This window comes from Glandiceps talaboti, chromosome 16 (assembly GCF_964340395.1).
Source record: "Glandiceps talaboti chromosome 16, keGlaTala1.1, whole genome shotgun sequence".
Lineage (NCBI taxonomy): Eukaryota > Metazoa > Hemichordata > Enteropneusta > Spengelidae > Glandiceps > Glandiceps talaboti.
In genome coordinates this window covers 22481776-22538581 of record NC_135564.1, presented here as the reverse complement: position 1 = coordinate 22538581, position 56806 = coordinate 22481776, and the positions used below count along the sequence as shown (strand labels likewise).

At 36.2% G+C, this 56806-nt stretch overlaps 1 protein-coding gene across 1 annotated transcript; it reads left to right on the top strand.

The window, feature by feature from the left end:
• The first annotated feature begins 8537 nt into the window (after positions 1 to 8537).
• Positions 8538 to 50154, top strand: LOC144447222 (snRNA-activating protein complex subunit 5-like). The gene is made up of 4 exons (XM_078137124.1): positions 8538 to 8801; positions 37617 to 37726; positions 38125 to 38226; positions 49930 to 50154. The coding sequence occupies exons 2-4, from the start codon at positions 37625 to 37627 to the stop codon at positions 50152 to 50154; spliced, it is 429 nt and encodes a 142-aa protein (XP_077993250.1). The 5' UTR covers positions 8538 to 8801; positions 37617 to 37624.
• The last annotated feature ends 6652 nt before the right edge of the window (positions 50155 to 56806 follow it).

Genomic DNA, 56806 nt, shown 5'->3' with positions numbered 1-56806 from the left:
ATTCCATTAGAGCACCTACATTGAATTGACAAAGAGGAGCTCATTTCCTGTGATATGGTCCTTTTCTCCTGACACACACCTCAAATCGCTGTCACCAAAGTTCAGCAGACTGTCGGCAACCAACCCAGTAATGGCTGTCTCTCACTCTAGCTAACATTTTTCGTGCAGACCAGTGGCCACCAGTTTGGGTATCATGCAGATGTTTGAGAACAAAGGATTGCCTGGATTTGGGCAATACCAGCTGTTTCTGGAGTAAGCCACCAGAAGGTTTCTCCCATCGAAGATAGAATACACTCTGATGCAACTCCAATGAGTCCCATTGCCACAATCCACCATAGTGACTGGACTGCATGGAGCCACAACACTCCATGGAGGTCTGTCTTTACCTTCACTAAACCATAGCAATACGGGCCCAATGTCAGGATCCTTGAGCTGAGCATCATGAAGGTTCTATTCTACCTCATCATGAACTTCCATTTCACTGATCAGGTTTTCACTTGGGTTTTCAGATACCTTCCTGGCAACTGGAACACACCTTTCTGGCTGTTGCATTGAGAATTCTGCCTTCTCCACTTCACGCTTTTCCTGTCTGGTACAATGTTTACATGACAGTCTACATGGATGGCATGAAAGACCATCGGCATTAAGGTGGTTTTGGCCTGCTCAATGCTCAATGATGAAATCATACTCTTGTAGCTTCTGGAGCCATCCAGCTATCTGATCTTCTGGAATGCAAAAATTCATCAGCCACTGCAGTGCAGAATGGTCTATTCGACTGGTGAACTCTCTGCCATATAAATAGTAAATGAAATTGGTCTACTGCTCACACCACAGCAAGCAGTTCTCGATGAGTCACACAATATCGTTGCTCTGGTCCACTGAAAACTTTACTGTAATATGATAGTGGCTGCTCCTCACCATCTTGACATTGTGACAGAACAGGTCCAATAGCGCCATCACTAGCATCTGTGTCTATATCATTTTACCATCTGACTTTGGAAAACCAAGCACTGTGGCAGATGTCAGCCTCAGTTTTAGAGCATCGAAGGCCACTTAACAGTCCATAGTCCACGTAAATGGGTGCCCCTTCCTTGTAAGTTGATGAAGGGGTCTGGTTATGTTTGTGATTAGCAGTTTGAAGTTTTACCATAATCTGTCTAAGGTTACAGAGCTCGTCCTCGAAGCTCTTTCTATGTACAATAATGTCGTCCAAGTAAACAAGAACAACAGTCCAAGTCAGACCCCACAGTACTTGCTCCATTAATCTTTCAAATGTTGCAGGTGCATTGCATAATCCAAAAGGCATTACTGCAAATTGCCAGAGACCACTTCCTTCCATGAAAGTTGTCTTTTCTCGATCTGTATTGTCCATCTCCACCTGCCAGTATCCACTCTTCAAATCCAGTGTAGACAACCATGATGACCCAACAAGTGCATCCAGTGTTGTGTCAGTTCTTGGCAAGGGGTAAGAGGCCCATGGACTACAGGATGGCTTTATCACACCATCTTCATGCTTATTGTCAACTTCTCTCATGGCCTTCGCTTGTTTCATGGGTCTTTGACAGATAGGCTGGGCATCATCTGTGTCAATGCTTAACAACATTTGTCCTGCCTAAGTCATCTGGAATTCAATATGGAAATTCTTCAAGGTCTTTTGCTGCTCTTTGGTGAGTCCCTCACAACTATGCACAAACAAGTCTTTTACATGTACTGGCACTTCAGATGAATGGCAAAACTGATCAGTCTGGTTTGGGACTGGCCATTCGTGTCTGGCATTTCTATGTGGTTTATAGGTCCCATGGTGACCGCTCTGGTACCTTTCCCCAGTCTCCTTCGCTGACAAGTCGGGTTCATAAGCCTTACTGGGAGGTAACCAGCACCAATATCAACCAGTGTCTTCCCTTCAATGACACCAGCACAACATGATTTCTCATCAGGCTCAACAAGTACCCAACAATTACATTTCTTTACTCCATTTATCTTCCAAGGACCATAGCCTCACTCATGGGATAGTAACATTTTTATCCATAAAGACTTGACAGCAAGTCAGCTCTTCAACAGGGGCTTGCGTCTCCACCAGAACCGGTATTAAGTACAATTGTACAAGGAATACCGTCAACAATGCCATCAATCTTTCATGTATACTATTGCCCAGCCATTCTACCCGTGTATATAATCTTATCAGGGAAATTGATCTTACCATTACTACAAGCCGGATTTTGCCCCATGAACCCAGCTACTGCTCGTTTCCCGATGACTTAGTTGCAGCTTTGGGATGGTCGTTTTAGGACACTCCCTGGCAAAATGTCCCTCTTGGTCACATGTCCAACACTTGCCATTCCTTAGAGACTGCTTTGCGCTATGCAGTTGCTGACCTTGTTTATTTTCCAACTTTCCCATAATCTTCTCAAACATTTGAGCGAGATATGTATGTGATAGTTCTCTTTGATCCTGGCCACTTTTGTCAGTTGCACTTACACTTTCAGTAGCGGCTCATTGAACCAACTCATCACTTCTGTGGTGGTAGCTCCTACTTTTACAAGCCAAAAAGAATAACTCAATTCTAAGGCGACCTCTAGATATTTATACAGTGTATTTAGTTTAGCCTGTTTTAGTCTAAATCACATATCATTATTAATGGCATCCACAAACTGAGCACATGATAGGTCATCCCACATTGGACATGGCTGGATAAGCCAACCTCACTAGTTGTTCAATGTCACCAGCCAATTCAGGAAGTGTCTCATCTTTTCCTCTAACGCGATTCTTAAAACGGACCCGTGAAAGATCAGTCTGATGAACTGTACCATATCTACCTGCTAAAGCAACTACCAGTGCTTAGTAGTTTCTATGTTTATCTATGTACAGGTAGGTTACTTAGCACCATTAGTGCGGACCCTTTCAAACTTGAAGCTAGAAACAAAGCCTATTGTTGCTCATCCCAACCATTCATTTGTGTAACCATTGAATTCAAACTGTGCCTGGTAGGCTTCCCAGAGTGTAGAGCCATCAAACATAGTTGGCTTCCAAAGTGGTTTACGACTGGCAATATTAGAAGAATTAAGTGTTGACGGTGGTGGGTTCAGTGAGGTGCTATCAAGCCTGGGTGTTGAAATATCAAAGGGAACTGGCATTGTGGAATAACCAGCTGCACCACTAGAGGGCAGTTTAACTTGAGGGGTTGATGTACATTGTTGAAAAGTTTTCTCCAATTCCTATCAATTCCTTCCTCGAAACCATGGTGGGTTACCTTTATTACCAATCATCTCTTCCAACCTCTTTTGTTCTTTTTCCATGGCAATAACTCTCTCCCCAACTACTTCACTCCTCCGTTTGACCTCTTCAAGACCCCTACCTGTCTGCTGTTGAAATGCCGTTACTGTCTGGATATGACCCATTATTTCTTCCCGCATTTTCTCTAATTGTCCACTTGTCGGATGTTGGTTAATACTTGTTGTGACGATGTTATTTTCCTACTAATCTCCAACATCATTATGTTCTGTTCCGACTACTTGTCCAGCAGTACTTGCATCCGTGAGTCACTAGATGACTTGGCATAGGTGGTATGTACTGACCCAGTAGCCCCTTTGAAGTAAATTCTGGTCCTTCCCTTATCACCGTAGTTTCCGGTTTTCAATGCAGTTTAACGTCATGAGTGTCTTCTAAGCCAGAATCTACTCCCGGTTGACGTAAATTATTTGCTTCTCCTTTAAACACAACTTCTGATTTATCAGCCATCTCAAATGTTTCAGAAGATCCCACTTCTAACAATGTTAGGGAGCGATCAGTTTTTACGGCCGGGGGTGGGCCGGTGACTTTTTGTTCATGTTGTACTTAAAAATAGTGACCCCCTGCAATTCATCCACAAAACAATCCAACCCCCCCCCCCCTCTGACAAATAAAAAACACAATGACCCCCCATCTGTTGACAAGAAACACTCTTTTTGTTCTTGCAAAAGACACTCTATTCTCAAAGCATAATATCGCACATTGCATAGTTAATTTTACATGTTACATTTTCAGTAATTTTAAGTGTATCTGGTAAATTGCTAACCAAAATCCATTGTTTCACATGTATAAAGCTCTTTAGATAGGAACCCTATGAGAAGTATGACTGTCTGTTCACGGACATACAAAATATTCATGGTTTAGTAACCAAAAGTTCTAGGATATCTCTTAGATTGAGTGAACTATTAATATTGATTAATTCAGCTAATTATCAAGTATAATATTATAAATGGAGATAATACACTTGTAAACCCATGTCAATAACTGTCACACATAATGATGTACTTGCATCATATAATGAATTGTTTACATCATATAAAGATGTGTTCACATCATATAGTCAATGTATTGTTTTCTTTAGACGTAACACAACTGCAGCTTTCCATACATGTACACGTTTGTACTCCTCAAGGCACTTGTTTGTCCTGTTCATAATTGGCACTGACTCAAAACTCCACACCCCCCCCCCCCATTCATTGACCACACTGCTAATTTTAACCAAAATATTTTTGAAAGGTTTTGAATAATGAAATGTGATAAATGTCATTGGTTTCAAAATAGAAATTAAAAAACGTCATAAAAAGGTTTTCTGTACTACAGCAGTTTCTAAACCAGATTACTAATTCAATTCACTTACTATTGGCTATGTTGTCCAGTATATTGCTGGCAATTCAACATGATAGCCTTGAAAATAAATACATTCTAATACCAAGGAAATGTAATATTATGATCTGCTGACAAAATTGTACTTGCAGTATACAGTCACTCAATGTGGATACTAGATATTCCAGGGGAGATGTAAAATCTAATTTTACTCATAACTTTGCACCGTGTCAGTACTATAGAAGTCCTGGCTACTAGATCATCATCAAACAAATCTGTGTTTATAACTTTGTTTATCAGTCATTCACATAATATATATTCTCCGAGAATCCGATTACTATTGTGTTCACCTTGGAATATATTTCTTTCTTGGTAGTTTATGGTGTAAAACAATAGCAACAGAAAAGGGGGTTTCACATGTAGCCTGGTAACATGTATGAAACTTGGTGATGGTCACAGGTATCAGAGAAGAAGTGAAACACAAACACTGAAAAGTAATTTTTGATAAGACATGTAGTTCGTACTATAGCTATGCAGTGACAATTCAATAGTTTGTACATGTATGATAAATCAACACATTAGGGGTGAGATCAGTAGGTAAAAAAACATTCTTTTAGTAAGGCCTCAGAACCCCTACCCCATCCCCTTCATTTATTATTATTATTTATTATTATTATTATTAATCTAACTAAATTGGTAAAATTGTTGCACACAGCACAATCAATTTCAAATCAGTATGTAGTATTATGTAGTGCTATGAATACAAAGCCAGTATGTAGTGAGGAAAAATAGCTCTTTTATTGGCACAATAAATGTATTTTAGTGCCATGCATAACAAATTTTTTTCCCATTTTTCAATCTGACATTTTTAGAATTGTTTGTATTGGGATACAAAACAGATTTCATTATAAAAGACCTCCTCTCACCCCCATCCCACCCCACACTAAAAGAATTTAGTTTTTACCCTACATTGAACTATTGATCTCAACCATAAATCAATTTGGGACTTTTAATGGAGATGATTGTAGTTATCATATATTAGACGTACAAAAATATATCGGAACTAGACTAATTATATACATGGACATTGAATATCCAATATCTAGACACAGGCTGGGTCAGGCACTTTCAGTCACAGTGTTTGCCACATATCATTTCAAAGTGTCCTAAATTGGTTATGTTTGTGCACAATTCCACATGTTCAGGTCAATGAAGGAACAAATTTTAGAGCCAGTAAATCTTAAGGTATTTCATTTCTTATGTGTTACATGTACAGCTACACAAGCAAGTTTTTCTACCACAAGATGACACAATGAAACTCATGGCATGCAATAGCGAGAAGTCATTTCTAACAAATAACTGTTGCTTAAAGGTGGCCATGATGCAGTGTTGTGATACCATACCATATGTATTGGATGTATCAAGAGACAGAGTTTTTGTTATATTTGAATGTATATTTATAGCTATTTGTTTATGGTTTATTTTATGCACATACATGTTTTGTTTAATAGCTCGCACAGTGCCCGCAAGCGGCAGCATAGTGGCTCAATGACTAGTACGCATGCATGTCCTATATACTATGCGATGCTTTTTTGATGGTTTTACCCAAGGATGCATTGCGGTACAATGACTACGCATGCACGTTCTATGCACGAAGTGCAATCTCCATGCCGAGAGCGCTATCTATGATATCATCGTGAGGCAGTCGCTCACAAATGAATCTACCCAGCTGTGCGAGCTTAGGGGGTTTGGCCTAGTTATGATATTAAACTATGAACATTTAAGTACAGGAGCATGGCTCATGATTTTGTTTAGTTGAAAACAAGGTGACCCCCCCCCCCTTTATTCGCTTCGTTAAAATGATGACCCCCCCCTTTGAGTCCCAAATTCAGGTGACCCCCCCCCCTCTGATTTGCCCCCCCCCACCGCAAAAACTGATCACTCCCTTACGACGTTTGTAGTTCGATTAGCATCCTCTGAAGGGGGTGCAATCACTACAGTCAGAGGTCACCCGGGGCCATGCAATCAATCACCAAAGACGCAAGTGCTACTCGATGAAGAAGGGGAGAACCATTTGATTTTGGAGGGGGGGGGGTACAGGAGGATTTTGAGAAAAAAAATTGTCGGCAGGTGAAGGAGGAAAAAAAATAATTTGAGCCCATAATAGCTTGAGAAAAAAATTGTTCAAACAGAGAGAAAGTAAAAAAATATGATGCGCTGAAATCAGCTAAATTTGGGCGGTAATAAAGAGAAGGGGACTCTGATCACCATCAATATTAAATAAATGTATGAGTAGTATGTAAAATAGGAAAGCTGGGCCACGAAATGACATACCCCTAAATTAAGCATTGAAACGTAGATTCACTGCTTCGATAGGGCATTCAAAGATGACTTTTTCTCCCATTGGTTGTCCGGAAATGTCGTTCCAACAGACAAACATCGAACAGCAGGAAAGCTGGGCCACGAAATGACATACCCGGGCCACTTTTTGACACAGGGCTTGAAACGTAGATTCACTGCTTCGATAGGGCATTCAAAGATGACTTTTTCTCCCATTGGTTGTCGGTTCAGCGGTGCGAGACCACTTTTTTGTATGACCACCCATTGTTCAAATAGGCGTATACCAATCTGATTAAAATCCGATGTGGTGAAAGCGGCTAGATGTCCTTATTTACCTCTATTCATCGTGTTGTGACGTTTGTTTTGTTCGGAGTGATCGTGGGAAGGCGGCGATCACTCGGAACAAAACAAAAGTCACAACACGATGAATAGAGGTAAATAAGGACATCTAGCCGCTTTCACCACATCGGATTTTAGTCAGATTGCATACATATGTGATCAGTTAAAGGTCATTAAACATGTATCGGTAGAATAAGACGAACGGTAAATTCTTAAGACAACTCTACTATGTTTTTCTGCTTCATGTGAAACAACATCGACCATGATTTTAGAGAGTCCCTTTACTTCAAGAACTATGATCGACCAAGTCCGTGTTTGTAACTCAATAAATAACAAAAAGCTAAAAAGAATGTAAAAAGTTTGTTATTGCACGTACAATAACAAATATCTTAAACATTTGTTAATGTTCTGTACTTTTTTGAGTTACAAATAATAGCACATGGTGTTCTACATTATTTTAAAAAAAAATATAATTGTTTATGCATTAAAAATCCAAAATGAATACCCATTAATTTTGTGATCCACTGGCATCAAGCTCCTATGCAGCAGTATACCGTAAAAAAGGGGCATGTATTATTACTTAGATTGCCGTTTACGAATCTTGCTGCTACAAATGTATCAATCTCTATACTACGTAGAAATATTCTCTTTTCTCCTTACAAGTTACAGGTAGGAATAGTCTGTAGACCTGGAAAACAACAATCTATGAAATATTACACGCCCCTATGGCCGAGGATACGCCGTAACGCTCATGTCTGGTGCTCGCTCGAGCAATACATGTCTGCTCCCACGTGCGAGAGGAGGCCGGTGAGGGCGAACCACAGGCACTTGGTTCCCGAGATATGTATCAGACATGTGTATCAGAATGCATGATCAGAATGTTTCTATCAGAATACGATAACACGTCTTCTTTCGCGGTGAGTGAACCTGCGCGATCACAGAAACAAGTGTAATTTTATCCCTTTCATGTATAGTTGGCTAAATACGTCAATATCAACGATATTATCGACATTTTATTGTATTCTGATAGAAATATTCTGAGACATAACTCGGGAAACAAATGCCTGTGGGCGGAACGTGTGCCCGATAAAACTATGACAAGTAGTCTTTCATGAACAAAACGTTTCGAAACGTCCGCGAGCGCTTTGCCTGTATACAAAAAAGCACGTTCATGTGCAGGAATTAAAAACGAAAGGATAAATAAGTCAAGCAACTGTGGCAGTAAAACACTTCCGGGGCAAAGTTTCTTCCGGATGTCGTTCACCCAAGAAACGTAAGATTGAAGTTGAACGACCAATGACCAATCGATCATCAACTGGTACATCCAGTAATAGTGAAATGAAGATCCAAATACAGTCAGTTTAGTAGAACACATCACAACAACGCCAAGTATCTGAGCCATTTTTATTTCCCCTCCATCGATACAGCGTGTAACAGGACCGGATCCTAGTACCAATACAATAGTGGTGTCGATAGTAACTGCTGGACTGGAACTAAGTAATAGTACTCAGGTAACTATACTTTTACTATAGTCACTCTGCGAGATACACGTGAAAATGTGATAGCATTTTACATGTAGTCTGTGGGGTGGTTGGGTGTAGCGGGTCAATGTACCGACCGCGCGCGCGCGCGCGTGTGTGTGTGCGTGCGTGCGTGCGTGCGTGTGTGTGTGCACGCGAGTGTGTGGGTGCATGCATGTGTGTCCTACTTGCAGACGGTGCACGTGTTTTGCTCTGAAAAGAAGGGAGGACTTACTCAGTTTGCAAGCAGGACTACACAAGTATAATGCATTTTGCATTGATGTATTACTTAGATCATGGAGGTATAACATAGGGGAGAAGGAGTCTGCACAGTCATTCATCCTTGGACCCTTGATAGTTACCACTGTTTGCACAACAATTAGTGTTTCCTGCTAATTAACATCATATTTGTAATCATGAATAATTAATAAGTTAAGTTTGGCAACGCACAGACCCTCACCCAATGTGAATATGCATGACTCTGCCGACAAGTCAACTTTGATGGGGAGTAACTTCTTTGGTAAATGAAATACATGGTGTGTGTGTGTGTGTGTGTGTGTGTGGATGACTTAAATTAAAAAACTGGTGGACCAATTGCCTTGGTATTTGGTGGGAACATACTTAAAGTGGCAACTCTCATATATAATTTATAAAGGGGGAGAACTTGCAAGAGTTGCCATAATGGTGTGATATTCAAATTGAATGGGACTCAGATCAAATGTGTCTATAATATTCACTAAATTGTATGATTTAGCTACCTAAAATTTTTAACTTTTTAATACATTTAAGTGTTTTGAGCACAAATATGCATAAATTGTATTTTCAATGGTTCAAGATATTACTCACAAGTTGGCAAAGAAGTTCCATTGGAATGTAATAATATCGCCGGTACAAGTCAACTGGCTTGACGTAGTTTGAATTTGCTATATTGACACAGTATGCAAATTAGCTTTGGTCACTACATCGTTACTATTTGCGCACCCTATATCTAACTGTAAACAAATATAGTCAAGATCATGAGCTGATACAAAGACGTCAAGAGACAAGAGTAATAAAATTCACATGAAAAAGCAATGTATATTTCGGGAAATACTTTTCATTGTTACTAGAGACATGCCGATATATTTATAGTGTCTTCCTTTGTTTTTGAAATGACCGAACAGAAAAGTAAAATGAATCCTCGCTCAACATCGCACACAGTTGAACCTTTGTCATCCTCCCTGTATATAGCTAGGATATCTCTGGAAATATACACTACGAGGTTTCAACACGTCTTCTTCCCTCCACGTGTTGAAACCCCATAGTGTATCATTTCCAGTGTTGTATAGCTATGAAGATCAGCCGATACTGACTCGACTGAGCTACATACAGAGTCTTGAGTGCAAGTTAATCTGAATATTTTGTGGGGAAAAACACCGACTTGTGATACATGAGAGAACATCACATCACATACATTATTACACACGGAATAAAACACAAGTAACAGTCTCAATGAACAATAGTACACTGGTTAGGTGGTTCTCTTTCTGGAGGATGTGTTGGTCCTGAAAAGGACCATTTAGTTTGGGTGTCCATGACACTGTGCACACGTGAAGGACAGCTACCTACTTCCACTTGTATCCCATGTACGGGATGTCAAAGAGTTGGTGTAAAGTCCCCGTACCAATTTCAAAACACAATCAGGCATAATTTCTCTCAGAGTCCACACTGTACCCATGTCTTCTTCCTTCCTTTCGAGAATTTTCATTTTTCTCTCTCTAAATACTGTGCAAAGCGCTAAGCATAATGGTCATTGAATTGCTTCCAAAACAACTTGTACATCTTTCGCCTGACTAGGTTATTTCCAGCATGCAGCTTTTGACCTGGTCCAATGGGTTGTCACACAGGGCGAACAGAAACAAAACTCACACAAGCCATCATCAGTATCGAAAGAACAAATCACGATATCGTTATTTTGATTGTTTCCTTGTATGGCTGCAGTATCAGTGCCTTTTGCTGTAGAAGTAGTCGTCAAGTCTGGGTCACTTGAAGTAGCACCGAGCACATTGTCAGTATCACCCTCTTCAATTACATCAAGCTCCCATTCATTCATGGCAAAAAATATTTACAGTGCCTCTTCCTGCTCTTCAGTCACCGCTATTTTTAGATGCTTGTTTTTCGCAGACATACTTTACTGTGTGAGAGAACAACTTCCAACTGTGTTGTATGACAACAGAGTTCGCTCTACTAATGTCTGAATATAATTTTGATGGGACCGGTAATTGTTTTAGATACATAATTATAGGGGTATACTATTTTATTGAGGGGTAAAGAACATTGAACTTGAATGTAGAAATGAAATTTTATATTCTGCATTTCAAAAATAGTTTTTTAGCACAACTGAACTGATAAGGTTCAGTAGTGCTATAGGGATCGTTAAGTGTCTGTCTGTGTGTGTGAGTGTGTGTGTGTGTGTGTGTGTAAACAACTTAAAGTCAAAAACTGCTGGACCGATTGCTTTGATATTTGGTGGTCATGTTACTTTGGGTGTCCAGTTGGGAAATTGTTCAAATAAAAATGATTGCATGAGAGATGTGCGTTTTGGGTCAAAAATGTGGTTTTTGGTCAAAAAACTTAAACTCAAAAACTACTGGGCAGATTATGCTGAAATTTGGGTGAAACATTTGTCAGGGTGTTTTTACTAAGAATTGTTCATGACATGATGGTCCCATCAGTGACATGCAAATTAGGACTAAAATGTGTCTTTTTGGTTAAAAATCTATAATTCCAAAACCACTGAGCAGATTTAATTGGAATGTATCTCAGGATGTATGGACACAGAAATATTAAGCATACAGTGATTCCAGTGATATGCAAATTAGGTGAAAAATGTTCATTTTTAATCAAAAACTTATATCTCAATAAGTACTTGGTCAATGAGACTGAAACTTGGTGAGATGTTTCTGAAAGTGTTATTCTGCAGATTTTCTTCAAAGTATATTGACAAAATTGGCCCTAGCAACCATGACCACGCCCTTAGCAACAATCAAATGGCACTATATTTTGGTTAAATAACATCTTCTGGTAGGCAAGTGAGTAAACATTTAAAAGATGTATGCAAATATCCCTAGCAACCATGACCACGCCCATGGCAACAGCCAAACGGTGGTGTATTTCACAAAGATAATAGGGATTAATCGACAATTGAATAAAAAATGTATGTAAATTTGCCTAGCAACAAGACCACGCCCATAACAACATCCAAATGATCACATATTTTGCAAAGGTAACAACAGGAATTGAAAGACAAATGAATAAACATTCAAAAAATGTATGCAAATGTGCCTAGCAACAAGACCACGCCCATAGCAACAGCCAAATAATCACATATATTGCGAAGGTAACAAACAGGAATTGGAAGACAAATGAATAATCATTCAAAAAAATATGCAAATGTGCCTAGCAACAAGACCACACCCATAGCAACAGCCAAATGATCACATATATTGCAAAGATAACTATGGGGATTAATAGATAATTGAATAAATATTCAAAAAATGTATGTAAATTTGCCTAGCAAGAAGACCATGCCCATTGCAACAGCCAAATGATTGCGTATATTGCAAAGATAGGCAACTGGATTCAGCAAATGAATACCTATTGGTAGCACGGACTAGCATATGGATAAACATTTTTAAAAACTGTACAGTTGTGCCACAACGCCATTGACGGTATTTTTACATTGTAGCCGTATTTGCAATGATAGTTATAAAACATGAATTAAAAATGTCAACTTTTGGTTAGAATCGATGCAGTGTCACACCCTTCACCCTGTTTAGCACTACAACGACATTTTGTTTCATAGTACATATAGTATAACTATAAGCTTTACGTAATATTTTATGAGCTGTCAATTTACAAAGTGACAGAATAAACACATCTTGGAATTCACTATCATTGGAAATTATATACTAGTTGCAGTTTACGTCTACACAAAAGTGTCGGCAACGCCAACGTATTTATCAGTGTTGCTGTAGTTTAGATTGAATTTTTTGTTACGTCATTGTCATTCTACAAATCAGCAAAATATCAACCGTGATGTGAATATGATACCAGCAGGAGTCAAGGACAATCAGTCATCGAGTCAACAATGTGTCAAGGATATTTTTAGCTGAAACCGTCACTGCCGGCGTATCCATCAGACAACGCAGAGTCTATGAGAGAGAGAGAGAAAAAAAAATCTGAAGCGAAAGTTACAAGATATAACTACTCAATTAGAAAGCCAAACTGATGTCAGCTCAAATTGTAATCAACAAACTTTACAAAGTTCGGATTTTGGTTACATGACTATGGACGACTACATTGAAGTTGGATTCTGAAGACAAAATGTTTGTATGTACAACAAGCACTCTACAGAAACTTGTTGACTTAGCTATAGAGCACCGGGATAAATGCCAGACACCTTCTATGAAAATATTGAAAGTAGACAAATTTGGCCATGTTTTAGGTGCAATATTGGTGTGTTCTATTGATAGTTCCCATAGAAAATGATGGAAATTGTCACCGTACATACATGTAGAAGGTGGTCTGTTTTTGGTAAACACGTGAATGGCTCACGGTTACTTTTCTTCAGGATTGCTACCTAATCAGTATCAAAATTTATGAATCAGAATTAGGGTGATAGGTGAAAAATTGCTGTACTCAATGCAAAACTTGTATGCCAAGGTAGTTATAGTGATCTGTCTAAGGAATGTCAAGAGACGGCACTTCTGGAGGAAATGGCTGCTATTGAATTTATGTCAGAGAAAGACGAAGCACTTTGAGATGGAATTGTATATATCAGATATATCTGTCATGAATGGTACTGTAACATAGTGTATATATCAGATACACCTGTCATGAATGGTACTGTAAAATAGTGTATATATCAGATATATCTGCCATGAGTGGTACTGTATTATATACCTGCATGAGTGGTACTGTAAAATAGTGTATATATCAGATATACCTGTCATGAGTGGTACTGTAAAATAGTGTATATATCAGATATATCTGCCATGAGTGGTACTGTAAAATAGTGTATATATCAGATACACCTGTCATGAGTGGTACTGTAAAATAGTGTATATATCAGATATATCTGTCATGAGTGGTACTGTAAAATAGTGTATATATCAGGTATATCTGTCATGAATGGTACTGTAAAATAGTGTATATATCAGATATATCTGCCATGAGTGGTACTGTAAAATAGTGTATATATCAGATACATCTGTCATGAGTGGTACTGTAAAATAGTGTATATATCAGATACACCTGTCATGAGTGGTACTGTAAAATAGTGTATATATCAGATATATCTGTCATGAGTGATACTGTAAAATAGTGTATATATCAGATATACCTGTCATGAATGGTACTATAAAATAGTGTATCATGAGTGGTACTGTAAAATAGTGTATATATCAGATATATCTGTCATGAGTGGTACTATAAAATAGTGTATCATGAGTGGTACTGTAAAATAGTGTATATATCAGATATACCTGTCATGAATGGTACTATAAAATAGTGTATCATGAGTGGTACTGTAAAATAGTGTATATATCAGATATATCTGTCATGAGTGGTACTGTATTATATACCTGTCATGAATGGTACTGTAAAATAGTGTATATATCAGATATATCTGTCATGAGTGGTACTGTATTATATACCTGTCATGAATGGTACTGTAAAATAGTGTATATATCAGATATATCTGTCATGAATGGTACTGTAAAATAGTGTATATATCAGAAATACATGTACCTGTCATGAGTGGTACTGTATTATATAACTGTCATGAGTGGTACTGTAAAATAGTGTATATATCAGATATATCTGTCATGAGTGGTACTATAAAATAGTGTATATATCAGATATACCTGTCATGAGTGGTACTATAAATTAGTGTATATATCAGATACACCTGTCATGAGTGGTACTGTATTATATACCTGTCATGAGTGGTACTGTAAAATAGTGTATATATCAGATATATCTGTCATGAATGGTACTGTAAAATAGTGTATATATCAGATACACCTGTCATGAGTGGTACTGTATTATATACCTGCATGAGTGGTACTATAAAATAGTGTATATATCAGATACACCTGTCATGAGTGGTACTGTATTATATACCTGCATGAGTGGTACTGTAAAATAGTGTATATATCAGATATACCTGTCATGAGTGGTACTGTACAATAGTGTATATATCAGATATATCTGTCATGAGTGGTACTGTATTATATACCCGCATGAGTGGTACTGTAAAATAGTGTATATATCAGATATACCTGTCATGAGTGGTACTGTAAAATAGTGTATATATCAGATACATCTGTCATGAATGGTACTGTAAAATAGTGTATATATCAGATACACCTGTCATGAGTGGTACTGTATTATATACCTGCATGAGTGGTACTATAAAATAGTGTATATATCAGATACACCTTTCATGAGTGGAACTGTATTATATACCTGTCATGAGTTGTTCTGTAAAATAGTGTATATATCAGATATATCTGCCATGAGTGGTACTGTAAAATAGTGTATATATCAGATATACCTGTCATGAGTGGTACTGTAAAATAGTGTATATATCAGATATATCTGTCATGAGTGGTACTGTAAAATAGTGTATATATCAGATATACCTGTCATGAGTGGTACTGTAAAATAGTGTATATATCAGATATACCTGTCATGAGTGGTACTGTAAAATAGTGTATATATCAGATACACCTGTCATGAGTGGTACTGTATTATGCATGAGTGGTACTGTAAAATAGTGTATATATCAGATACATCTGTCATGAATGGTACTGTGAAATAGTGTATAGATCAGATGCACCTGTCATGAGTGGTACTATAAAATAGTGTATATATCAGATACACCTGTCATGAGTGGTACTGTATTATATACCTGTCATGAGTTGTACTGTAAAATAGTGTATATATCAGATATATCTGCCATGAGTGGTACTGTAAAATAGTGTATATATCAGATATACCTGTCATGAGTGGTACTGTAAAATAGTGTATATATCAGATATACTTGTCATGAGTGGTACTGTAAAATAGTGTATATATCAGATATACCTGTCATGAGTGGTACTGTAAAATAGTGTATATATCAGATATACCTGTCATGAGTTGTACTGTAAAATAGTGTATATATCAGATATATCTGCCATGAGTGGTACTGTAAAATATTGTATATATCAGATACGCCTGTGACTGTCATGAGTGGTACTGTAAAATAGTGTATATATCAGATATATCTGTCATGAATGGTACTGTAAAATAGTGTATATATCAGATATACCTGTCATGAGTGGTACTGTAAAATAGTGTATATATCAGATATATCTGTCATGAGTGGTACTGTAAAATAGTGTATATATCAGACATACCTGTCATGAGTGGTACTGTAAAATAGTGTGTATATCAGATATATCTGTCATGAATGGTACTGTAAAATAGTGTATATATCAGATATATCTGTCATGAGTGGTACTGTAAAATAGTGTATATATCAGATACACCTGTCATGAGTGGTACTGTAAAATAGTGTGTATATCAGATATACCTGTCATGAATGGTACTGTAAAATAGTGTATATATCAGATATATCTGTCATGAATGGTACACTGTAAAATAGTGTATATATCAGATATACCTGTCATGAGTGGTACTGTAAAATAGTGTATATATCAGGTATATCTGTCATGAATGGTACTGTAAAATAGTGTATATATCAGATATACCTGTCATGAATGGTACTATAAAATAGTGTATCATGAGTGGTACTGTAAAATAGTGTATATATCAGATATATCTGTCATGAGTGGTACTGTATTATATACCTGTCATGAATGGTACACTGTAAAATAGTGTATATATCAGATATACCTGTCATGAATGGTACTGTAAAATAGTGTATATATCAGATATATCTGTCATGAGTGGTACTGTAAAATAGTGTATATATCAGATATACCTGTCATGAATGGTACTGTAAAATAGTGTATATATCAGATATATCTGTCATTAGTGGTATTGTAAAATAGTGTATATATCAGATATATCTGTCATGAGTGGAACTGTAACATAGTGTATATATCAGATATACCTGTCATGAGTGGTGCTGTAACATAGTGTATATATCAGATATACCTGTCATGAGTGGTACTGTAACATAGTGTATATATCAGATATATCTGTCATGAGTGGTGCTGTAACATAGTGTATATATCAGATATATCTGTCATGAGTGGAACTGTAACATAGTGTATATATCAGATATACCTGTCATGAGTGGTGCTGTAACATAGTGTATATATCAGATATACCTGTCATGAGTGGTACTGTAACATAGTGTATATATCAGATATATCTGTCATGAGTGGTGCTGTAACATAGTGTATATATCAGATATATCTGTCATGAGTGGTGCTGTAACATAGTGTATATATCAGATATACCTGTCATGAGTGGTGCTGTAACATAGTGTATATATCTTTATGGTTTACATGTATAGTGGTTATTTTTGTTAGCCACCAACCTACTGCACCATGAGGGGGCTATTACATTGGGTTGCATCTGTGCATTCTCATATCTGTGACATGCATTTACTAATTTCAACCAAACTTTGCATAGTGGTATATTTGCATGTCCCATAGAAATGCAACATTGTAGCAAAATGGAGGCCATAGTGGCTATATTTGTGATTTCCACATTTTGTCTCACATCGCCAAAGTTTGATGCACATGGACACATTGCCTAATCCACAGTAGCAATGCTAGTCAGTGTTAGGTATAGATATATTAGCAATGTTAATTATAGATGGAAAACTGTTGTGGGTGCAAAGTGCTCGCGGGAGCTGGGTGTGTGAATTTCTCACTTAAGTCTTTGAACACCCCAAACTAGGCCTCTCCTGACACTATTTGGACAATTCACTCAATAGTAAGGAACAAGTGGTTTAACCACTGAAAACCCTATAGTTATATCTATCCAAACTAGTCAAGTAGGTGTCTTCAAAAAGTACAAAATGTACATGAATAAAGCAGATATACATGTACCTTTTTTTGTTTTGAACTTCACTGTTACCTTTAATGTTATTAAAATAGATGTATATATTTCTGTATCTACTGCAAGTAATTAATAGAATGGTACATGTTGTGTTTATTACTCCGTAGACTACTACTACTACTACTACTACTACTGTGCCTACGTCTGTATCTTACTGCAACAATGTCTGAGATATTGCATATCAATGTGGGTGGAGTGGTATACACCACAACAAGGGCAACGCTGGTCAATTATCCTGATTCTATGCTTGGTTCTATGTTCAGTGGACGTATGTCAACCCTTAGAGATGAAAACGGACATTATTTCATTGACCGTGATGGTCGCATCTTCAGGTACGTGTTGAATTTCCTGCGATCATCGTGTCTTAGTTTACCAGATGACTTCAAAGAATGGGAGCTATTGGCTACAGAGGCAGATTTCTACCAGATTCCTGAACTCATCAGTGCCATCAACGATGCCAGGTACAAACGGAATAATCCAGAAAAACCACCAGTGAAGAAACAGACACTTATTGAAATGGAGTGCAAGAAGGAATCCATGAGAGTCATGTATTTTCGTATCTACGGAGAACGTACCGTAATGGAGATGATTGAATCAATTAAACACATTGTGTCTAAACCTATTGGCTGGTATAGGGAAGGCAACTGTTTACATATACATGGAGATGTAGAAGATAGACACAAACTAATACAAGATTTCAGTGATGCTGGCTTTCAGTTGAAGTTTACCAACGTCTCTCTGTCTAGTATTAGTGGTGTGGGAGTACAAGGCACCACCACGGCGACGGTAGAGAAATGGCTTTTCACTAGAGACAGAGATTATGAAGAAACCGATAAAACTATTATCAACTCTCATTGAGGTTTACATGTACACCAACAACATCTTTACAAATTAAAAAGCTTTCAAATCAAATTTAGAAAAAATATGCCAAATTATTTTAGTATTGCAGGAAATTATAGTTTTAAAATGTAAAAGTATGAAAAAGCCAAGTTTTGTGTTCGACTTTGCCTGTTATTGTTTGTATGTGATACATTAGTTTATGTATAGTGTCACACATGAGTATGTAATCATTGACCCAGGGATTTGTGAGATACTTGGTTTGAAAGGGGATAGGGGTGCTTCCCATCATATTGGGAATGGTTTGTGTGGTGCCCCTGTTAAATGCCAATGTCAGCCTAAGCTTCAAATCTGAGTGTAAAAAAACAAGTGTCTGGCAGATATATAGTAAAAATTGCATATGACTAAATCCTATATGGCCACACTGATAAGATTGTAGTAATCCAAGACTGCGGGATTCAACTATTGGGGTTTAACAATTTCAGACAAAAGTTGTGTGAGTAAACGTGTTTGGTCTTCTGTTTGTTACGGATATATGCATAGTACTTGTGTCTGTGGAATCTTCATTATTTTCAAGACTGCCCACAAAACCAATTGTGGTCATGTGGAATTAAGTCTTTGTAGAGCATATCATTACCATAGCAATCACCAATGACTGCATAGTGTGGAACTAAATCTTATTAACTAAATCTCTTAGCATATCGTTACCACAGCAATGACAATATTATGTGGAACCAAGTCTTTGTAGAGCATAACATTACAATAGCAATGTATGAAAATATAGCAATGACTCCATTACCGGTATGCATCAGAATTATTTGTCCTGAATGTGTCAATGTAAAGTTTATTTACATATTCATATCAATATATGTTTCCTATACATTCAATATTTTTTGCAAAGGTTTAAGAGTACACATATTAATAGCACAAATCCTAGTAATTAACAGTGTACTAGTCTGTGTAGCATGGTTTGATGGGTATGTTCCAGGGTCATTCTTTACTACATGTGAATGTACCAGTAGAATGATAAATGTAGGTAGATTTTAACCATATGGCACCCATAACAAACCCACAGAGGTTACAGATATATAAATTCTTGCATAGACACTTGTCAAACATTGTGAGGAATCATTACAGCATTTCTTTAATGTAAACAATAATTAAATCATAATAGGTGATGATCCACTCATTCTTGTAGTTGTTAAATTGTGTGTGTACTGTATGTACAGCAGGTGCAGTTATTAATTCAATGTGTGTGCTATCAAATTAAATATGCCATAATGATTTAGATTGTAAAATGGGGCTAGTACAAGCATAATGTTGTATCGTTGCACATCAGTTAACATCATATCTGACTGCCAACTCACTACTAGAACCACTTCAGTCAGCATACAAAAAATACCACAGCACTGAAACAGCTCTTACTATAAAGTCAATAATGATATCTGCAAGGCACTGGATGCTGGCCAATGTGCACTAATGGTTCACCTTGACCTCTCCTCTGCTATTGATCACAACATACTCATCTTAAGGTTATCTAAACTTGGCATCAGGAACATCCCATTGCAATGGTTTTCATCCTATCTAAAGAACAGAAAATAGTCTATATCTATACATGGCTCAACATCCGATACTCAACTACTGCAATTCGGAGTACCACAGGGTTCAGTGCTTGGTCCACTTTTGTTCTGCATTTACATCCTACCACTTGCTCAGCTCATTCGAAATCATAATATCAACTTTCATCAGTATGCCGACAATCAACTCTATCAGTATTTCTCCCAGTCTGACATCCTATCTACAGTACACGAGATGGAAGGAATGGTCCATGAAATAAAAATGTGGATGACAGAAAATAAACTCCAACTCAATGATGGCAAAACCGAAGTACTTCTGTTAAGGTCCCAGTTCAATTGTTCACCTCGTTCTATTGATCACATGATCATTGGATCAAGTTCTATTCCAATTGTTAACTCTGCACGGAATATAGGAGTAACATTTGATGAAAACTACACTCTATGTAAGCACATTCACACGATATGCAAGTCAGTTTACTACCACCTCCGTCAAATAAGCCATATTCGCTAGTATCTAAACTAAGGAAGTCTGTCATGCTTCTAATCACATCAAAACTTGATTACTGTAATGCATTCCTGTGTGGTCTACCATCATCATCCATTCTAGCACTTCAGCATGCCCTGAACTCAGCAGCCAGAATTGTGTCTCGCACACAGAAATATGACCACATAACCCCTATACTTATGGAATTACACTCGTCTGGCTACCAGTACACTACAGAATCTAATACAAGATCCTGCTACTCGCGTACAAAGCTCTGAACAACACTGCTCCTGTTTATATATCTGATCTAATCAACCTGAAAGTGTCATCCAGAGTTCTCCGATCAAATGACAAAATCCTACTTCATGTACCACGGAGTAACCGGAAGACCTATGGTGATCGTGCTTTCTCGCGTACCACCCCCTCACTTGGAACTTGATATTTTTGAGAAGTTCATCAAGACTTATCTGTTTAGCAGAGCCTACTGACATCTCTATATACCCACACTTTTGTAAAGCGCCATTGAACATTACTACGAAGTGGAGTTTGGCGCTACATGTATATAAATCTCTTTGATTGATTGATTGATATCAGGGGATACATGTACTTCACTACATGTTCAATGATGATGTATGTATCTACATGTATGTGTGTATCTACCACCAGGGGATACACATATCACTACCGCAGTAAGTTGTATATATCTACTATCAGGGGATACATATATTACTATAAGTTGTAAATGTATGTATCTACCATCAGGAGATACGTATATGGTATGTTGTATGTATCTACCATCAGGAGATACGTATATGGTATGTTGTATGTATCTACCATCAGTAGATACGTATATGGTATGTTGTATGTATCTACCATCAGGAGATACGTATATGGTATGTTGTATGTATCTACGATCAGGAGATACGTATATGGTATGTTGTATGTATCTACCATCAGGGGATATATACATCACTATGTTGTATGTATCTACCATCAGGGGATATATACATCACTATGTTGTATGTATCTACCATCAGGGGATATATACATCACTATGTTGTATGTATCTACCATCAGGGGATATATACATCACTATGTTGTATGTATCTACCATCAGGAGATATATACATCACTATGTTGTATGTATCTACCATCAGGGGATATATACATCACTATGTTGTATCATTTTAGTTGTATGTATCTACCATCAGGGGATGTATACATCACTATGTTGTATGTATATCCCAGTGTATACATCACTATGCTGTATGTATCTACCATCAGGGGATATATACATCACTATATTATGTATCTTCCATCAGGTAGCAGGGTTGAATGGTAATTTGAAGAAACTATGTATATACAATGTACATGTAGATGGTGTTTTCAAACCATATAACTGTCTGAAAGATTTACAAATGATAATTAAAGTCAGAAGAATGCTATTAATCATTTAGTTTTCACTGATAAATGATAGTTCTTGTGCAGATACATGTTTGTAGTGTAAGTCATTGAATGTCTTACCTTCTGTACTATTGTGAATTTAGCACAACTGAACTTCTGAGGTTCAGAAGTGCTATAGGTATGGCAAAATGTGTGTGTGTGTGTGTGTACGTGTGTGCGTGCGTGTAAACAACTTAAAGGTGATTCAAAATGCTCACATTCACTATCGCTAATTTGCTAGACGACATGTTTGTGAAATGCATTCTGGTTTTAAAACTTTTCAAAAGCGTCTGCAAACACCTTAAAATGACCCTTTTTCAGTCACTTCCCTTCGGATTTACTTCGAGAGTTTTCGGGTATTTCCGGTCCCACCTAGACTACAGGATTTTATGACGTCATAAGAGGTATACCTTAGCACTAAGACTATGACGAGCGTAGTCACTAGGTGAATAAAACTCAACAGCATTGTGAAAAAATACAATGCTAGTGGTTGTAACAGACATCAGTAAACAAAAACTACACTCTACATGTCTTATTAACCAACATTTACCGATATTTACTCACATTTTCTCACTAATTGGCAGTATCTGTGGGTATAAATGCTAAAATATTATTTCCCCATATTATGGCAAAATAAATCAAAACGGCTAGACTACAGTGTAGATATACATAAACACTTGTAATGTCGGTCGCGTGTTTAAATTTATTTATCTGATTTTTTTTATTATTTGCCGAGGAGAAGCATTACAATATCTTCGACATGCATGGCGTCGACAGCATATTTTAGCCCACTATACTCACTGATGTCGCCTTTTGAACGGCGCATTTAGCAACAAAGTAAACATGTTTATCTTGAATAAATAAACTAGCTATTAGATTGCCATATTATCAGCAATAAAATTGTAAAGAATTGAGGAAATTTCGTGAGTTTAGTGTTGTCATTTACATGACTTTAGCAACTCGTCTGGAAGAAAACTTGTATGGTTTCCCTTGTTGCGATATCACTTAATTTAATGCAACAAGCCTATTTAATATTCATTAGAAGAATTTTGTAACGAATCATGGTATTCGAAGTATACAGTTTAGGAAACCAACAAATCAAATATCGCGATGTGTTAATGATATCAAATATGATTGGACAATATTGACGTCGGCAATCAAGGTCGTGACCCCAGCACATGGTTATGAAAGAAAGCCTGCAACTAGATACTTAGCCACGTCCGGTCCAATTTCTCAGGGTTTGTTTTGAAGTTAGAGACGTTATTTCTGTACAACTTGAAGAATTTTACAATATATCTGATTGATAAATATGGATTACATCAACACGTGGATAAATTTAACCCGACACGAATGTGCGCTGTGCTCTCCCGATTCCATACGTACATTGTACATACACTGCTTCAACTTTAATCGGCGGAACTATCCTAGTATAAGCTTACTGCCGCGGCCGTGGTGACTGCACAAAACTTGACAACACTACCCTTCTACCGATATATAATAATCACCTGTATACCGTGATAAAAACAAGCAATAATTCGAGTCCCCAACAAGTCGATGAGACCTCAGTACTTCTGTTCATTCCGATCCAAATGCGAGTATCTTAGGTTTTATATGGGTTTCAGACTCGGACTAGAGTATTACGCCCTAGACAATAATAGATGTAAACTTGTGTTCACAAGCCAAACATGTGACAATACAAGACCACAACGAGAACTGTGAAAAATTTACAGGTCAGTCTCATTTTATATATGGACAACAAAATTAGGTCGGTCACAGTTCCATTTCCATGATGCAATGACTCGGAGCGTGCTTCCTTATGCTCCGAGCAACTTGAATTGAATCAATTAGTGTATTATGGGACCAACAAATATATTGTGGCACATGTCCCGATACACCTTCTTGAAGTTTCCCATTGGTATTCTAATAGCTAGTATATTTATTCGAGATGAAATATGTTTACGTTGTTGTTAAATGCACTGTTCAAAATGCGACGCGAGTACGATTGGGCTAAAATATGCCGTCCTTGGCCCGGGGATGCCGTCAAAACGTTACGACGGTATCGTAATGCTTCTTATCGGCAAATAATAAAAAATCAGATAAATAAAAGTCAATGAATGTGAAACACGCGACATTACAAGTGTTTATATATAACTAGTCGAGCCGTTTTGATTTATTTTGCCATAATATGGGGAGATAATATTTTAGCATTTATACCCACAGATACTGCCAATTAGTGAGAAAATGTGAGTAAATATCGGTAAATGTTGGTTAATAAGACATGTAGAGTGTAGTTTTTGTTTACTGATGTCTGTTACAACCACTAGCAATGTATTTTTTCACATTGCTGTTGAGTTTTATTCACCTAGTGACTACGCTCGTCATAGTCTTAGTGCTAAGGTATACCTCTTATGACGTCATAAAATCCCGTGGTCTAGGTGGGACCGGAAATACCCGAAAACTCTCGAAGTAAATCCGTAGGGAAGTGACTGAAAAAGGGTCATTTTAAGGTGTTTGCAGACGCTTTTGAAAAGTTTTAAAACCAGAATGCATTTCACAAACATGTCGTCTAGCAAATTAGCGATAGTGAATGTGAGCATTTTGAATCACCTTTAAAGTAAACCAGATTTAAACTGAATGCCTCCCTTTAATAAGGGAATCACTAATTATGCAAATAACTCATTAAACTAAAAATACCGCCAATGGCGTTGTAGCTCAACTGTACAGTTTTTAAAAATGTTTATCCATATGCTATAGTCCATGCCAACGATAGGTGTTCATTTGCTGAATGACTATCCAGTTGCCTATCCAACCATGTTCCTATCTTTACTATATATGCTACCATTTGGCTGTTGCTATGGGCGTGGTCATGTTGTTAGATATATTTGAATACATTTGTGTATGTTGTTGTTCACTTGTGTATAAATTCTTGATATTATCTTTGCAATATACATGATCGTTTGGCTGTTGCTATGGGCGTGGTCTTGTTGCTAGGCATATTTACTACAATTTTTTGAATGTTTATTCAATTGTGTATAAATCCCCGTTGCTATCTTCACAATATATGTGATCATTGGGCTGTTGCTATGGGCATGGTCTTGCTGCTAGCATTTGCATACATTTTATGAATGCTTATTCATTTGTCAATCAATTCCTGTTATCATTGCAAAATACCTAATTATTTGGCTGTTGCTATGGATGTGGTCTTGTTGCTAGACAACGCATTGTTTCCCCACCAAATACAAAGGCAATCGGGTTTGCAGTTTTTGAGTTTAAGTCGTCCACATACACACACACACACACACACACACACACACACACACACAGACAGACAGATAGACACTGCCGAATGCCTATAGCATTACTGAACCTACATTGTAGTTCAGTTGTGCTAAAAATAGTGCCAATGGCAAAATTAATGATGAGTGTCATATGTTTTGTGAGGGGAGGACTCGATTAGTTGTGTAACAACTACTTCCACACCCTTTTCCCGAATAACACATTTATTGTATATACATAAGGACATTTTGTTCTGTTCTGTAATCGAATTTTTTGTACGTGGAATAAGTTATTATTATTATTATTGTTATTATTATTATTACAAGTGGAGGGGTTTAAATAGTACATAATAATGAAAAATGTTGGGAGAACTTTAGAGGAATATCACTTATGGTTGGTGTGTATACGGTTACAGTAACGTAGCAGGTGTAAAGGTTGACGTTTTACACCCATAACTAATTATTCAACATTTCCCATTCAAGCTTCAAGTCGTAACAATTGGGAGCTTGGTACTTGCCAAGTATATGAATAAAAGTATGACAATATTATTTTATTTATGACTAAATTGGCACTAGCACTGCGGCCCAGCGACGATCTCAATTGTCCAGTATTCCCCGAAGCATTTAGGCACTAATATTTGATTGACAGCTACGGTATTGGTAATGATGACTCAGATTTTCACAAAGCCCCTTTGGATTTTTCAGACAAATTGGTGTGCATTTGAAAAAGTTGAACATGAGCTGAGCGAAGTTTAGTTGTCATAAAATAATGTTGCAAAGTTTAGTGAAAAGAATATCAATTTAAAGTTTTTCTGATATGAACGCAGTAGTACTGTACTGACTGTGGTGAGTGTCCGTGGAACACATATCGCTGACCTGTTGATAGCATTACATGTATTTGCTGACAGGTATTAAACTAAAATATACGGAATAACTCGAAACTCTCGATTTTATTTGCCACACAGCTTTCATGAAATTAAAGACTGATTTTTGTGAAAGCAAATGCTAGGTCAGTCTGTATGTATTATGTGTAATTTACTTACAGAATAACGAAGTTAGAGGTGTTTATGTAGATGTACATGGTAAAATGTGCTGGTTTACAGATTACAACATTATGGTTTTCTTAATGAGTTTTAACAACATAGTCAGCGATAGCACATCATTTTCCAGAAAAGAATTTAAAAAATGACAAATCTAAAACCAAGAGATTTTTTTACAAAACTCCTTTGGTCTCTATTTATGAATTTTCAGACCGATTGGTGCGCATTTGAAAAAGTTGAACGTGAGCAAAGTTCAGTTGTCATAAAAGAACACGGCCATTGTTTTTCTATGGGAAATCTGACATAGTATTCGGAAGTAAATGTCAAATTCGCACTCAGCCTACAATTGCTTGATTTAATTTTTGTCATCTTTGCGTTACTTGCGATACAATTTTGAGATTTTAAGTCGTTTGAATCTCTTCTAAAATCGTATGGTTTTGATTTGATTTGATCCCAATCGAAAATGCTATGTCATTGTGCTGGCATGCCATACAGTTGACTTGACCTGTGTCTTCTGCTACTGTAAAACGTTGTAGAATATTGTTTCATTTACTACAAATTGTACTTTCATGAATAGCCGATAACATGTAATAATATATTAATCCGAATGCAAAAACGTACCTGAAGTTATGAAATGTACGGCACACATGTGGAGTTCATGTGATATAGGTCATTCCAGGCATGATGATATTGTTACACTGCGTAACATTGTATCACATTCACAAGGTGTTTACGTGTGCATCATGCACAGCGTGTGTGTTCTAAAACAACGCAAATAAAAGGTCACGACCTTGATGGTGACACAACTGCGAAATCATGGATAATTCATCAATATTCCCTAAAAAATGGAAGGCATGGAAGGCTACTCATCCTCAACTATATAAAGCGGCACTGTGTTCAATCATAACGCAACTAACAGTTTCCTTGAACACAACTTTGGATGGATATTTTGGTACACGACTGTCAATGTTGTGTCAAACCGGACCTTATTACTCAAAGACCTACGTAATCAAATGTTACATCGCTTATCCATCACAACCATGTCATATATTCAACTGAAGTTTATGTACTACGTGTGCATATATATATGTATATATGATTTACACTGCCAAGAAAGGAAAGTTGAACTTTGTTCATAGCAAAAGGTATGTAGAGCTGATGACTTCGTTAACGTACATGGTTGTAAATGTCAGCGCAACTGAAAAGGACAAGAATATGTCAAGATGGGGTTCGTTTGTACTAGTCCTGCTTACATGACGGTGCACGAGTCTATATTACTGACTTGACTCTGAGGTAGGAGGGACAATTGTCAGAATCGAGTCCCGGATTACTCCGCAGGACTACGTTTGTACTTAAGGTGTATGTCAGATGTATTTCTTTACTAAAACATGGCATTTGTAATGTAAGCATATTTTATGTTTCCATGGAAGCCACTCTCCAATTTTAGATAATCTGTCTTACAATGGAACACTGGTCTAAGACGCCATGTGGATCGTTTGATGTTCGTTCAAACCTTACAATCTTGCTGTGTCGAACTCAGGAGTTCGAGTCGGTCGGAAATAAAAACAGTTTTTTTTTCTGATGTCGGAGCTGCAAATTAGGGTTGCTGCATCTCTTTGATTTGTTTCTTTTGAGAAAAATACGGCAGTTTGGTTTTCAATGGCCACGTCAGTATCGAACAAACGCTAGGTCCCCCTTTGATCTAAACGCATCATGTGTCATCGCAGTACAATATACTAAGATTAATACTCACAGTGTTACAGCGAAGTGGCTAGCTAGCCTCACAAATAGCGCAGTCATCGGAAATGTGGTCGGATGTACTATCTCTGTTGATAACTATGTACTCACTTTTTTTTAATTTCATTTTCTATTGATTGGGTTCATTACCATCCACACAGCAGCAGTTTTGTCATCTTTCAAAAAACTACCTGTGCTTACACAGTGTGTCATGGTGCCATATATATCGTCTACGACTATTTTTGTCTCGTAAAATAAAAAAATAATATCGACATGCCTGTCTCCTAAAATAAAATAAAATTTGAACAATTTTGAAGAAGAGAACTATGGCTAGGCATGTCTTACAGTGCAAATTTTTGTTTTTTTATTTTTTTTGTTTTGATTTTTGACGTGGGAGCGTGGCATATGCACTGCACTGCTTTGTCCATATGAATGTGTGTTCGCCAAGATGTATGTAATTTTCCAGGTAGACGCAACAATTGCAAGACAACCAATCCGGACTACGCATGCATTACAAAATATTCGCAATGCCCCTTTCTGTTTTTAAGTCAACTTCGTGTAAATTTTAGCAACTTGTAAATTACTGATTATTCCTAGTCGTTCGGCAAAGTCATGTAAACAATAAAGTAGCGACCTGGTCACTGCCTATCTTGCTTGTGTATATTATATGTGTATGGCACACGTGTACCGTTGCATACACACATAAATGCAGCGCACATGACATGCGTGATTCGCGTGATAACTATAGCTACATTGTAATACATTCTAGTGACGTCAGTTGACTTGCACGCGCAAAATATAAAAGTTGCCATCTTACTTTATAACCTTGCACTTGTCAGCAAGCTTCATGACTGAGAAATTCTGGATAATAATATTGATATTCCTGTAACAATCGATGTAGTGATACTGTGATCGATCCCAACTATATTGTGTCCTTATCGTTTGAATTTGGCATGTGTCACTGGGACCCGGAAATATGTACGTACGCATACGCACATCATGATGTTGTCAGTTGAGTTGGAGAATTTAAAAGCAGACGATATTTTGTTGGATAAAATCCAAGTACAAACAATAACATACAGTTGGAGTCAACGATCATGTCAACTTGTACTCAAATGTGTGTGTAAACTTATTTGAAGATTTTGTGATAAAAGACTGAACCAAGCTGCGTAAATGGAATTATCAAGGACTGCTGGTATATTTTAGGTATTTACAATTTATTCTGGTGATTTTAGAGTTTGAGAATTGCATAGGTTTGATACAGATAATTTCAAAACTCATGAAACCTTGTTACAACATATCACCAACCCATACATTCAAACAGCAATGATGTTTTTTTCCTAAATTTGAAATTTTTAAAGTGTTTTATGACTAATTTTTCAAAAAATCACATAATATGGTTATTTTGGTTACCATGGCAACTGATGTTCATTAAATGACCACTTTTTTGAATTCAGCATGACAAACTACCCTTGGTAGTGGGGTCAATGTGCAAATAAAAAGATATTTATCAGATTTATAATGTTATTTGTGAGATGTATGTGTATGCAATGAAAACATAATTTTCACGCCTACCTTATGTTGCCACGGAAACAGCCATCCAATTTTATACAATTTATGTTACACCAGGTAGCACTAACTCATACATGTCTAATACAAGGACATTTTTTCACTGTATTATCTTTTCTTTCAATGTTTTATGTCAATTTTTGGAAAAATGATTAACATATTATGGTGATTTTGGTTACCATGGCAACAGATGTTCATAAAATGACCCCCTTTTTTGAACTCAGCATACAAAACTACCCCAGGTAGGGTGGTTAATATTCGAATAAACCTGTTTATTATAAAAATTATGATTTCTATGTACTATTATTATAATTATTATTATTACAAGTGAAGGGGTTAAAATAGTATATAATAATAAAGCATTGTGTGAGAGACAATTTAGAGGAATGGTGCCTGTTGGTCCTATTGTCAATAAAATACAAAATACATTTTCCTTTATAGGAGGCAACATTTTGGGGCAATTTATGGCAATTACGATTTGGCAAAGAACAAAGGGCCACATTTTAGACCAAGCAAAATCAAATATAATGCAAAGTGGACCCGTTTTAGACTCTTGAGTTCGAAAAAAACCTGACCCCATTTTAGACCAAATGGCTTGAAAACGAACCCAAAAGGTCGGCACTTAAATGTATACTCAAATAAGGGAGTAGCCCCCCCCCCCCCCCCCCCGATATTTGTCTGAACAGCTCGCATCATGACCAAGCAAGGTTAATAGGCCACATACATTGTTCTGTTACGATTTATAATGTTGCCGATAACATTCCCTGAAAACAATATTTGCAATGAGCATTACTATATTTGTAATATTATTATTCCCAAATCGCTGCTGTTTTCAAAACATCGTAGACTTTCACAACATTCTGTAACAAATATCCCTCGCCGGCCGTTCAGCAAATTCATGTAACATATGATAATACAATGTACAGTCCAAAGTAATTATATTATTCCACGAAGTGTTTAGTAGTAGTATTTCTACTATGCAGCAGTACATTGACAGGTACAATTATTTTGATTATACAGTGTTGCAAAGTTTACTGAAAAGATTATCGATTTTTTCCGACACCCTGCAGGTGCTCTGAGCTGTGCGAGTGTGATAAAATTTGAGCCAGGTTTTTGAGCTATTGGTACTTATTTTATTGTTCACAATATATTTGTGTGCCGTTGTGGTGGAGTCAAATGATGTATCCATTCGTTGCAAAACTTGGCCTCTGATTTCTGTTTGCTATGAAGACAGGTGTACTTGATATTTAAGGATCATTTACAGAAATAATAGTTACCAACGCAGCGTTAGATTTGTTTACGAATTACATCGCTGTACCCATCATCTATGTCGCTTATCAGATGTCACACTAAATGATTGTGTTGCTTCCCATCAGAAAATTTAACTGAAGGTAAGGGAATTTTTTATCGTAACATATTCAATCATTAAATCATCAGGTTTCTGGCAATTTCCATGACTTGTTTAGAAAGATTACAGTTCAATAATATTTGGAAGCAACAGCATAAAGTAAGCGCTAAATATTACGTGATAACAATCAATCCCAGTCAACCAGATGCACATGGTGGTATGTTTGTGCCTCATGTGTATGGTACCGGACGGACTAGCCTGTTTGTCAGTGTCACACTTTGCTTCTTATCTTCAAGATGTTTTAAGAAAATGAAAATAGTCGTTGTCTGATCAACAGAATTTCTCTTCCACTGAAGTTTAGACAACATTTAATTGTATTCTCATGTAAATGTTGTTTGTTGATCATGTATGATATGTCACACTGACCTCGTTTCCTTCGACGTCTGTATGAAACTAGGTCAAGGGTTAAATTCACCGAGAACGAACACTTTCGCTACATTGCTAGTCTTGTTTTGCCGCGTAATCGTCAAATATTTTCCAGATAATTATGAATAAATTTCTTATTTTACACTTTGGGCTTTTTAGTTTTATCTGATAACCAGCCACCTTGAATACTATAATGTACTCATTTTATTTCACTTTCTCTTGATTGGGTTCATTACCATCCACACAGTGACATGAAGCAGTTTCATTGTCTTTCAAAAACGTACCCGTCCCGTTCGTACTGAAGACTTACTGTACATGTGGCGTGGTGTATCGTCTACGACTATATTTGTCTTGTATTAGTTGTAAAATGAAATAAAATTTGAACATGCTGAACAGAACTATCGCCAGGCATGTTTTGTTTTATTTATTTATTTTTTTGTTTTGACATAACTGTACTGTGTTGTGTCTATATGAACCTGTGTTTGCCATGTAATTTTCCAGGTAGACACAAAAATGGCAGCACTGAATTGCAACATCAGTACAGCGTTGCGTCTTTTTATGTTGATTTCAACAATGATTCATGCTATGTATCAAAATAAAAGCAATCAACTTTCCGTAGTCTGTTTGAAAGCAAGACAAACAATCGGACTACGCATTATTGTTCAAAAACAAAAACAAAACAAAATATTATCATGAAGCTGACTTGCCTTCTTTATATCAGTTCAAACACAATTTTCGATTTCACTTTGATCATGAGCCACAACCGGGTAACTCCTAAATTGGTCAGGGAACTCAGTTATATTTACATGCTTACTGGCTCGGTAAAGGTTATTATTATGATGGGCAAGTATAGTGTGTATACTAGTATTTTTTTTAGAGTGTTGTGTTTTTTGGTTCATTGTGCACGATTGAAATAGAAACAGGTGAAATGCACATAAAATCGTAAGTGCTAATTCGTATAGGGGTAGGAAACGAGGTCAAGTCAAGTAATCTTTCAAAACACTACCCAAAACAGTGTGGCATGGTGCCGTATATCGTCTACCACTATTTTTGTCTCGTAAAATAAAATAAAATTTGAACATGCTGAAGAGAACTATGGCTTGGCATGACTTACAGTGCAATTTTTTGTTTTATTTATTTATTTATTTATTTTGTTTTGATTTTTGACGTGGGAGCGTGACGTATTCACTGCACTGTGCGTCTGTGCTATGTCCATATGAACATGTTTTCGCCGCGATGTGTGTAATTTTCCAGGTAGACACAACATCATTGTTGCGTCTTTTTATATTGACTGCGTCAGTGGTACATGTTATCGTATCAAAATAAAAGCAATCAACTCTCGGTAGTCTGTTTGAAAGCAAGACAAACAATCCGGACTATGCATGCATTACAAAATATTTGCAATGCCCCTTTCTGTTTTTAAGTCAACTTCATGTAAATTTTAGCAACTTGTAAATTAATGATTATTCCTAGTCGTTCGGCAAAGTCATGTGAACAATAAACTAGTGAGTTGGTTGCTTTCATTGCCCATCATGCTTGTGTATATGATGTGTGTACGGCACACCTCGTACTGCTGCATACACACATAAATGCTTCACTACTGAGAAATTCTGGATAATAATATTGATATTCCTGTAACAATCGATGTAGTGATACTGTGATCGATCCCAACTATATTGTGTCCTTATCGTTTGAATTTGGCATGTGTCACTGGGACCCGGAAATATGTACATACGCATACGCACATCATGTTGTCAGTTGAGTTGGAGAATTTAAAAGCAGACAATATTTTGTCAGATAAAATCCAAGTACAAACAATAATATACAGTATGGAGTCAACGATCATGTCAACTTGTACTCAAATGTGTGTGTACACTTACTTTGAAGATTTTGTGATAAAAGACTGAACCAAGCTGCGTAAATGGAATTGTCAAGGACTGCTGGTATTTTAGGACAAATTAGGTATTTACAATTTATTCTGGTGATTTTAGAGTTTTAGAATTGCATAGGTTTGATACAGATAATTTCAAAAATCATGACACCTTGTTACAACATATATCACCAACCCATACATTCAAACAGCAATGATGTTTTTTCCTAAATTTGAAATTTTTAAAGTGTTTTATGTATAATTTTTCAAAAAATCACATAATATGGTTATTTTGGTTACCATGGCAACTGATGTTCATTAAATGTCCACTTTTTTTTAATTCAGCATGACAAACTACCCTTGGTAGTGGGGTCAATGTGCAAATAAAAAGATATTTATCAGATTTATAATGTTATTTGTGAGATGTATGTGTATGTAATAAAAACATAATTTTCACGTCTACCTTATGTTGCCATGGAAACAGCCATCAAATTTTATACAGTTTGTTACACTAGGTAGCACTAACTCATACATGTATAATACAAGGACATTTTTTCACTGTATTATCTTTTTTTTCAATGTTTTATGTCAAATTTTGGAAAAATGATTAACATATTATGGTGATTTTGGTTACCATGGCAACAGATGTTCATAAAATGACCCCCTTTTTTGAACTCAGCACACAAAACTACCCCAGGTAGGGTGGTTAATATTCGAATAAACTCGATTATTATAATTATTATGTACTATTATTATTATTATTATTATTATTATTATTATTATTATATGCAAATTTCCCTAATTAACATGAACAGATCTCGCTCAAAAGCTAATCAGGTCCAGCCATTACCCCAAACATTATAAGTACTAAATTTCATTATAATTGAGCCAGCCGTTTTTAAGAAAATGGTGACACAGACAGACAGACAGACACACAGACAGACACACACACACACACACACACACACACACACAGACAGATGCCTGACAGACACACAGACAGACATCCCTCTTTTAATACCTCCTGTACCCTTATGGGAGGTAAAAACGATGGACCATGATATTTGGTGGGTGTATAACATTGGGTGTCTAGTTGGCAAATTGTTCAAATTAAAATTATCCTACCACCGGTGTGTGATTTGGGTCAAAAAAGATTTTTGGTAAACTCCAAACTACTGGGCAGATCGGTCTAAAATTTGATGGGAACATTCTTAGTGGTGTTTAGATTTAGAATTAGGGTTAGGGTTAGGGTTTTAACCCTAACATGATGATCCCATCTGTGATATGCAAATTAGGTCTAAAAATGTGTCTGAAATTTAATGGGGATGCATCTAGACATGTGTAGATGAAGCTGTATTCACAACATGATGATCCCCATCAGCGACATGCAAATTAGGTAATAAGATATCAATTTTGGTCAACAACATATATCGAAACTGCAAGGTGAATGGGGTTGCAATTTGGTGGGTATGTTTCTGGAAGTTTTATTCTGCATTGAAAGCATTTTGACACAATTGGCCCTAGCAACCATGACCATGCCCTTAGCGATAGTGTAATGATGATGATGCATATTACAAGAATAACAAGAGGGATAGGTAGGTAAGTGAATACAGATTCAACCAGATTTAAACTGAATGGCTTCCGTAAGGACAAAGTTTTGAGATTGTCGTTCCTACAGACAATTTATTGTTGGAATACAACACAACATATGCAATAAGTTATTTTTTCTCATTGATTGCTATTTGCCCATTGCTGTCCTGGCCAACCACAACATGTAACGTGAAGCTAATGTCGTAGCATAGCACTCATCATAGAAAGAGATTTAAAGGCCAAAAAAAAAAATTGTTTCTGGTCAGTGCCCATCACTTAAGTACCCTCTTTCCTCGTTATTTTTTTCTTCAGTTCCGTAAGCCAATTCAGTCTGCAGACAAAAGGGAAAACACTAAAAGTAACTCTCCCTACATTGCCACTTCAATGAGGACAACTGCAGAACTAATCATGAACTAGCCCATGACATGCCCAACATACACACTTGCTGTAAAGTACTAAATATAAAGAACAGTAACTGCAATGATAAGTAGATTGATTAACATTTGTTGAGAATGTAAAAAAAAATACCACTTTAGACAACATTTCCTGACGAGAAACTCTGTTTTCCTTTTTACATACATACAATACATACATACATACATACATACATACATACATAACCTATTTTTTTGGCACGATAACAACACAACCTATATTTTTGGCATAATGACAACGCTTCATGTTGTAATATTACATGCAAAGTAATCTATTCGTTCTCGATCGATTAAAGAAAATGGCGTCCATCATGATATAAGGCATGTACCGTTGTACGTATGTATGTGACCTTGCACTGTGGACGAAAATGGCAATTGATTTGATTTGTAACATTCAAACGTTCATCTTACATGTAGTTGCAAGTAACACTATAAATAATATGTACGAGTACTTACCAAATGCTCAAAATATGACGGACTCAGTGTTTGAGTGCAGACGCTGTGCTAAAAACTCGTTCGATATCTTCACTTGCACAACAATGACCGTTGAGGGCATCCTTTAATGTCCATGACGATCTTGTGTACCGAAAATATGCCAATATCTTATTAAAACTAAAAGCTACGTTAGTAATATTTTCAGGACATTTACTGGACTTCCTGTTGATATTCAATGTTTGCCCATGACAAGTAAGACGCAACCTGATTGGCTGTGTGTCTCACTGAGCAGAAATTCGTTTGCATGTGCGTCAGTTCAGATGTAGAGGAGGCGATCAGGCTAAAAAATGTAAGAAGGTCAATTCAGTCAAAATAATGAAGGTAAAATAGCAATGAACGATTAGCCAACATCTACATCGGATTTTAATCAGATTGCAGTGAACAGTAGCCAGCAACACATTGTAAACACAGAACCAGTGAACAGTAGCCTGCAACACATTGTAAATACAGAACCAGTGAACAGTAGCCTGCAACACATTGTAAATACAGAACCAGTGAACAGTAGCCTGCAACACAGTGTAAATACAGAACCAGTGAATTTATATATATATATATATATATATATATATATATATATATATATATATATATATGGTTTTGGTAGTACTGGAACTCTTTCTTGGTTGTAACTCGGAGTTTCACGCATTGCACGATCATCAGACAACTGCTGGTTTCTACTCTCAGGGTGTGTGTTTATATAGAGCGCAGACAATAGAAATATCATCACTATTGTCTGTGTGGTGGGTTGGTGTTGTGTGTGTTGAGGTGCTGGTTGTTATTGTGCGAGTTATTCGGTGCGGACAAGTAGGTGTTGGCGGGTTGTTACATGTTGGGCTTTGATGTTCCGTTAGTTAACAGGTTTAGTTTAGGTGATAGATGCTCTATTGAAGTTGGACAAATAAAACTTATTCTCGTGTCGGCATTTGGATATCAACTGAGTTCTTTTGTTTAGTGTGGAGTTTTTGTCTGCTTTAATGATGGTTAGTTTTTCGGTTAAACACAGGTTGCATCGTTTTGTTTTATTGGTGTATGCTTGGGCTGTCTTGCTGATGGACCAGGATATGGAAAAGGGCTCGTTGTTTCTTTTCAGTTTCCAAATGTGTTTTGATAGTTCTGTGCTGTTTTTGTGTTTTTCATGTTTGAATGACTGTTTGTGGTTGGCATATCTCTGTTTGAAGTTGTTCTCTGTTAGACCGATATATACTTTTGTTTGTTTTTTTCCGTGGACGGTGGCTTGGTATACGATATTTTCTGTTTGGCATTCGCAATATATATATTTCTAGGAAGTTTCAACATATATTGACTTGAGAATGAAAAAGCATGGTAGGGAAGAGGGGAGGTAGGTAGATACAGTTGTAGATGCAAGTGTGTGTGTGTGTGTGTGTGTGTGTGTGTGTGTGTGTGTGTGTGTGTGTGTGCGCGTGCGTGCATGCGTGTGTGTTCGTGTAAACATATACATGAATGCCACCCTCAGTGCACTCTCAGTTCCCTGGACATACTCAAATGGCTCTTAATCCCGACCATCTCACCGTTGATTCACATGTTTTCTTTGTATCAGCTGTAAAGATGAGTTCTAACTTACTAACAGAGTTACAAGAACTCCGACAAGAAGAGAAGGTGATGAGTGAGCTGGAAGATAGAATGAAGGAACAACTAAACAGACTCAAGGTATGTCAGGGATGTTTCAAACCATAATTATCTGATAGTGCCTTCACAGCAAGTGTTTCAGGTACATATTTCACAAATATCTCAAATAAATGATATATTGGACAACGTGACAATGGTTCTTCATTGTAAGCATGGTTTCAAATACAGTACCTCTTTCTGTTAGTGTTAGTCAGGCATGGCCTTAACAGCTATCACATCAGTCTCAAAAGTAAACTGATTATGAGAAAGTCTTCACTTTCCTCTAAAGAGTCAAATAAACGAATACCAACAACCATAAATGTACATGTATTGTTTAATGATGGATCCAAAGTATACAAAACAGTTGTACTTAATCTATAATAAGTGAACATTTCCTACATTGACGTTTACCTTTCAAATGGTTTCACTCCTCTGACCAGGTAGAAGAATTGGCATTGAGAAGTATGATTGCCATGAAGTCAGCTGAGACTAGTCAAGGTCATGGTCAAAATCCTTCACTCTCTGGTGATGTAGCATCTAATGTAAGTCACTTCTTTGTATTCATGTAAGTATACTCTCATGATAAGATGTTTGCATAAACCTATGGAAAGAACACAGCTAGTGTACTAAGGCAAAAGAATATATGTAAGAACACAACTAGTGTACCAAGAAAGAACACGAAGAAGTAAGTGGTCAGAACAATATATGTAAGATTACAGCTAGTGTACTAAGTCAGAACAATATATGTAAGAACACAGCTAGTGTACTAAGTCAGAACAATGTATGTAAGAACACAGCTAGTGTACTAAGTCAGAACAATGTATGTAAGAACACAGCTAGTGTACTAAGTCAGAACAATGTATGTAAGAACACAGCTAGTGTACTAAGTCAGAACAATGTATGTAAGAACACAGCTAGTGTACTAAGTCAGAACAATGTATGTAAGATTACAGCTAGTGTACTAAGTCAGAACAATATATGTAAGAACACAGCTAGTGTACTAAGTCAGAACAATATATGTAAGAACACAGCTAGTGTACTAAGTCAGGACAATGTATGTAAGAACACAGCTAGTGTACTAAGTCAGAACAATATATGTAAGAACACAGCTAGTGTACTAAGTCAGAACAATATATGTAAGAACACAGCTAGTGTACTAAGTCAGAACAATATATGTAAGAACACAGCTAGTGTACTAAGTCAGAACAATATATGTAAGAACACAGCTAGTGTACTAAGTCAGAACAATATATGTAAGAACACAGCTAGTGTACTAAGTCAGAACAATGTATGTAAGAACACAGCTAGTGTACTAAGTCAGAACAATTTATGTAAGAACACAGCTAGTGTACTAAGTCAGAACAATGTATGTAAGAACACAGCTAGTGTACTAAGTCAGAACAATTTATGTAAGAACACAGCTAGTGTACTAAGTCAGAACAATGTATGTAAGAACACAGCTAGTGTACTAAGTCAGAACAATTTATGTAAGAACACAGCTAGTGTACTAAGTCAGAACAATTTATGTAAGAACACAGCTAGTGTACTAAGTCAGAACAATGTATGTAAGAACACAGCTAGTGTACTAAGTCAGAACAATTTATGTAAGAACACAGCTAGTGTACTAAGTCAGAACAATTGATGTAAGAACACAGCTAGTGTACTAAGTCAGAACAATGTATGTAAGAACACAGCTAGTGTACTAAGTCAGAACAATTTATGTAAGAACACAGCTAGTGTACTAAGTCAGAACAATGTATGTAAGAACACAGCTAGTGTACTAAGTCAGAACAATTTATGTAAGAACACAGCTAGTGTACTAAGTCAGAACAATTTATGTAAGAACACAGCTAGTGTACTAAGTCAGAACAATGTATGTAAGATTACAGCTAGTGTACTAAGTCAGAACAATTGATGTAAGATTACAGCTAGTGTACTAAGTCAGAACAATGTATGTAAGAACACAGCTAGTGTACTAAGTCAGAAGAATGTATGTAAGAACACAGCTAGTGTACTAAGTCAGAATAATGTATGTAAGAACACAGCTAGTGTACTAAGTCAGAACAATGTATGTAAGAACACAGCTAGTGTACTAAGTCAGAACAATGTATGTAAGAACACAGCTAGTGTACTAAGTCAGAACAATATATGTAAGAACACAGCTAGTGTACTAAGTCAGAACAATGTATGTAAGAACACAGCTAGTGTACTAAGTCAGAACAATGTATGTAAGAACACAGCTAGTGTACTAAGTCAGAACAATGTATGTAAGAACACAGCTAGCATACTAAGTCAGAACAATGTATGTAAGAACAAAGCTAGTGTACTAAGTCAGAACAATGTATGTAAGAACACAGCTAGTGTACTAAGTCAGAACAATGTATGTAAAACACTGCTAGTATACTAAGTCAGAACAATGTATGTAAGAACACAGCTAGTGTACTAAGTCAGAACACAGAGAAGTAACTGGTCAGAACAATATATGTAAGAACACAGCTAGTGTACTAAGTCAGAACAATGTATGTAAGAACACAGCTAGTGTACTAAGTCAGAACAATGTATGTAAGAACACAGCTAGTGTACTAAGTCAGAACAATGTATGTAAAACACTGCTAGTATACTAAGTCAGAACAATGTATGTAAGAACACAGCTAGTGTACTAAGTCAGAACACAGAGAAGTAACTGGTCAGAACAATATATGTAAGAACACAGCTAGTGTACTAAGTCAGAACAATGTATGTAAGAACACAGCTAGTGTACTAAGTCAGAACAATGTATGTAAGAACACAGCTAGTGTACTAAGTCAGAACAATGTATGTAAGAACACAGCTAGTGTACTAAGTCAGAACAATTGATGTAAGAACACAGCTAGTGTACTAAGTCAGGACAATTTATGTAAGAACACAGCTAGTGTACTAAGTCAGAACAATGTATGTAAGATTACAGCTAGTGTACTAAGTCAGGAAAATTTATGTAAGAACACAGCTAGTGTACTAAGTCAGAACAATTTATGTAAGAACACAGCTAGTGTACTAAGTCAGAACAATTTTTGTAAGAACACAGCTAGTGTACTAAGTCAGAACACAGAGAAGTAACTGGTCAGAACAATATATGTAAGAACACAGCTAGTGTACTAAGTCAGAACAATTTATGTAAGAACACAGCTAGTGTACTAAGTCAGAACAATGTATGTAAGAACACAGCTAGTGTACTAAGTCAGAACAATTTATGTAAGAACACAGCTAGTGTACTAAGTCAGAACAATGTATGTAAGAACACAGCTAGTGTACTAAGTCAGAACAATGTATGTAAGAACACAGCTAGTGTACTAAGTCAGAACAATGTATGTAAGAACACAGCTAGTGTACTAAGTCAGAACAATTTATGTAAGAACACAGCTAGTGTACTAAGTCAGAACAATGTATGTAAGAACACAGCTAGTGTACTAAGTCAGAACAATTTATGTAAGAACCCAGCTAGTGTACTAAGTCAGAACAATTTATGTAAGAACACAGCTAGTGTACTAAGTCAGAACAATGTATGTAAGAACACAGCTAGTGTACTAAGTCAGAACAATGTATGTAAGAACACAGCTAGTGTACTAAGTCAGAACAATGTATGTAAGAACACAGCTAGTGTACTAAGTCAGAACAATATATGTAAGAACACAGCTAGTGTACTAAGTCAGAACACAGAGAAGTAACTGGTCAGAACAATATATGTAAGAACACAGCTAGTGTACTAAGTCAGAACACAGAGAAGTAACTGGTCAGAACAATTTATGTAAGAACACAGCTAGTGTACTAAGTCAGAACAATTTATGTAAGAACACAGCTAGTGTACTAAGTCAGAACAATGTATGTAAGAACACAGCTAGTGTACTAAGTCAGAACAATGTATGTAAGAACACAGCTAGTGTACTAAGTCAGAACAATTTATGTAAGAACACAGCTAGTGTACTAAGTCAGAACACAGAGAAGTAACTGGTCAGAACAATATATGTAAGAACACAGCTAGTGTACTAAGTCAGAACAATGTATGTAAGAACACAGCTAGTGTACTAAGTCAGAACAATGTATGTAAGAACATAGCTAGTGTACTAAGTCAGAACAATGTATGTAAGAACACAGCTAGTGTACTAAGTCAGAACAATTTATGTAAGAACACAGCTAGTGTACTAAGTCAGAACAATATATGTAAGAACACAGCTTGTGTACTAAGTCAGAACAATGTATGTAAGAACACAGCTAGTGTACTAAGTCAGAACAATATATGTAAGAACACAGCTAGTGTACTAAGTCAGAACAATGTATGTAAGAACACAGCTAGTGTACTAAGTCAGAACAATGTATGTAAGAACACAGCTAGTGTACTAAGTCAGGACAATGTATGTAAGAACACAGCTAGTGTACTAAGTCAGAACAATGTATGTAAGAACACAGCTAGTGTACTAAGTCAGAACAATTGATGTAAGAACACAGCTAGTGTACTAAGTCAGAACAATTGATGTAAGAACACAGCTAGTGTACTAAGTCAGAACAATGTATGTAAGAACACAGCTAGTGTACTAAGTCAGAACAATGTATGTAAGAACACAGCTAGTGTACTAAGTCAGAACAATTTATGTAAGAACACAGCTAGTGTACTAAGTCAGAACAATTTATGTAAGAACACAGCTAGTGTACTAAGTCAGAACAATGTATGTAAGAACACAGCTAGTGTACTAAGTCAGAACAATTTATGTAAGAACACAGCTAGTGTACTAAGTCAGAACAATTGATGTAAGAACACAGCTAGTGTACTAAGTCAGAACAATGTATGTAAGAACACAGCTAGTGTACTAAGTCAGAACAATTTATGTAAGAACACAGCTAGTGTACTAAGTCAGAACAATGTATGTAAGAACACAGCTAGTGTACTAAGTCAGAACAATTTATGTAAGAACACAGCTAGTGTACTAAGTCAGAACAATTTATGTAAGAACACAGCTAGTGTACTAAGTCAGAACAATGTATGTAAGATTACAGCTAGTGTACTAAGTCAGAACAATTGATGTAAGATTACAGCTAGTGTACTAAGTCAGAACAATGTATGTAAGAACACAGCTAGTGTACTAAGTCAGAAGAATGTATGTAAGAACACAGCTAGTGTACTAAGTCAGAATAATGTATGTAAGAACACAGCTAGTGTACTAAGTCAGAACAATGTATGTAAGAACACAGCTAGTGTACTAAGTCAGAACAATGTATGTAAGAACACAGCTAGTGTACTAAGTCAGAACAATATATGTAAGAACACAGCTAGTGTACTAAGTCAGAACAATGTATGTAAGAACACAGCTAGTGTACTAAGTCAGAACAATGTATGTAAGAACACAGCTAGTGTACTAAGTCAGAACAATGTATGTAAGAACACAGCTAGCATACTAAGTCAGAACAATGTATGTAAGAACAAAGCTAGTGTACTAAGTCAGAACAATGTATGTAAGAACACAGCTAGTGTACTAAGTCAGAACAATGTATGTAAAACACTGCTAGTATACTAAGTCAGAACAATGTATGTAAGAACACAGCTAGTGTACTAAGTCAGAACACAGAGAAGTAACTGGTCAGAACAATATATGTAAGAACACAGCTAGTGTACTAAGTCAGAACAATGTATGTAAGAACACAGCTAGTGTACTAAGTCAGAACAATGTATGTAAGAACACAGCTAGTGTACTAAGTCAGAACAATGTATGTAAAACACTGCTAGTATACTAAGTCAGAACAATGTATGTAAGAACACAGCTAGTGTACTAAGTCAGAACACAGAGAAGTAACTGGTCAGAACAATATATGTAAGAACACAGCTAGTGTACTAAGTCAGAACAATGTATGTAAGAACACAGCTAGTGTACTAAGTCAGAACAATGTATGTAAGAACACAGCTAGTGTACTAAGTCAGAACAATGTATGTAAGAACACAGCTAGTGTACTAAGTCAGAACAATTGATGTAAGAACACAGCTAGTGTACTAAGTCAGGACAATTTATGTAAGAACACAGCTAGTGTACTAAGTCAGAACAATGTATGTAAGATTACAGCTAGTGTACTAAGTCAGGAAAATTTATGTAAGAACACAGCTAGTGTACTAAGTCAGAACAATTTATGTAAGAACACAGCTAGTGTACTAAGTCAGAACAATTTTTGTAAGAACACAGCTAGTGTACTAAGTCAGAACACAGAGAAGTAACTGGTCAGAACAATATATGTAAGAACACAGCTAGTGTACTAAGTCAGAACAATTTATGTAAGAACACAGCTAGTGTACTAAGTCAGAACAATGTATGTAAGAACACAGCTAGTGTACTAAGTCAGAACAATTTATGTAAGAACACAGCTAGTGTACTAAGTCAGAACAATGTATGTAAGAACACAGCTAGTGTACTAAGTCAGAACAATGTATGTAAGAACACAGCTAGTGTACTAAGTCAGAACAATGTATGTAAGAACACAGCTAGTGTACTAAGTCAGAACAATTTATGTAAGAACACAGCTAGTGTACTAAGTCAGAACAATGTATGTAAGAACACAGCTAGTGTACTAAGTCAGAACAATTTATGTAAGAACCCAGCTAGTGTACTAAGTCAGAACAATTTATGTAAGAACACAGCTAGTGTACTAAGTCAGAACAATGTATGTAAGAACACAGCTAGTGTACTAAGTCAGAACAATGTATGTAAGAACACAGCTAGTGTACTAAGTCAGAACAATGTATGTAAGAACACAGCTAGTGTACTAAGTCAGAACAATATATGTAAGAACACAGCTAGTGTACTAAGTCAGAACACAGAGAAGTAACTGGTCAGAACAATATATGTAAGAACACAGCTAGTGTACTAAGTCAGAACACAGAGAAGTAACTGGTCAGAACAATTTATGTAAGAACACAGCTAGTGTACTAAGTCAGAACAATTTATGTAAGAACACAGCTAGTGTACTAAGTCAGAACAATGTATGTAAGAACACAGCTAGTGTACTAAGTCAGAACAATGTATGTAAGAACACAGCTAGTGTACTAAGTCAGAACAATTTATGTAAGAACACAGCTAGTGTACTAAGTCAGAACACAGAGAAGTAACTGGTCAGAACAATATATGTAAGAACACAGCTAGTGTACTAAGTCAGAACAATGTATGTAAGAACACAGCTAGTGTACTAAGTCAGAACAATGTATGTAAGAACATAGCTAGTGTACTAAGTCAGAACAATGTATGTAAGAACACAGCTAGTGTACTAAGTCAGAACAATTTATGTAAGAACACAGCTAGTGTACTAAGTCAGAACAATATATGTAAGAACACAGCTTGTGTACTAAGTCAGAACAATGTATGTAAGAACACAGCTAGTGTACTAAGTCAGAACAATATATGTAAGAACACAGCTAGTGTACTAAGTCAGAACAATGTATGTAAGAACACAGCTAGTGTACTAAGTCAGAACAATGTATGTAAGAACACAGCTAGTGTACTAAGTCAGGACAATGTATGTAAGAACACAGCTAGTGTACTAAGTCAGAACAATGTATGTAAGAACACAGCTAGTGTACTAAGTCAGAACAATTGATGTAAGAACACAGCTAGTGTACTAAGTCAGAACAATTGATGTAAGAACACAGCTAGTGTACTAAGTCAGAACAATGTATGTAAGAACACAGCTAGTGTACTAAGTCAGAACAATGTATGTAAGATTACAGCTAGTGTACTAAGTCAGAACAATATATGTAAGATTACAGCTAGTGTACTAAGTCAGAACAATTTATGTAAGAACACAGCTAGTGTACTAAGTCAGAACAATTTATGTAAGAACCCAGCTTGTGTACTAAGTCAGAACAATATATGTAAGATTACAGCTAGTGTACTAAGTCAGAACAATGTATGTAAGAACACAGCTAGTGTACTAAGTCAGAACAATATATGTAAGAACACAGCTAGTGTACTAAGTCAGGACAATTGATGTAAAAACACAGCTAGTGTACTATTAGTCTAGCTGCTAGACCTTTGATGTTCTTCACAATACAATACGACACACGACCGAACATTGCTATCGAGGACTGAACATCCGAGGTCTAGCAAAAGTCATCTCTGCAGTTCAGGGATATAAATAACTGCAAATCAGAGAACCGCATTGGCAACAAGCACAAACAGAGGACAATGGCTAATTTTTCATGCATATTCAGCTTAAGGAGGAGCTTGTAAAAATAACCACAAATGCCATAACTGAAATGTGTGAATGACAATGTCTACACATTCATCAAACTCACAATTAACATAAACTGATAAGACATAATAGTTAGTAGTTTATTATCATCATGTGATATTGGACATTAGTATTATAGAGTATTTGCATTATAGAGGTCATGGGTTATTGAATATATTAGCATATATTTATGCATACATGGTCCAACCCACAGCCATATGTCATCTCAATGGAATGTGAAGTCTGAAAATGACATTAGCTAGACATTCGGGCAAGCCCTCACTGCGAACTTTGTTCGCTTATCGTATCGGAAGAAAGCCCGAACGTCTAGCAGCAAGACTAGTGTACTATGTACAAGTCAACATAACCTTAAATACTATTCTTGATTGGTTTTTAGCACAACTGAACTGATAAGGTTCAGTAATGCTATAGGCATGGCAAAGTGTCTGTCTGTCTGTCTGTGTGAGTGTGGATGTGTGTGTGTGTGTGTGTGTGTGTGTGTGTGTGTGTGTGTGTGTTAACAACTTACAGTCAAAAACTGCAGGACCGATTGCTTTGATATTTGGTGGTCATGTTCCTTCTGGTGTCTAGTTGGGAAATTGTTCAAATGAAAATGATTGCATCAGAAATGTGGGTTTTGGGTCAAATAATGTGATTTTTGGTCAAAAAACTTAAACTCCATAACTACTGGGCAGATTGGTATGAAATTTGGTGGGAACATTCTTAGGGGTGAGTAAATTAAGATTTGTTCATGACATGATGATTCCCTTAGTAATATGCAAATTAGGGCTAAAATGTGTCTTTTTGGTCAAAAACCTATAATTCCAAAACTACTCAGCAGATTAGGCTGAAATTTAAGAGGGGTGCATCTGTGGGTGTATAGATGAAAATGTATTAAGCATATAATGATCTCATTATTAATATGCAAATTAGGTGTAAAAATGTGAATTTTGGTCAAAAATTAATATCTCAAAAAGTACTTGGTCAATGAGACTGAAACTTGGCGAGATGTTTCTGGTGTTATTCTGTAGATTTTGTTCAAAACAATTTGACACAATTGGCCCTAGCAATCATGACCACGCCCATAGCAACAACCAAATGGCAGTATATTTTGGTCAAATAACAACATCATCTGGTAGGCAAGTGAGTAAACATTCAACAGCTCAAAAAATATATGCAAATATCCCTAGCAACCATGACCACGCCCATAGCAACAGCCAAACTGTCGTGTATTTCACAAAGATAACAGGGATTAATAGACAATTTAATAAACATTCCAAAAATGTATGTAAATTTGCCTAGCAACAGCCCACACCCATAGCAACAGCCAAACAATCATTTATATTGCAAAGATAACAACAGGACTTGAAAGACAAATGAATAAACATTCAGAAAATGTATGCAAATGTGCCTAACAACAAGACCACGCCCATAGCAACAGCCCAATGATCACATACATTGCGAAGATAACAAGGGGGATTAATACACAAGTGAACAAAAACATTCAAAAATGTATGCAAATATATCTAGCAACATGACCACGCCCATAGCAACAGCTAAATGATCGCATATCTCGCAAAGATAGCAACATGGGTGGATTGTGGATTGGATAGCCATTCAGCAAATGAACACCTATTGTTACTATGTTAGCATGGTGTATGCATGGTTTGTTAGGAAATGATGGTGTATGCATGGTTTGTAAAGAAATGATGGTGTATGCATGGTTTGTTAGGAAATGATGGTGTATGCATGGTTTGTTAGGAAATGATGGTGTATGCATGGTTTGTTAGGAAATGATGGTGTATGCATGGTTTGTTAGGAAATGATGGTGAATGCATGGTTTGTTAGGAAATGATGGTGTATGCATGGTTTGTTAGGAAATGATGGTGTATGCATGGTTTGTTAGGAAATGATGGTGTATGCATGGTTTGTTAGGAAATGATGGTGAATGCATGGTTTGTTAGGAAATGATGGTGTATGCATGGTTTGTTAGGAAATGATGGTGTATGCATGGTTTGTAAAGAAATGATGGTGTATGCATGGTTTGTTAGGAAATGATGGTGTATGCATGGTTTGTAAAGAAATGATGGTGTATGCATGGTTTGTTAGGAAATGATGGTGTATGCATGGTTTGTTAGGAAATGATGGTGTATGCATGGTTTGTTAGGAAATGATGGTGTATGCATGGTTTGTAAAGAAATGATGGTGTATGCATGGTTTGTTAGGAAATGATGGTGAATGCATGGTTTGTTAGGAAATGATGGTGTATGCATGGTTTGTTAGGAAATGATGGTGTATGCATGGTTTGTAAAGAAATGATGGTGTATGCATGGTTTGTTAGGAAATGATGGTGAATGCATGGTTTGTTAGGAAATGATGGTGTATGCATGGTTTGTTAGGAAATGATGGTGTATGCATGGTTTGTAAAGAAATGATGGTGTATGCATGGTTTGTTAGGAAATGATGGTGTATGCATGGTTTGTTAGGAAATGATGGTGAATGCATGGTTTGTTAGGAAATGATGGTGTATGCATGGTTTGTTAGGAAATGATGGTGTATCAAGTCAAACTTGAGCTTCACAGTTGTATAACAAACCGTTACATTTTGAAGAGAAATTAAGGCATTTAAAAAAAAACATGATTATATTCATGTTTATCAATGACGACTTATACACCACATTACCAATAAAATACACCATTACATTCATGTTTATCAATGACGACTTATACACCACATTACCAATAAAATACACCATTACATTCATGTTTATCAATGACGACTTATACACCACATTACCAATAAAATACACCATTACATTCATGTTTATCAATGACGACTTATACACCACATTACCAATAAAATACACCATTATATTCATGTTTATCAATGACGACTTATACACCACATTACCAATAAAATACACCATTCAAAATATTCAAGGTGACAGCTTTACAAATTGGTGCTCATCTGCAGTAAACCAGTATTCTTCATAGACTTCTGACAACTAGAGTTTTAATAACACAATTAATATACACACAACATAATAACTGCAATCTGTTGGTCATGTTCATTTTAAGCACTGTTCTTAATGATTACATCACAAAGTGATTGTGCCATCATAAAGTAATTCAAACTCTCATAGGTCTTAGGGAGATCAAAAATCACCCTAAATCTGTGTTCAAGTTACTGAGGCAACCGTTGATGTAAAAATCATCCTTGATGCAACACTTGTAATAATGCCAGCTAGTCTATCAATAATGTTGTTGATGGGATATGAATGAATTAGTCACTGTTCTTCATAGACTGTTTAAACTTAGCACTGCCATTCTGTCATCAAACATCAACCCTACACAGACTACTTGGGTATATGCACATTCTACCATCAAACATCAACCTATATACACAGACTACTGGGTCAGGGGTATATGAACGTTTTACCATCAAACATCAACCCTACACAGACTACTGGGGTATATGTACATTCTACCATCAAACATCAACCTATGTACACAGACTACTGGGGTATATGTACATTCTACCATCAAACATCAACCTATATACACAACACAGACTACTGGGTCAGGGGTATATGTACATTCTACCATCAAACATCAACCTATATACACAACACAGACTACTGGGTCAGGGGTATATGTACATTCTACCATCAAACATCAACCTATATACACAGACTACTGGGTCAGGGGTATATGTACGTTTTACCATCAAACATCAACCCTACACAGACTACTAGGGTTTTGTATATGTACATTGTACTATCAAACATCAACCCAACCCTACACAGACTACTGGGGTATATGTACATTCTATCATTCAGCATCAACCTATATACAGACTGGATACCGATGGAAATAGAGGTAAATGACAACATCTAGCCACTTTCACCACATCAGATTTTAATCAGATTGGGAGTATATGTACTTCTCCTATACCAATACCAATACAATAGGCTATATTGTATGCTTTCTCTGTTATTCATACAGGAACCAACAGTCTCCACCAATGACATTCCATTAGACCTAGAGTCAAGATTTCTAAACACAGCCACAGAGGTGGAAATAGAGGAGGAAGAAGAAGAAGAAGATATGGATGACGATGAGGGGGAGGAGGAGGAGGAGGAGGAGGAGGACAGTACACATGAATATAGCTCTCAGCTGATGGAGCTAATGCAACAAATGCACCAAGACAATTCACAATATGAAAGTTAGTGTTATAAGTGGAAATTTAGAAACTAAAGTATACCTCTATATACTTGTATGTTAACAGCTAAACCTTCCTGTAAAGCCTTGGTTTCTAGACAGTCTATGTACTTTTACATATGATACAGTATTATGATAGCCAGGATATCAAGGTATTGTTAAAATGCAACACTGAGGGCAGTATAACACATAGAATGAGACAGTGGGTGGACTTGATTGACTCCCGTGGATTATCATAGTGTACACAAGTTCAGTTTTTTAGCACAACTGAACTAATAAAGTCCAGTAGTGCTATATGCATGTCAAAGTGTCTGTCTCTCTGTCTGTCTCTCTTTGTGTGTGTTTGTAAACATCTTAAAGTCAACCAGATTTAAACTGAATGCCTCCCGTAAGGGAATCACTAATTGCTCATTAAAACTAAAAAAACTATTATAACAGGCTTTTTTTTGGAAAAGCGTGCTTTCTTAGGTTTATGTATGTGCCAAATTATACGGAATTTGAAGAGTGCATGATACTGCTTAATTTCTGAATATCGTTTGTTATTCTAAATACTCATTAAAGATAAATGTTGTAGCAACAAACTTCAAAGATATAGCCTAATTACTGAAAATCATTAATTATGCAAATTATTCATTAACACTGTAAGGTACATCAACAAACTTTATAGGACATATACAATTTGTTATGGTTAATGTATGTACTGAATTGTATTGAAATTGAAAAAGTCTTAAGATATTGCTTAATTAGTTGATTTCATTGATATGCAAATTTCCCTAATTAACATGAACAGATCTCGCTCAAAAGCTAATCAGGTCCAGCCATTACCCCAAACATTACAGGTACCAAATTTCAGTATGATTGAGCCAGCCGCTTTTAAGAAAATGATGACACACACACACACACACAGATAGACAGACATCCACCTTTTAATACCTCCCTTACCCTTACAGGAGGTAAAAACCACTGGACCGACCACCATGATATTTAGTTGGTATATTACCTTGGGTGTATTGTCTGAAATTTGGTTGGAACATTCTTAAATGTGTGAAGATAGTGATCCCACATGCAAATTACAGTTGTGCTATAGCACTATTGGCAGTATTTTTTAATAATACGCTTGCCAATGTGTATTTCCAAGAATGTCATTATGATTGCATTTATTTTTGTGTTAGGGACCGGTCAGTTTCTTCAGCCTGGGACGGGATGGATTGGTAGGGTCACCCTTTTTTTAGCACAACTGATAAAGTTCAGGCATGGCAAAGTGTCTGTCTGTCTTTCTGTCTGTGTCACAGTGTGCGTGGATGTGTGTGTGTGTGTACAATGTAGTCAAAAATGCTGGACCAATTGCCATGATATTTGATGGATGTCTAGTTGCGAATTGTTCAACTCAAAATAATTTTACCACTGGTGTGTGATTTGGGTCAAAAACTACTGGGCAGATCGGTCTGAAACTTGGTGGGAACATTCTTAGGGGTGTTTAGTAAAGAATTGTTCACGAAATGATTCCATCAGTGCTAAAAATGTGTCTTTTTAGTCAAAAATCTTTAATTCTAAAATTGCTGAGCAGATTGGGCTGAAAGTTAATGGGAATGCATCTGGGGGTGTATAGATGAAAAAAATATTACGCATATAATGATCTCATCAGTGATATGCAAATTAGGTGTAAAAATGTGAATCAAGTACTTGCTCATGAGACTGAAACTTGGTGAGATGTTTCTAGAAGTGTTATTCTGCAGATATTCTTTGAAACATTTAACACAAATAACCTAGCAACCATGACAATGCCCATAGCAACAACCAAACGGTGGTGTATTTTACAAAGATAACAACAGGGATTCTTAGGCAAGTAGGTAAACATTCAAAAAAATGTTTGCAGATATCCCTAGCAACCATGACCACACCCATAGTAAAATCCAAACGGTGCTGTATTTCACAAAGATAACAGGATTCTTAGACAAGTGAACATTCAAAAGTGTATGCAAATATGTCTAGCAACATGACCACGCCCTTAGCAACAGCCAAATGATTGGGTATATTGCAAAGATGACAACAGGGCTGGATAGGCAACTGGATAATCATTCAGCAAATGAACACCTATACCTAGCATGGATCAGCCTGTGGGTAAACATTTTAAAAACTGTGCAGTTGTGCTACAAAGCCATTGGCACTATTTTTAGCACAACTGAACTACAATGTAGGTTCAGTAATGCTATAGACATTCGGCAGTGTCTATCTGTCTGTCTGTGTGTGTGTATGTGGACGACTTAAACTCAAAAACTGCCAACCTGATTGCCTTTAAAGTTTGTATTTGGTGGGGAAACAATGCATTGTCTAGCAACAAGACCACATCCATAGCAACAGCCAAATAATTAGGTATTTTGCAATGATAACAGGAATTGATAGACAAATGAATAAGCATTAATAAAATGTATGCAAACGCTAGCAGCAAGACCATGCCTATAGCAACAGCCAATTGATAACATATTATGCAAAGATAACAATAGGGATTAATAGACAATTGAATAATCATTCAAAAAATGTATGCAAATGTGCCTAACAACAAGACCATGCTCATAGCAACAGCCAAAAGGTGGTGTATTTCACAAAGACAACAACAGGGATTAATCAACAATTTAATAATTATTCAAGAAATGTATGTAAATGTGCAAATGACCACCTATACCTAGAATGGCTCACCATGTATTACACATTTTTAAAATGTGCTACAACGCCATTGACACTATTTTTAAAAATATTTAATGTGTAGTCAATAACTCTATGTTGGTGCTATCCCGAGATTATCTTATAAAGTATTTGTGAGACAGTCAATGTTTTGTTGTCGAAATTAAAGTTTTCATGTACGTTTTTGTGTTACAAACAGTTTTGTCTTGTCACTTTTGAACCATACAGTACAATAATCTGTAAGCTGTGATTACAACGTGTACATTTCTGGTCCATTTATTAACCTGACCAAACACGCATAACAGTGCAAAACACATTATGTACTGATTATCTCATGAAAGAAAATTGTACAATCTAATAAAAACACACTCCACCTCAAATTCATTACTTCTATCTTTATTTCTATGTGGCTAAATGGTGACATACATCAACGTTACAATTCTATTTTTGTTTTATACACTCAGGCTTTTTTGAACTACCAATCCAGAATACATAAAATTGTTGATTTTTTTTAAATAGCTTTTTTATACACAAAGCAATTACTGAATTGAAAGCAAATAATTGCAGCCAATGTTTACTGACAACATGCCGACAAACTATGGGTCTAAGTCTTAACAATTATTTAAAAAAGAATCTATTTTCACTGGCAACAGAATATCGAATAAATTTATTGTAAAGGAAAGGCAAAGAACATTACATAAGGATTATATATATATATATATATATATATATATATATATATATATATATATATATATATATATATATACATATATACATATATATATATATATATATATATATATATATATATATATATATATATGTTGAGGGTAGAAGAAAATCAAGTCGGGTTTTTCGTCTCTACAAGCCTGTTTCGTGAGTAAATCACTCGTCAGGACCTGACGAGTGATTTACTCACGAAACAGGCTTGTAGAGACGAAAAACCCGACTTGATTTTCTTCTACCCTCAACATATACTCTGCTCTGCATGTAGACGTATCGAGCACTGTACTACGGACAAATCTTACCACTGACTTCCTATATATATATATATATATATATATATATATATATATATATATATATATATATATATATATATAGACACACACACACACACACACACACACACACACACACTTAGCAGTTTCATTTGAGCATATAGAATAAACCGTAAAGTGTTTCTGGCCAAGACGTTTCGCTCAGACTTTGCAGAGCTACCTCAGTAGGCCCAATCCATCAAACTAATTTGTAGTTTGTTAATCTACTACAAGAAAGGACACCAACAAGCATCATGGAAGAGTAATTTTTCCCCTAACATACTCCAACGCACTGCCCAAGGTACAACATATCCTGAAAAAACACCTTAACATCCTACACAAATCATAAAGATGCAAACTTGCTTTCCCCCAATAACCAATGATTGCTTGGAGAAAAGATCTGGAATCTACCCTCATTCCCAAGAAACACAACAGACTTTTCAACAAACAAAAAACAGGATCACACCAATGCAAAGCATCACAATGTGCAATCTGCAAATGCACGATAATGATGACAGAATTCACAGGCCCAAACAACACAAAATACACAATCTTCGGACACATAAACTGCAAAACAACAAATGCAATATATGGTATGGTATACATTGTGTGAAGTGTAGAAAAATAATATATGTTGGAGAAACGGGAGATACCATCTACACCCGTATGTAGAACCATTTATCACTGATAAGGAACAAAAAACAAAACAGATTCAATACAAACCACTTCAACTCAGCCAACTACTCCCTTGCCGACTTCAAAATAGTAAGAATTGAAAAGATATGGAAACAAATCATATACTCTAACACGTGAAAGCGTCTGGATAAAAAAACTTGACACATATGGGGAAAATGGAATAAACTGAAAACAATAGCAACTGTTCTGGTTACCATTTTGGGTCACATGACTGGACATAAGTTATAATTAGTTTGATGGATTGGGCCTACTGAGGAAGCTCTGCAAAGTCTGAGCGAAACGTCTTGGCCAGAGACATATATATATAATAAACAGTAACGTGTCTCTGGCCAAGACGTTTCGTTCAGATATATATATACATACATATATATATACATACATATATATATATATATATATATATATATATATATATATATATATATATATATATATATATATATATATATATATATATATATATATATATATATATATATATATATACATATATATATATATATATATATATATATATATATATATATATATATATATATATATATATATATATATATATATATATATATATATATATATATATATATATAGTTTTGGTAGTACTGGAACTCTTTCTTGGGTGTAACTCGGAGTTTCACGCATATTGCGATCATCAGACACTGATGAGTGTCTGATGATCGCAATATGCGTGAAACTCCGAGTTACACCCAAGAAAGAGTTCCAGTACTACCAAAACTATTACGCTCTGCCACTGCGGTATAGAGCACTGTCTTATAGCAGATTGATACTCACCGAGTTATATATATATATATACATATGTTGAGGGTAGAAGAAAATCAAGTCGGGTTTTTCGTCTCTACAAGCCTGTTTCGTGAGTAAATCACTCGTCAGGAGATGTTGGTGTACTGAATATACAGTATATTCAGTACACCAACATCTCCTGACGAGTGATTTACTCACGAAACAGGCTTGTAGAGACGAAAAACCCGACTTGATTTTCTTCTACCCTCAACATATACTCCGCTCTGCGTGCAGACGTATCGAGCACTGTACTACGGACAAATCTTACCACTGACATATATATATATATATATATATATATATATATATATATATATATATATATATATATATATATATATATATATATATATATATATATATATATATATATATATATATATATATATATATGTTGAGGGTAGAAGAAAATCAAGTCGGGTTTTTCGTCTCTACAAGCCTGTTTCGTGAGTAAATCACTCGTCAGGAGATGTTGGTGTACTGAATATACAGTATATTCAGTACACCAACATCTCCTGACGAGTGATTTACTCACGAAACAGGCTTGTAGAGACGAAAAACCCGACTTGATTTTCTTCTACCCTCAACATATACTCCGCTCTGCGTGCAGACGTATCGAGCACTGTACTACGGACAAATCTTACCACTGACTTCCTATATATATATATATATATATATATTGTATATATATATATATATATATATATATATATATATATATATATATATATATTTTTGGTAGCACTGGAACTCTTTCTTGGTTGTAACTCGGAGTTTCACGCATTGTGCGATCATCAGATAATGTTGTCTGATGATCGCACAATGCGTGAAACTCCGAGTTACAACCAAGAAAGCGTTCCAGTACTACCAAAACTATTACGCTCTGCCACTGCGGTATAGAGCATTGTCTTAGCAGATTGATATTCACCGAGTTATGAAATGAAATTCCACATTTTGCTGACCCTTGCCAAATTTTATAAATCCAGTGAAGAGATGTGAGACTGAAATGAGAATGAAGTGTTCCTAATGTCACATGCATTTCTCTATGGTAACTTACTTAGAGATGTTGGATAGTGCCCCAACGACCAGTTTACACATTCTACTGTTGACTGGTTTATGGGAACTGAGCTTTCAGCTTACTTAGATAAACACAAACATGTCATGATGGTAGACTGCAAAAGTGGGTGATAGTAGTGCATTTATCGCATGGATATAATCACCCTGTAATCAAAATAGTGCCAACACTGGAGTTATCAACAAATTTACATTGTACGATCATGGAAGTCATCAGAAATGTCACCCTACAGTGAGTATAATTACATAGCTTATATGAACAGGTCACAATAATAGTTTTAATTTGAGTTTATCTTAGTTAACTGAAAGTTCATTCTCCACTGTTGTAGTTCAAGTTTATATCAACTAATGTCTTATTACTGACT

Excerpts from the sequence above, each read along its gene's own strand:
- LOC144447222 (XM_078137124.1), top strand. The coding sequence starts at position 37,625 with ATGAGTTCTAACTTACTAACAGAGTTACAAGAACTCCGACAAGAAGAG. Across the intron at positions 37,727-38,124 it reads AACAACTAAACAGACTCAAG|GTAGAAGAATTGGCATTGAG; the intron begins GTATGTCAGGGA and ends TCCTCTGACCAG. Across the intron at positions 38,227-49,929 it reads CTGGTGATGTAGCATCTAAT|GAACCAACAGTCTCCACCAA; the intron begins GTAAGTCACTTC and ends TTATTCATACAG.